Here is a 53,866-nt window from a genome sequence, read left to right as displayed (position 1 = left end):
GGTTCAAGCCCCCAAACTCTACCTGCAGCGGGCAAGCTTCACTAGTAGTGAAACAGGGCTGCAGGCTTCTCTTTGTCTCTCTCTCTTTGTCTCTCTCTCTCTCTCTCTATCCCTTTTTCCTCTCAGTTTCTGTCTGCCTTACCCATCAATTAAATATAGCAGATCTTTCTTTTTCTACTTTTTTTTTTTTTTTCCCTCTAAGGTTATTGCTGGGGCTCAGTGCCTGCACTACGAATCCACTGCTCTTGGAGGCTATTTTTCCCCGTTATTTATCCTTGTTGTAGGTATTGTTATTGCTGTCGTTGTTGGATAAGACAGTGAGAAATCAAGAGAGGAGGGGAAGACAGAGGGGAGAGAGGAAGATAGACACCTGCAGACCTGCTTCATCTTCTGTAAAACGACCCCCCTGCAGATGTGGAGCCGGGCACTCGAACCGGGATCCTTGGGTCAGTCCTTAGGCTTGGCACCATGTGCACTTAATCCTGTGTGCTACCGCTGGCCCCCTATTTGTGCTATTTTTTATTGCCACCCACAGTTATCACTAGAGCCTTGTGCCTGCATGATGAATCCACCTCTCCTGGTAGCCTTTTATTTATTTATTTTCCTTATCTGCTAGGACAGAGAGGAATTGAGAAAGAGAGAGAGAGAGAGACCTATACTACATGCTTCTCTGCTCCTGAAGCTTCCCTCTACAGGTGGGGAGAGGGTAGGGCTAAAAATAGCCAATTGTAAAATATATATATTCCCAGAAGGGGAGAGTGTTAGGGGAAGATGACCAGAGGGCTCTGGACTCCAATTACACCAGGACCCAGAGAGAGAAGAGAAAAAAGGACATTCAGAAGTAGTAACAGTTGTAGTTTGAGTTAGAAAGGAAGAGAAGGCAGAACGAAAGGAGAAAAGGGCAACACAAGGGCAGGGGGTAGATAGCATAATGGTTATGCAAACAGACTGCCATGCCTGAGGCTTCGAAGCCCCAGGTTCAGTCCCCTGCACCGCCATAAGCCAGAGCTGATCACTAGTGCTCTGTTAAAAAAAGAAAAAAATGGGCAAAAGTATCAATAGATATATAGACAGACAGATAGATAGACAGACAGTTATAGAAATAATAGCCTGCCCATATTTGACCTTGGGAGAATCACTGCAGTTTCCAGTGAAGGGGATTAGGGATGTAGAACTTTGGTGGTGAGAAGGGTGTGGAATTGTTCCCCTGTTATCTTGTAATTTTGTAAACCAATATTAAATCACGAATTTAAAAAAAAAAAAAAAAAAGATAAGGGCCAGGCATTCCACACCTGATTAAGCACACGCATTACAAGTGTGCAAGGGGCTCAGGTTCAAGCCCCTGGGCCCCATTTACAGTAGGAAAGCTTCACGAATATTGAAGCAGGGCTGCAGGTGTCTCTCTGTTTCTCTCTCTCGATTTCTGGCTATCTCTGTCCAGTAAATAAATAAAGATTTTAAAAAATTTGAATAGTGTAATTGGAAAATGGGTGAGGTCCCCAACGCTGACTGCACATGTTATATATATATTTGTGCCTCCAGGGTTATTGCTGGGGCTCAGTGCCTGCACCATGAATCCACCGCTCCTGGAGGCCATTTTTCCCCCCTTTTGTTGCCCTTATTGTTGTAGCTTTGTTGTGGTCATTATTGTTTTTGGTGGTGTCGTTCGTTGTTGGCTAGGACAGAGAGAAATGGAGAGAGGAGGGGAAGACAGAGAGGGGGAGAGAAAGACAGACACCTGCAGACCTGCTTCACCGCCTGGGAAGCGACTCCCCTGCAGATGGGGAGTTGGAGGCTCGAACCGGGATCCTTATGCCGGTCCTTACATGTTATAATTAATGGACAAAGACCCAGGTTTGAGTCCCTGGTCTCCACCTGCAGGGGGGAAGCTTCATGAGAGGTGAAGCAGGGCTGCAGGCGTCTCTCCCTCTCTATCTCTCCTCCCTTCTTAATTTCTCTGTCTCTATCCAATAATAAATTAATTTTTAAGAAAAGTTAAAGGGTCCAGGCAGTGGCGCATCTGGTGAAGCACACACATTATAGAGCGTAAGGATCCGGGTTCAAACCCCTGGTCCCCACCTACCAGGGGGAAAGCTTCATGAGTGGTGAGGCAGGTCTGCAAGTGTCTGTCTTTCTCTCCTCCTCTGTCTCCCCCTCCTCTCTCAATTTCTCTCTGTCCTATCCAATAAAATGAAAAAAAAAAAAAAAAAAGGCCTCCAGGAACAGTGGATTTGTAGTGCAAGCAACTAGCCCCAGTGATAACTCTGGAGACAAAAAAAAAAAAAAATTGGAGGGAGTCGGGCGGTGGCGCAGCAGGTTAAGCACACGTGGCACAAAGCACAAGGACCGCATAAGGATCCCGGTTCGAGCCCCCGGCTCCCCACCTGCAGGGGAGTCGCTTCACAAGCGGTGAAGCAGGCCTGCCGGTGTCTGTCTTTCTCTCTCTCTCTCTCTCGCTGTCTTCCCCTCCTGTCTCCATTTCTCTCTGTCCTATCCAACAACAACAACGTCAATAACAATATTAACCACAATAATGTTAAACAAGGGCAACAAAAGGGAAAAAAAGATTTTAAAAAATTTTTTAAAGCAACTCAGATTGACTCTCTCTCTCTCTCTCTTGTGTCCCTCTGCCCGTCTTTTTGCAGGTTTCTGAGCACCTGTCCCTGTACCCGGGACCCCCATGCAGCCGCCCTCCAGGCCTAGTGGGGCCGGTGCCCCCAGCCGCTTCCTGCCCCTGGGCTCCAGGTGCCCCCCGACGGCCAAGGCGGCGGGGGCGGGGGAGGCGGCGGTGATGTACGAGTGCAAGGCCGAGGTGACGCCGTCCCCCCACGGCCACCGCACCTTCAGCTACACGCTGGAGGACCACACGAAGCAGGCCTTCGCCATCATGAACGAGCTGCGGCTCAGCCAGCAGCTGTGCGACGTCACCCTGCAGGTCAAATACGAGGACACCCCGGCCGCACAGTTCATGGCCCACAAAGTGGTGCTGGCGTCGTCCAGCCCCGTGTTCAAGGCCATGTTCACCACGGGGCTGCGCGAGCAGGGCATGGAGGTGGTGTCCATCGAGGGCATCCACCCCAAGGTGATGGAGCGGCTCATCGAGTTCGCCTACACCGCCTCCATCTCCATGGGCGAGAAGTGCGTGCTGCACGTCATGAACGGGGCGGTCATGTACCAGATCGACAGTGTGGTCCGCGCCTGCAGCGACTTCCTGGTGCAGCAGCTGGACCCCAGCAACGCCATCGGCATCGCCAACTTCGCCGAGCAGATCGGCTGCGCGGAGCTGCACCAGCGCGCCCGGGAGTATATCTGCATGCACTTCGGGGAGGTGAGGGTTGAGGGGACGGGGGACGGGGACCCTGGGCTTGAGAGTGAGAGGGCTCCCTGACACCCCTCCACACACACATGCACATGCACACAGCTTTTGGATCAGCTGTGCTGGAGGTGAGAAGTGGAGAGAGAGAGAGAGAAAGGAAGGAAGGAAGGAAGGGACTTGGGCGGTAGCGCAGCGGGTTAAGCTTAAGTGCGCAAACCGTGAGGATCCCAGTCTGAGCCCCCGGCTCCCTACCTGTAAGGAGGTTGCTTCACGGGCGGTGAAGCAGGTCTACAGGTGTCTCTCTTTCTCTCCCCCTCTCTGTCTCCCCCTCCTCTCTCCATGTCTCTCTGTCCTGTCCAACAACGACAACATCAATAACTACAACAATAAAACAAGGGCAACAAGAGGGAATAAATAAATAAAAATTTTTTAAAAATTAAAGAAAAAAGAAAAAGGAGTCGGACGGTAGCGCAGTGGGTTAAACGCACATGGTGCAAAGCATAAGGATCCCGGTTGGAGCCCCCGGCTCCCCACCTGCAGGGGAGTCGCTTCCCAGGCGGTGAAGCAGGTCTGCAGGTGTCTGTCTGTCTCTCCCCCTCTCTGTCTTCCCCTCCTCTCTCCATGTCTCTCTGTCCTAGCCAACAACAATGACATCAATAACAACAATAATAACTACAACAACAAAACAACAAGGGCAACAAAAGGGAATAAATAAATATTTAAAAAAGGAAAAGAGAAGGAAAGAAAAGAAAATGGAAGGAAGGAATGAACGAACGAAGGAAGAAAAAGGGAAGGAAGGAAATAAAGGGAAAAGGAATGGAGAAAGAAAGGGAGAGAGAGAGAGAGAAAGGAAGAGCCAGGTAGTGGCGCATCTGGTTGAGCGCACACATTACAGTGCACCAGGACCCAGGTTCAAACCCCCGGTCCCCACCTGCAGGGGGAAAGCTTCATGCGTGATGAAGCAGGGCTGCAGGTGCCTCTCTGCCCTTTCCGAAAAAAAAGCCTTTCATGGCTGAGGCACTAAAGGTCTCTGGTTCAATCCCCAGCACCACCAGAAGCCAGAGCTCAGCAGTGCTCTGGTAAAAATAAATAATTAAATAAATAAATAAATAAATAAGCAGAAAATAAGAAAGCAAGAAAAAGAAATAAATAATGAAGTTTAAATGTGTGACTATTTGGTGCCACCTATGCCAAAGCTGAGTGGGACTGTGGTCAAACTATAGAGAGCCAGGGCAGTAGCACACTTGTTAAAATGGTTAAGGACCCAGGTTCAAGCCCCTGGTCCCCACCTGAGTGGTGAAGCAGGGCTGAAGATGTCTATCTATCTCTCCCTCTCTATCTCCCCCTTCCCTCTCAATTTTTCCCTGTCTCTATACAAAGTAAATAAATATGTAATATGTTTCAAAACCAAGACATAAATAAACAGGATCGAACTGGAGGAGAAAATAAAAAAAAAAACAGAAAAAAAAAACAAACGAGGTTCAGCTCAGGGAGCGAGCACTCAGGACTTGTACGCGAAGGGGTCCCAGTTTCTAGTCCCAGCTCCACCAGATCACAACCAGAGGTGTGATCCAAGGAAAAGGGGAAAGACAGATGAGGTTCAGGGGCTCTGTGGGAGTCTCTGTGAGGGACAGCACCCCACAGGAGCGCCCCGACGCTGGGCTTTTCTCCTCTGGCCTCCTGGTGTGGTCCTTCCTCTGGTCTTACTTTCATTTATGCTTCTGCAGGGAGGAGGAAGTCGGGACCCAAGAATGAATGCTTGGAAATTCCCTGGGAGAACTCCATCGTTGGTGATGGCTGCTGGGGGTGGGGTGGGGGGGTGGGCTGACCTTTCCTGTCCAGACTTTTAATCTGAGCTGTTTAATCTTTTTTTTTTTTCTTTTTTAAAAAAAGTTTCTTTACAGGGAGTCGGGCTGTAGCGCAGCGGGTTAAGCGCAGGTGGCGCAAAGCATAAGGACCGGCATAAGGATCCCGGTTCGAGCCCCCGGCTCCCCACCTGCAGGGGAGTCGCTTCCCAGGCGGTGAAGCAGGTCTGCAGGTGTCTGTCTTTCTCTCCTCCTCTCTGTCTTCCCCTCCTCTCTCCATTTCTCTCTGTCCTATCCAACAACGACGACAACAACAATAACTACAAAAATAAAACAACAAGGGCAACAAAAGGGAATAAATAAATAAAATAAATATTAAAAAAGTAAAAAAAAGAAAGAAATAGAAAAAAAGTTTCTTTACTATTACTACTTCTCCTCTTTCTCTTGCTCTCTTCCTCTGTTTCCTTCTTCTCCTTCCTCCTCCTCTACTTCATTCCTCTTCCTCCTTTTTCTCCTCCAGGGTTATCACTGGGGCACGGTGCCGGGCTACCCATCCACTGTCCCTGGCAGCCATTTTTTTTTTCCATTTTGTTGCCCTTGTTGTTGCTCTGTCCATGGTGCTCATCTGATGAAGGGTGTGTTGTGGTGCTGGAAACCCGGTGGAAAGCACTGGGCCCTGTCCGAGGTGCTGACCCAAGGCCAGACCGGGGATGGAGAGCACAGGCCCTGTCCAAGGTGCTGACCTGGGCAAGGGGTGTACATGGCACCATGGCCAATTCATAGTGCTGACCCCGGGTGTCCCGAGACTGGCGGGAGGCCCCAGTGCCCACATTCGGTCTCCCTGTCCTCCCTCTGACAGGTGGCCAAGCAGGAGGAGTTCTTCAACCTGTCCCACTGCCAACTGGTGACCCTGATCAGCCGTGACGACCTGAATGTGCGCTGCGAGTCGGAGGTCTTCCACGCCTGCATCAACTGGGTCAAGTACGACTGCGAGCAGCGACGCTTCTACGTGCAGGCGCTGCTGCGGGCCGTGCGCTGCCACTCGCTCACGCCCAGCTTCTTGCAGCTGCAGCTACAGAAGTGCGAGATCCTACAGTCCGACTCGCGTTGCAAGGACTACCTGGTACAGATCTTCCAGGAGCTGACCCTGCACAAGCCCACTCCCGTCCTGCCCTGCCGGGTGCCCAAGGTGGGCCGTCTCATCTACACAGCCGGCGGTTACTTCCGCCAGTCCCTCAGCTACCTGGAGGCTTACAACCCAAGCGACGGCTCCTGGCTGCGCCTGGCCGACCTGCAGGTGCCCCGCAGCGGCCTGGCGGGCTGCGTGGTGGGCGGGCTGCTCTATGCCGTGGGCGGCCGCAACAACTCCCCTGATGGCAACACCGACTCCAGCGCCCTGGACTGCTACAACCCCATGACCAACCAGTGGTCACCCTGCGCCCCCATGAGCGTGCCCCGAAACCGCATCGGTGTGGGCGTCATAGACGGCCATATCTATGCGGTGGGCGGCTCCCACGGCTGCATCCATCACAACAGCGTGGAGAGGTAAGTGGGGTGGCTCCCATCCACACCCCCTAAACTAAAAACAAATGGCAGCGGTCCTGCTTGTGGTGGGGAGACATGCCACAGCCCTGCCCCACCCTCCATGGGGCTCCCTGGGTGCTGTGCCTGGTGCTGAGAGAGGAGAGACCCCACAGCCCTGCCCCACCCTCCATGGGGCTCCCTGGGTGCTGTGCCTGGTGCTGGGAGAGGAGAGACCCCCACAGCCCTGCCCCACCCTCCATGGGGCTCCCTGGGTGCTGTGCCTGGTGCTGGGAGAGGAGAGACCCCACAGCCCTGCCCACCCTCCATGGGGCTCCCTGGGTGCTGTGCCTGGTGCTGAGAGACGAGAGACCCCACAGCCCTGCCCCACCCTCCATGGGGCTCCCTGGGTGCTGTCCATGGTGCTGAGAGAGGAGAGACCCCACAGCCCTGCCCACCCTCCATGGGGCTCCCTGGGTGCTGTCCATGGTGCTGAGAGAGGAGAGACCCCACAGCCCTGCCCCACCCTCCATGGGCTCCCTGGGTGCTGTGCATGGTGCTGAGAGAGGAGAGACCCCACAGCCCTACCCACCCTCCATGGGCTCCCTGGGTGCTGTGCCTGGTCCTGAGAGAGGAGAGACCCCACAGCCCTGCCCACCCTCCATGGGGCTCCCTGGGTGCTGTCCATGGTGCTGAGGAGAGACCCCACAGCCCTGCCCACCCTCCATGGGGCTCCATGGTGCTGAGAGAGGAGATACCCCACAGCCCTGCCCACCCTCCATGGGCTCCCTGGGTGCTGTGCAGGGTGCTGAGAGAGGAGATACCCCACAGCCCTGCCCCACCCTCCATGGGGCTCCCTGGGTGCTGTCCATGGTGCTGAGGACAGACCCCACAGCCCTGCCCACCCTCCATGGGGCTCCCTGGGTGCTGTCCATGGTGCTGAGAGAGGAGATACCCCACAGCCCTCCCACCCAACATGGGGCTCCCTGGGTGCTGTGCAGGGTGCTGAGAGAGGAGATACCCCACAGCCCTGCCCCACCCTCCATGGGGCTCCCTGGGTGCTGTCCATGGTGCTGAGGAGAGACCCCACAGCCCTGCCCACCCTCCATGGGGCTCCCTGGGTGCTGTCCATGGTGCTGAGAGAGGAGATACCCCACAGCCCTGCCCACCCAACATGGGGCTCCCTGGGTGCTGTGCCTGGTGCTGAGAGAGGAGAGACCCCCACAACCCTGCCCACCCTCCATGGGGCTCCCTGGGTGCTGTGCCTGGTGCTGAGAGAGGAGAGACCCCACAGCCTTGCTGCAGCCTCCATGAAGCTCCCTGGGTGCCCTCCCCACACACAGGTACGAGCCAGAGCGGGACGAGTGGCACCTGGTGGCCCCCATGCTCACGAGAAGGATCGGGGTGGGCGTGGCCGTCCTCAACCGGCTGCTCTATGCCGTCGGGGGCTTCGATGGCACGAACCGCCTCAACTCGGCTGAGTGCTACTACCCAGAGAGGGACGAGTGGCGCATGATCATGCCCATGAACACCATCCGCAGCGGGGCAGGTGGGTAGGGCAGCAGCAGGGTGATGGGGGGGGCCCCCAAGTCTCCCGGAAGCGGGAGGGGGTGGCCCCACACCCAGGCCCCGTCCCTGCTCACCTGGGCGTGGCCCGTCCAGGCGTCTGTGTCCTGCACAACTGTATCTACGCGGCGGGCGGCTATGATGGGCAGGACCAGCTCAACAGCGTAGAACGGTATGACGTGGAGACAGAGGCCTGGACTTTTGTAGCCCCCATGAACCACCGGCGGAGCGCCCTGGGGATCACAGTGCACCAGGGGAGAATCTATGTGCTTGGTAAGTCCCTTGGACGCCTACCTCCTTCCCGTTTGATTTTTCTCATTGCCCTTTATTTGCTAGCACAGAAAAGAGATGGAAAGGGGGGGGGAGGAGAAGATAGACAGGGAGAGAGACAGATATCTGCAGACCTACTTCACCACTGCAGTTGGGGACCTGGGGCTTGAACCCGGGTCCTTGCTCAGTGTTATGTGTGTGCTTATCCAGGTGTGCCACCACCCTACCTCTGTTTTTTTTTTTTCTTTTTTTAAATAATTTTTTATATTTATTTATTTTTCCCCTTTGTGTTGCCCTTGTTGTTTTATCGTTGTTGTGATTATTATTATTGTTATTGATGTTGTTGTTGGATAGGACAGAGAGAAATGGAGAGAGAAGGGGAAGACAGAGGGGGAGAGAAAGATAGACGCCTGCAGAACTGCTTCACCGCCTGTGAAGCGACTCCCCTGCAGGTGGGGAGCTGAGGGCTCGAACCGGGATCCTTATGCTGGTCCTTGTGCTTTTCGCCACGTTCGCTACCGCCCGACTCCCCCCTTTTTTTTCTTAAAGATTGATTTCACTGAGGAGACAGCATCATGGTTCTGCCAAAAGAATCTTCTCACTGAGGCTCTGAGGCCTCAGGTTTAATCCCCAGCACCACCAGAAGCCAGAGCTGAGCAGGGCTCTGGGGAAAAAAAGGAAGAAAGGGACCAGGCACTGGCGCACCCAATTGAGCATACATGTTACAGTGCTCAAGGACCCAGGTTCAAACTCCCAGTCTTCACCTGCATGGAGGAAGCTTTGTAAGCAGGGCTGCAGTGTCTCTGTCTCTCTCCCTCTTTATCTCCCCCTTTCCTCTCGATTTCTGGATTTCTCTATCCAATAAAGAAAGATAAGGAAGGGGGCAGGTGGTGGCACACTAGTGCTACAATGTGCAAGGATCTGGGTTCGAGCCCCCGCTCCCCACCTGCAGAAGGTGAAGCAGTGCTACAGGTGTCTCAGTCTTTCTTTTTCTATATCACCCATTCCCTCTCAATATCTGACTGTCTCTAGCCAACAAATAAAATAATAATAATGATGATGATGAGAAAAAAAGAAAAGGAATAACTTACTTATTTTTCCTTTTGTTGCCCTTGTTTTTTTATTGTTGTTGCAGTTATCATTGTTGTAATTGATGTTGTCTTTGTTAGATAGGACAGAGAGAAATGGAGAGAGGAGGGGAAGACAGAGAGGGGGAGAGAAAGACAGACACCTGCAGACCTGTTTCACTGCCTGTGAAGCGACTCCTCTACAAGTGGGGAGCTGGGGGCTCGAACTGGGATCCTTACACCGGTCCTAGCGCTACTTTATTTATTTATTTATTTATTGATGAGTGGGAGAGTGAGAAGCAAAGAGACAGCCCAGAGCTCTGCTGGTGGTGTTAGGGATTGAACTTGGGACCTCAGATTCTCAGGCATGAAAGCCTTTTGCAGAACCATTGTGTACCCAGGCCCAAAAAAGAAAAAGCTATTAATTTGCAGAGCCAGATCATGATCACACCCTTCCCACACCCCTTTTTCCATCCAGATAAGAGAACCAGAAAGGGAGCAAGTCCTGGACCTTCCCCTGGTGCCCTATCACTCCCCCATATGGTGCTAGGACTCTAGCGTTGGCCGTGGGCCTGGCAGACTACATGCCTTACTCCATGAGCTATCTCCTGGCCTCTGATTTTCAGGGGCCTACCTCCAGATCATCTGGGTCAGGTCACTTCCAACCTCCTGGATCCACATGTGGTCACCCCTTTTTTTTTTGGGGGGGGGTGTGGGGAGCGCAGTTTTGGAAGAGATGCTGATCACTCCTGGGCCCTGTCCCTTCTCCCCCTACCCAACAGGAGGCTACGACGGCCACACGTTCCTGGACAGCGTGGAGTGCTATGACCCAGACGCTGACACCTGGAGCGAGGTGACCCGCATGACATCAGGACGCAGCGGCGTGGGCGTGGCCGTGACCATGGAGCCTTGCCGGAAGCAGATTGACCAGCAGAACTGCACCTGCTGAACTCCAGGGATGCCTCCTGGGGCCTGAACCTTTGAGCTCTAAGGCAGCAAGGACATAACAGCAAAAGAAAAAAGGAAGAAGAAAGGAGAAAGGAAGGAAAAAAAGAAGAAATGAAACCACAGCTGGGTCCAACTCAGAGTACTGTCGCTTTTGTACAAAAAGAAGAAAAAGAAAAATACAAAAAAAAAAAAAAAAAAAGAAAGAAAGAAAAGAAACAGAGACAACCAGACTCCCCAAAGCAGAAGCTGACCCTCCAGGATGTGGAGGAGGTAGGGGGATGCCTCCTGGCTCTGGGGCAAAAGATGAGAGGGGCCAGATTGGGGCCTCCCACAGAACCTGCCTAGAATGATCCTGGAGGCCTGTCTGGAAGAGGAGGCAGCAACAGCCAGCTCCAGGTTCAAGTTTCCCCTGCAGTTGATACCCAGCACTGCAGCCAGGCCTGCCCCTCCCCCACCCCTCTCTCCACACCGCCACCAGCAATGGCCACTTCCCTGTGGGGTCAGACCGCTTTTACCCCCAGCGTCTCTGTGGTTCTTGGATCCTGGGGAGGGTCAGCTGGGGTACGGGGGGGGGGGTCCCCCAATGCCAGCCCCGGGCTTTGCACCCTGCTGGGTGGCTCTGGCCCTGACAGACGTTTTCTTGGCAAATCACTCTTGTAACTTTCCAATGACAATAAAAAACAGGTAATGGTGTCTTCTAGCTGGGGTACCTGGCTCCCTGAGGGGTGGGGGTAGAAGGGTAAAAGGACGGGTCAGCCCCAAAGCACTCCGATCTCAGGTTTCAGGGTGCAGCCAGAGCCCCTTTTATCTCTGCCTTGGCATCTGGGGAAGTAGGGCATCTTGGTCCCCAAGCCTGGCTTGAACAATTCACTGTATCTATCAAGGTCACCTACTTGGAAACTTTTTTTCTAAGAGAGACAGAAATTGAGGTTTATGGCAGTGTGGGGGATTGAACCTGGGACTTTGGAGCCTCAGGCGTGAGAGTCTCTTTGCAGAACCATTATGCTATCTATCCCTGCCCAAGGCTGACTTTTTTCAATACGGGGGGTGGGGTGGTGGTGGAGGGGGGCCTGATGGTGGTGCACCTGGTTAAGTGCATATAGTATTAAGTGCAAGGGCAGACGACATGGAAGTTTTGTAAGACTCTCCTGCGTGAAGCTCTGAGGTGCCAGGTCCAGTCCCCAGCATCACCATCAGCCAGAGCAGAGCAGAGCAGAGCTCTGGAAAGGCAAAAAGAGAAAGGGGTGGCAGGGGGCGAACATAGCATATTTCTGTCATCTGCACTGCTGGGGATGGAACCCAGGATCTTACCCCCAGCAAGTCCTGTGTGCCCCAGCAAAGCCAGCCACCTCTCTCTGTCTACTGTGCTACCCTGCCTCTTGCAGGTAAAGAGACTGAGACCCGAAGATGGGTAGTGGCACAAGGGGTTAAGTGCACATAATAGCACATGGACCCCAGTTCGAGCTCCCAGTTTCCCACGTGCAGGGGGTTTGCTTCTCAGGGGGTGAGGCTGGGCTGTAGGTGTCGTATTTTTCTCTCTCCATCTTTTTTTTAAAGATTTTATTTATTCATGAGATGCCGGGATAGCCAGAGGGTGCTTCTTCCCAAGCAAGTGCTCTCTGGGTTGGAGAAAACTCAACTGGAGCCAACCTAGGCTGCTGCGTGGAAGAGGGATCAGGACTAATGTCGCAGGAGATAAAAGTCTGGAACTCTCAGAGCTGGAAAGCAATCCCAAGTGTTTTTACTCAGAAAAGCAGCTTGTATATATACTAGCTAAGTAGGGTGGAAACGGTGTGACGTAGAGAGGGTGGAGTGAAAAGGCAGTGGTGGAGATCAGGGTGTACTAGGAGAGGGGGCTGAGCAAAAAGACGTGAACCAGTGGGGATTAAACCAATGCCCTGCAGGCATGCTGGTGTTTAGTTAAGCAGGATTAGAGACAGAAGCTTTAAGCCAGGGGAGCTGGCATACTACCCAACAATGAGAAATGATAGGAGAGGGGGGTCAGGCAGTAGCTTAAGCACATATGGCACAAAGCACAAGGACTGGCACAAGTATCCCGGTTCGAGCCCCCGGCTCCCCACCTGCAGGGGAGTCGCTTCCCAGGCGGTGAAGCAGGTCTGCAGGTGTCTGTCTTTCTCTCCCCCTCTCTGTCTTCCCCTCCCCTCTGCATTTCTCTCTGTCCTAACCAACAACAATGACAAGAATAATAATAGCCACAACAATGATAAAACAAGGGCAACAAAAAAGGAGGGGGGGGAAGGCTTCCAGGAACAGTGGATTCGTGGTGCAGGCACTGAGCCCCAGCAATAACCATGAAGTCAAAAAAAAAGAAAAAGAAATGATAGGAGAGAAAGAAGCAGACATCAGTCTGGTACATGAGCTGTTGAGGATTAAACTTGGGATCTCATGCTTGAGAGTCCAAAAGCCTTATCCACTGCGCCACCTCCTGGATCACTCTCCCTCTCTATATCCTCCTCTCAATCTCTCTATCCTTTTTTTTTTTTTTAAATCTCTCTCTATCCTAACCAATAAAATAGAAGAAGAAGAAAAAAAAAAAAGGGCCACCAGGAGCATTGGATTTGTAGTCTCAGCACTGAGCCCCAGTGATAACCCTGGAGGAAAAAAGAAAAAAAGAGACACCCAAGAATGAGCTTCAGTGTCAGAGAATTTCAGGGACATCAGGCCACTGGCTCCCCACCTACAGGGGAGTCGCTTGACAGGCGGTGAAGCAGGTCTGCAGGTGTCTGTCTTTCTCTCCCCCTCTCTGTCTTCCCCTCCTCTCTCCATTTCTCTCTGTCCTAGCCAACAACAATGACATCAATAACAACAATAATAATAACCACAACAATGATAAAACGACAAGGGCAACAAAAGGGGAAAAAATAGCCTCCACCCGACCCCCGTTTATTTATTTATTTGATAGGATAGAGAGAAGTTGAGAGGAGTAGGGTGGGGAAGGAGAGACACCTGTAGCCCTGCTTTACCACTCATGAAGCTTTCCCCCTGAAGGTGGGGGCCATGGGCTGGAGCTTGGGTCTTTGTGCAATGCAATGTGTAATTAACCAAGTGGGCCATTTTTTTTTCTATTTAAGATTTATTTTTTTAATTATTTTTTAAATGTTTTATGTTTATTTATTTTCCCTTTTGTTGCCCTTGTTTTTTTATTGTTGTTGTAGTTATTATTACTGTTCTTATTTATGTAGTTGTTAGGACAGAGAGAAATGGAGAGAGGAGGGGAAGACAGAGAGGGGGAGAGAAAGACAGACACCTGCAGACCTGCTTCACCACCTGTAAAGCGACTCCCCTGCAGCTGGGGAGCCGGTGTCTCAAACGGGATCTTTGAGACAGTCCTTGGGCTTTGAGCCACCTGCGTTTAACCGGATGCGCTACTGCCCAACTCCCTTATTCAATATTTATTTATCTGGACAGAGGGTAGATAGCATAATGGTTATGCAAAGAGACTGTCATGCCTGAGGCTCCAAAGTCCCAGGTTCAATCCCCTGCACCACAGTAAACCAGAGCTGAGCAGTGCTCTGGTTAAAAATAAATAAATACGGGAGTCGGGCGGTAGCGCAGCGGGTTAAGCGCAGGTGGCGCAAAGCACAAGGTCGGCATAAGGATCCCGGTTCGAGCCCCCGGCTCCCCACCTGCAGGGGAGTCGCTTCACAGGCGGTGAAGCAGGTCTGCAGGTGTCTATCTTTCTCTGCCCCTCTCTGTCTTCCCCTCCTCTCTCCATTTCTCTCTGTCCTATCTAACAATGACAACATCAATAACAATAATAACTACAACAACAACGAGAAACAACAAGGACAACAAAAGAGAAAATAAATAAAATATTTAAAAGAAGTGAGATACCTTTTTAAAAAATAATAAATAAATACATTTTTTTAAAAAGATTTATTTATCTACTAAAGGTTTGCCTGTAGGGAGGGGTGTTTAAATAGGTAACAGTATGTCTTTATTTCTATTTATTTGTTTTACCAGAGCACTGCTCAGTTCTGGCTTATGGTGTTGTGGGGGATTGAACCTGGGACTTTGGAGCCTCCAACACGAGAGTCTCTTTGCATAACCATTATGCTATCTACCCCCGCCCTCATTATGTCTTTATTTGTTAAAGATTTTAGTTAGGAGGCCGGGCAGTGGCGTACCTGGTTAAGTATGCATAGTACTAAGTGCAAGGGACGGTCCCGCGCAAGGATCCTGGTTTGAGACCCCAGCTCCCTACCTGTAGGAGGGAAGCTTCACAAGTAGTGAAGCAGGTCTGTAGGTGTCTCTTTTTCTCTCCCTCTCTAGCTCCCTCTCCTCTCTCAATTCCTCTCTGTCCTATCCAATAAAACATAGGAAAAATGGCCGGCACCAAGCAAGCCCCAGCGATAACCCCGGAGGCAAAAACAAACCAAAAGCAAACAAACAAACAAAAAAGCCAACACTGGACACATCCTGCCAGTCTTTAATAGCTTTTAGAGTTTCTGTAGGGCAGGGGAGATGGCACAGTGTTTCTGCAAAAGGCTTTCAGATCTGAGGCTCTAAGGTCTCAGGTTCAATTCTTAGTACCACCAGAAGCCAGAACACTGCTCTGGTATCTCTCTCTCTCTCTCTTTCTCTAACTTCTCACTAATTAAAATTAATTTATATAGTTTTATTAGTGATTTAATATTGATTTATAAAATCACAAGAGAATGGGATGATCTCACTCTCAGGCCGAAGTTGAAAAACAAGATTAGAAAAGAAAACACAAGTCGAACCTGAAATGGAATTGGAGTATTACACCAAAGTAAAAGACTCTGGGGTGGGTGGGTGGGTGGGGAGAATACAGGTCCATGAAAAATGATGAATGAAATAGTGGGGGTTGTATTGCTAAATGGGAATCTGGGGAATGTTATGCATGTAAAAAAAAAAAAAAAAGAAGTAGAAACGCAAAGCAGAAATTGACTGAGTTTGGAGTATGACACCAAAGTAAGAAAGCAGAAGTATACTAGAGTTTGCAGTGAGTACCTCCCTAATACTTCCTCAAGCTTTGGGTCCATGATTGCTCAACAATTTGTTTGGCTTTGTATGTTAACTCTCTTTTCAGTCACCAGGTTCCAGGTGTCATCAGGATGCCGGCCAGACTTCCCTGGATTGAAGACCCCACCAATGTGTCCTGGAGCTCTGCTTCCCCAGAGACCCACCCTACTAGGGAAAGAGAGAGGCAGACTGGGAGTATGGACCGACCAGTCAACGCCCATGTTCAGCGGGGAAGCAATTCCAGAAGCCAGACCTTCTACCTTCTGCAACCCACAATGACCCTGGGTCCATGCTCCCAGAGGGATAGAGAATGGGAAAGCTATCGGGGGAGGGGGTGGGATATGGAGATTGGGCGGTGGGAATTGTGTGGAGTTGTACCCCTCCTACCCTATGGTTTTGTTATTTAATCCTTTCTTAAAAAAAAAAAAATCACAAGAGACTGGGTGGTGCTGTATCTGCTTAAGTGCACAAGTCACAATGTGCGAGGACCCAGGTTCGAGCCCCCAGTCCCCACCTGCAGGGGGAAAGCTTTGCACGTGGTGAAGCAGGGCTGCAGGGGTCTCTCTGTCTCTTCTCCTTTTTATCTCTCCCTTCCCTCTTGATTTATTTTTTTAAATACATATATATTTTTAATTTTAAAAATTTTTTTATTATTTATTTTCCCTTTTGTTGCCCTCGTTTTGTTTTTTTTATTGTTGTAGTTATTGTTGTTGTAGATGTCGTCGTCGTTTGATAGGACGGAGAGAAATGGAGAGAGGAGGGGAAGACAGAAAGGGGGAGAGAAAGACAGACACCTGCAGACCTGCTTCATCACCTGTAGCGACTTCCCTGCAGGTGGGGAGCCGGGGCTCAAATCGGGATCCTTATGCCGGTCCTTGTGCTTTGCACTATGTGCGTCACTGCCCAACCCCGCCCCCCAATTTTTTTTATTAAGATAACGGGTATAATTTCACATCGTTCCCACCACCAGAGTTCTGTGTCCCCATTTCTTCCAATGAAAACTGCAGGGAGCCAGGCGGTGGCGCACCTGGTTACGCGCAGACATTATAGTGTTCAAGGACCCAGGTTCAAGTCCCTGGTCCCCAGCTGCAAGGGGAGAGTTTCATGAGTGGTGAAGCAGGGCTTCAGGCGTCTCTTTTTTTCCCTCTCTACCTCTATCTCTCCTCTCAATTTCTCTCTGTCTCTAGCCAATAATAAGTAATATATATTACAAAATAAATAAAAATAATACATTAAAAAAAGAGACACCAGGCGGTGGTGCACCTGGTTAAGCACACACATTACAGTGCACAAAGATCTGGGTTCAAGCCCCTGGTCCCTACCTGCAGGGGGAAAGCTTCACCTTTCTCCCTTTCTTTTATTTATTTATTTATTTATTTACTCCCTTTTTTTTTTGCCCTTGTTTTATTGTTGTAGTTATTGTTGTTGTTGTTGTTGTCATTGGATAGGACAGAGAGAAATGGAGAGAGGAGGGGAAGACAGAGAGGGGGAGAGAAAGATAGACACCTGCAGACCTGCTTCACCGCCTGTGAAGTGACTCCCCCTGCAGGTGGGGAGCCAGGGGCTCGAACCAGGATCCTTACACCGGTCCTTGCACTTTGCACCACCTGTGCTTAACCTGCTGCACCACAACCCGACTCCCTTCTCTCCCTTTCTATCACCTTCTTCCCTTTTAATTTCTGGCTGTCTCTATACAATAAATAAATAAAGATAATAAAGAAGTAATAAAGGGGAGAGAGAGAGACTACAACACCTGTCTCCTTCAGTCTGGTGGTGCTAACTGGGCTCGAACCTGGGTCATGCACATACAATGCAGCCCACTGTCCAAGTGAGCTATCTGCCAGCTCCCTTTGTGGCCCTATGATGAGAATGTTGTTTCATTAATATCCTATTATCTCCCTTTGTTTTAGTCCTTCATTGTTTTAGTGTTCCTTTTTTATTTTAATGTTTTATTTATTATTGTATAGAGACAGAGAGAAAATTAGAGGGGTAGACAGAGAGGGGGAGAGAAAGAGAGACCCCTGCAGACCTGTTTCACCACTCGTGAAGCTTCCCCCCTGCAGGTGGGGACCAGGGGCTTGAACCTGGATCCTTGCACACTATAATGTGCACACTCTGGCTTCTGGTGGTGCTGGGGATTGAACCTGAGACCTCAGAGCCTCAGGCAGGAGGGTCTTTTTGCAAAACCACAATGCTATCTCCTTGGTCCTATCTCTTTTTTTCCTTGTTGATTTCTAAAAACTCTTCATATATGTGCTATTAAAAAAATCCAGGGAGTCTGGTGGTAGTGCAGCGGGTTAAGCCCAGGTGGTGTGAAGTGCAAGGACTGACGGAAGGATCCTGGTTCGAGCCCCCGGCTCCCCACCTGCAGGGGAGTCACATCACAGGCGGTGAGGTCTGCAGGTGTCTGTCTTTCTCTTCCCCTCTCTGTCTTCTCTTCCTCTCTCTGTTTCTCTCCTATCCAACAATGACAATAATAATAACTACAACAACAAAACAAGGGCAACAAAAGGGAAGAAATAAAAAAAAATGTCCAAAGCCCTGCTCAATGCTGGCTTCTGGTGGTGCTGGAGATTAAACCTAGGACCTCAGAGCCTCAGGCAGGAAAGTCTTTTCAGAACCATTATATTTTCTCCCCAGTCCTTAAATATATTTTATTTGTTTTAGTTTAGTACTAAAAAAAAAAAAGCTACAAAGAGAAAGAGTGAGAGAGGGACAAAGAGAGACCAAGATCAGAGTCCTGCTCAGCTCTGGCTGGTGGTAGTGCTGGGGCTTGAACCCAGGTCCTTGCGCACAATAATGTGTGTGCTTAACCAGGTATACCACCTCCTGGCCCCCTTTTTTTTATTGTTATTGATTGGATAGACAGAAATCGAGAGGGAAAGGGGAGAGAGACCCCTGCAGCCCTTGCCCCACTGCTTAAGAAGCTTCCCTCCTGCCCCCCACACCCCCCTGCAGATGGGGAGTGGAGGGCTTGAACCTGGGTCATTTTTTTCCATTTTACTGGCTAGGACAGAGAGAAATTGAGAGAGGAGGAGGGAGACAGAGAGGGAAAGAGAGAGAAAGAGAGACCTGCAGAGCTGCTTCACCACTTTATGAAGCCACCCCCTGCAGGTAGGAGACCAGGGGCTCGAACCCAGGTCTTTGCACTTAGTACTATGTGCGCTTAACCCGGTGTGTGACTGACTGGCCTCCCACCTTTATTTTTCTCTCAGAGCCCTGCTCAGCTCTGGCGTATGATGGTGTAGAGGATTGAACCTGGGATTTTGGAGCCTCAGGAAGGAGTTTCTTTGCAGAACCACAAGGGAGACTTTTTGTATGTTTTTATTTTTTTGTTATTTATTTTGGAAGAGAGAGACCAGAGCCCTGCTCAGCTCTGGCTGATGGTGGTGCTGGGGATTGAACCTGGGACCTCAGATCTGCAGGCAGGAGTCTCTGCAGAACCATTGTGCTGTCTCCCCAGACCACAAGTGTGACTTTTATATGGTAAATCCTCTAAATATGGGTTTGGGAGGTGACAAAACAATATTAAATAGTGGTCCAGGAGGTGGCGCTGTGGTAAAGCTTTGGACTCTCAAGCATGAGGTCCCAAGCTCGATCCCCAGCAGCACATATGCCAGAGTCATGTCTGGTTCTTTCTCTCTCCTCCTATCTTTCTCATAAATAAAATTATTTTATTATTATTTTATTTTATTTTATTTTTTTACCAGAGCACTGCTTAGCTCTGGCTTATGGTGGTACAGGGGATTGAACCTGGGACTTTGGCACCTCAGGCATGAGAATGAGTCTCTTTGCATAACCATTATGCTATCTACCTTCCGCCCAATAAAATCTTTTTAAAAAAATAAATAAATAAAAGCAATAAGGGCAACAAAAGGGAATAAATATTTTAAAAAAAACAATAATAAAATAATAGTAATGATGGAGGGCAGGCAGTGGCACACTTAACTGGGTGCATGTTATAATGATAAGGCTCTGGGTTCAAGCACCGAGTCCTCACCTGCAGACAGAAAGCTTCTCAAGCAGTGAACTAGTACTACAGGCCTCTCTCTTCCGCTTCAATTTCTCTCTTTTTTATTGTTGTTGCAGTTACTGTTATTGTTATTGATGTTGTCAGTGTTAGATAGGACAGAGAGAAAGGGAGAGAGAAGGGGAAGACAGAGAGGGAGAGAGAAAGAGAGACACCTGCAGACCTGCTTCACCGCCTGTGAAGCGACTCCCCTGCAGGTGGGGAGCCGGGAGCTTGAATTGGAATCCTTACGCCAGTCCTTGTGCTTCACACAACGTGCACTTAACCCGCTGTGCTACCGCCTGACTCCCTCAATTTCTGTTTCTATACAATATGTTTTATAAAAATAAGGACTGGGGAGACAGCACAGGGGTTCTGCAAAAGACTTTCCTGCCTGAGGCTCTGAAGCCCCAGGTTCAATGCCCAGCACTGCCATCAGCCAGAGCTAAGCAGGGCTCTGAGAAAATTATAAAGCCCATCTCTAAATTATTCATATTACTGTGGATTTTGCTTATTTGGATACAAACAGAGAAAAAGAGCCCAGGGGCCAGGCAGTGGTGCACCTGGTTAAACTGCACACATTACAGTGCTATAGGACCCAAGTTCAAGCCCCTGGTCCCCACCTGCAGAGGGAAAGATTCACAAGTGGTGAAGCAGGGCTGCAGGTGTCTCTCTTCCTCTTTCCCTATCTCCCCTCTCCTCTCAATTTCTGTCTCTACACAATAATAAATAAATATATATATATATATTTAAAAAGAATAGTACAAGAAGAAGGAGGAGAAGGAGGAGGAGAAGGAGGAGAAGGAGAAGGAGGAGAAGGAGGAGAAGGAGAAGGAGAAGGAGGAGAAGGAGGAGGAGGAGAAGAGGAAGAGGAAGAGGAAGAGGAGGAGGAGGAAGAGGAAGAGGAAGAAGAAGAAGGAGAAGGAGAAGGAGAAGGAGAAGGAGAAGGAGAAGTGTGGGACTATGTGAAAGCTTGGTAGAGTTTAAGGAAGCTCTCCCATCCTTGGATGGAGGTCTGGAAAGACACCCCACTTGTTAGCCTCTCTCCTTATAGAGATGAGTCAAGAGGGAAACGTCTCCCAGACTCAGTTTCTCCTTGTTAGTCTCTCAAGCTCACAGAAAGCCTACAGGCCTCTCACACTTATTTTCTCCCTGCTAGCAGGCCAAATGGCTGCCTGCTTTAGGGTTCACTCAAAGTTCACACATCCACTTCACCTTTTGATCACAAAGGAGAACACACCCTATCACACACCCCTAATACCAGACTATGAAAACCCCCCCAAGTCCTATTTCCTTGTACCCATTGATATCTATGATTTACATCAAGCTTTGTTTTTCTCTTCTCTACCTCACCTTACTGGTTTAACTCCTGTGCTTCTCTCAAATGCCTTTGGATAATTAACCTGCCTGCATCATGGAGACTAATCATTTTGACCTTTATGTATCACATCAATTCTTGTCATACCAGCCCCCTACCATAGGGGCAAGCTGACCTTTAAGAAGTCTGTAATTTCTGACATATGTGAAAAATGTTCTTTGTTTAACTCTCTATATAAACCTGTACCCATCTCCAAATAAATGAGTGTTTGTACCAGAATACTCCCCAAGTCCTCCTTTCTGAATCACGCGGTCCCTGAGAGCCAGTGAGGGAAGATCGGTGACTTGCCTCCTGGCTGGATCCCCTCCAAGGGAGTGGCAGCAAAGAAGAAGGAGAAGAAGAAGGAGAAGAAGGAGAAGAAGAAGGAGAAGAAGAAGAAGAAGAAGACAGAGGGAAAGAGGGAGAGCAAAAGAGAGCTCCAAGCCTTCCTCCAGTGAGGTGGGAGCTGGGCTCAAACCCAGGTCATAGAGGACCTCATGGGCGTTGTGTTGTTATATGGAAAACTGAGAAATGTTATGCATGTACAAACTATTGTATTTACTGTTGAATGTAAAATATTCATTCCACAATAACGAAATTAAAAAAAAAAAAACCCAGCTCATGCACCACACAAAGCAGTGTACTGCCTAAGTGAGCTATCTTGCCAGCCCCTGATGTGTTGGGAGGAAGAGACATCCCCACTCCTTTACAATTTGAAGCCCCCATCCCATGTTGGAACCAGGCTATCCCTCCCACTCACTCCTATTCACCCCCATCCCAGCTTCTTGCTGGGGGTGGGGGGATATAGGACCCAGAGCCCTTCTGTGCCACCACCCCACCCCCTCCTCCCACAGCGGGTGCACCTGAAGAAACAGGATGACGAGAAAGGAGCTGAGAGGAGTCAGTGGGGGTTGAGTGACAACCTTGATTTAATCAGAGACAAGATTCGACTGACTGATGCATCGTCAAAAGTGGACATCTGAACGGCTCTTGGGGTGAGGGTGGGGGCCTGTGCCCCACCACCACCCTCCAGAGAAAGAAGCCTTTGATGGTACGGGTTTTTTTTTTTTTTTTTTTTGTGGGGGGAGTCCCCCTGGCCAGTCTCACTCACTCACCCACGGGGGGGAGGGGTGGGCTCTGCCTAGTCCAGTCCCCCCCCCCATGACTCAATCTGTGGTACCACATTCATGCCCACAATTTATAGGGGATTTGGGGTAGGGGTGGTCTATGTTACAGTTTGTATAATACAGAGCTGGGTCTCCCTTAGGGAGATCCCCCCACTTCCCCTCATGGCTATGACCCTGGGTCAAGCGTGGGGCGGGGGGGTGGGCAGGTGTATTTCGTTTCCCTTTTTTTGCCTCGAGAATAATTTACAAACCCCCACCAAACGGTGTATGTACAAAAGGAAAGAGGAGGAGAAAAAAAAAAGGAAAAGGAAAATATATATATATATGTACATCTTAGAAGGGAACAAGGAAAAAGGGACAAAAAAAAAATCCAGAATCTTTGGGCCAGGACAACACACACACACACACACACACACACACACACACACACACACACACACACATTTTTTGCTACAAAAATGAACCCTGTACAGCACTGGGGGGGGGGGGTGTTAGGGTTCCCCATTGAGGTGGACAGACAGCTGGAAGGTTGGGAAATGGGCCGAGGGCTACAGTACCGTGTGCTCAGAATTGGAGGTGGGATGGTCAAAGCTTGGCAATGGTTGGGGGGAGGCAGAGGGAGAGGAAGAAGGGGTTCTCTCTTTCCAAAGTGCCTCCCCCCACACCCCACTTCATGGCTTGAAGGAAAAAAAATGACCTAACATCTGCCTGTCGTATTGCTTGGGGTGGGGGTAGGGGGCTCAAGGGTAGAGACTGGTCAAGTGGAAGGTTATAAAGGTAGGAGGCAGGATTGGGAAAGGCTTCCCCCCAGGAAGGGGTGTTAGGGTACATTTGTTATTGCTTCCTCCCTAGGGCACAGGGTCTGGGGGTGGTGGTCTGGAGGATTTGGGGGTGGGGTGAGGTGGGCAGAGTGTGTGTATCCAGGATGGAGGTCCCACTTCTGGCCCTGCCCCACCCATGGGAGATGATGGGACCCACTGCACGGTCCTCCATCTGCAGATAGGGTAGCAATAGGCCTACTTAAGGCAAAGACAAGAGGAGAAGCAGCTCAAAAAAATGGAGCAAATTCAAAAGTGGAGGAGGGGGAAGAAAGGGGGGGAAGGCTAGTTTCCAACAGACAGGTTGGGGTCCAGGACCCCCACCATTAAACCTAAGATGCCAAGCTGAAGGTTTTGGGGTTCCTGCAACAACCACTTCCAAATACCCTAAAGTGAATGGTTCAAACCACCAGCAGCAGCATCCCCAGCCTCACCCCCCAGTTTGTACAAAAAGTAGAAGTGGAAGACTTCAGGGAGCTTGGGTGGGGGGCTAGAATGAAGGGGCCAGACTTGGGCGAACCCAACCGTACATGGCTTTCCTGGCTGTTGGGTTTCAAGGCCTTCCCCACCTCCTCAAAATTCACATGAAAAGCCAGTTTGGGTGCTGTGACAGAGAGCGCCCCCGAAGAGGCCGGAAGACAGAAACTGGGGAAGGGGGAACAGGAAGTGAGAAATGGAAAGGTGGGGTGGGGAGGTGGGGGCAGAGAAGGGAGCTGGGATCTACAGTCGCTGTGTTTCATCCTGGTAAAATATTCTTTTTTCTTTTTTTCTTTTCTTTTCTCTTTTTTTTTTTTTTTTTTGTTCCTTATTTTCTGAGTCTTTTTTTTTTTTTTTCTAAAAATATGAACAATGAAAATAACCCCCGCCAAAAAAATAAAATACCTTCTGTGACGCTTTGGAACTTGGTTTCCCAGAGGACCTCCACTTTAAAAGAAAAAAAAAAAAAAACACAAAGCCCACCACCACAGACTGGAGGGGATAGGAGAGAGAGAGAGAGAAAATGGTTCTCTTTCCCCACCATGGCAAAAAAAAAAAAAAAAAACAGAAAAGAAAATTTTAAAAAATGAACTTTTTTTTTTTTTCTTTTTTTGAGGGTGGCTGAGAGTCTTTGAGGCAGCAAACAAGGTTTTTTTGTTTTTGTTTTTTTTCTTTTTCCCTAGGTGGGGATGAGAGTGATGGTGGTTTGGGGCTAGTGTTCAGGTTGGGCCTCCTGAGGGCCCCCACCTGCCAGGAGTGGGGAGCGGGGGTAGGTGCTCTTCAGTTACCCCCAGACCTGTGTTCTGGGCCATCTGGTACTCTCTGTAAGCCCCAACTTGGGGTGCTGTCGAGGGGAAGCGGGGGGCTGCCTCTGGAGCAGGTGGGGTCCTCAAGCTAGGTATGGAGGGGCACTCTAGACACAGCACAGGGGTACCACCGTAGCTAAGGGAGTCCAGGAACTCATCTGGGGAGGGGCAGCCATCGGGGGGCAGGGCCAGGCTGTGGGTTGAGTCTGCAGGTCTGCTGGAACCCACTTCCTGGATGGGGGACGCCTCCTGGCCGTCGACCTTGAGCCTGAGCCCATCCAGGATGCCTGGGGCCACTGCTGGGTCCTCCTCATCCTCCTCCAGGGTCAGCTGGAACTGGAATCTGTCTGGGGGTAGCAGCTGGCCAGGACCCCCAGGCTCTTCCTCCAGGGGTGGCGAGGGGCTCTGGCGGATGGCACTGTAGTACCAGTCGCGGTTGTCCTCCAGCGTGTCCAAAATCTCTTGAGCATCAGGGTGCACCAGGTCTGCCCATGTCTCCCACAGCGGATGGACGATGTAGTCGATGAAGCCCACCTGCGGGAGGAGAGGAGGCTTCAGCACCATGGACAGCACCCAGGGAGCCCCATGGAGGGTGGGCAGGGCTGTGGGGTCTCTCCTCTCTCAGCACCAGGCACAGCACCCAGGGAGCCCATGGAGGGTGGGCAGGGCTGTGGGGTCTCTCCTCTCTCAGCACCATGGACAGCACCCAGGGAGCCCATGGAGGGTGGGCAGGGCTGTGGGGTCTCTCCTCTCTCAGCACCATGGACAGCACCCAGGGAGCCCATGGAGGGTGGGCAGGGCTGTGGGGTCTCTCCTCTCTCAGCACCATGCACAGCACCCAGGGAGCCCCATGGAGGGTGGGCAGGGCTGTGGGGTCTTTCCTCTCTCAGCACATGGACATCACCCAGGGAGTCCCATGGAGGGTGGGCAGGGCTGTGGGGTCTCTCCTCTTTCAGCACCCTGCACAGCACCCAGGGAGCCCATGGAGGGTGGGCAGGGCTGTGGGGTCTTTCCTCTCTCAGCACCATGGACAGCACCCAAGGAGCCCCACGGAGGGTGGGCAGGGATGTGGGGTCTCTCCTCTCTCAGCACCATGCACAGCACCCAGGGAGCCCCACGGAGGGTGGGCAGGGCTGTGGGGTCTCTCCTCTCTCAGCACCCTGCACAGCACCCAGGGAGCCTCATGGAGGGTGAGGCAGGGCTGTGGGGTCTCTCCTCTCTCAGCACCATGGACAGCACCCGGGAGGCCATGGAGGGTTGAGCAAGGCTATGAGGGTCTCTTCTTGGAAACAGAGTTGGCAGTCAGCTGAGGTCAAGAACAAACACCTCATCACAGACCCCTGCAAGCGTCAACCAGGCTTTGACCTAGCACGTAATGATCGGGCCCTCCTCAATCGCTATCAAACAGGCCATGGCCGGTGCGCCGCTATGATGTTCCATCGCTGGGGAGCCAGAAACAACCCGAATTGCCCCTGTGGCTACAGACAGACTATGACCCACATAGTCAACGACTGCCACCTCTCCAGATTCAAAGGAGGCCTCGAAAATTTACATCAGGCTCAACCTGACGCTGTTGACTGGCTACGGAAGAAGGGCAAACGCTAGAAGAAGAAGAAGAAGAAGAAGAAGAAGAAGAAGAAGAAGAAGAAGAAGAAGAAGAAGAAGAAGAAGAAGAAGAAGAAGAAGGGTCTCTTCCTCTCAGCACCACGGACAGAACCCAGGGAGCTCCCCCATGGAGGGTGGGTAGGGCTTTGTGTGTGTGTGTGAGGTCTCTCCTCTCTCAGCATCATGGACAGCACCCAGGGAGCCCCATGGAGGGTGGGCAGGGCTGTGGGGTCTCTCCTCTCTCAGCATCATGGACAGCACCCAGGGAGCCCCAGGGAGCCCCATGGAGGGTCGAGCAAGGCTATGAGAGTCTCTTCTCTCTAAGCACCATGGACAACACCAAGACAGTCCCATGGAGGGTGGGACAGAGCTGTTGGGTCTCTGCTCTCTCAGCACACCCCGGGAGACCCAGGGGGCCCTATGGAGGATGGGACAAGGCTGTGTGTGGGTGGGTGGGTGGGGGGAGTCTCTTCTCTCTCAGTGCCATGGACAGCACAATCAATTATCCCCCTAAGAGTCAACCTACAGAGGTGGCTTCCCACAGCAGCCCAGGAAGAAAAAAGGGAAACAGAGACAGAGAAGGAAAAGAAGCAAGTGGACTGGGCGCAGTGATGTGGCTCTGCCGAGTTGGGTACCACTGTCTGAGGCTGGGCAGGGCTGGGCGTGGCTTGTGCTGTGCATCTTGGGGCATGCTTGTTCAGGGTGGGGTTGGGCTGGGCTGAGCAGAACTGCTTTGGGGAGTAGGCTGGGCTGAGCTGGGTGAGCTGGGCAGGGCCAGGTGGAGGAGGGGCCAAGCAGAGTGGTCCCATCAGCCAGGCCTACCTGGGACTTCTCCACAGAGGCCGTGTGCTTGTCACACATGGGGCTGATCTCCATGCCCCTCTCCCGCTCCCGGTCGCCCTGCTGGAAGAACTCAGCCATGATACGATCTGTCCACTGGCGGTACAGTTCCAGCGGCTTGGTGGGGTTACTCAGGTCTGCGCAGTGTACCATGTTCCTCAGCACCTGGGGGGAGCAGGGGAGTATGGAGGGAAGAGGGGGGGTGCCTTCAGAGGGAACCTCAGGCTTTTTTGCCACCTCCCCCAGCTTCCCGGCTAGGCTTGACTTCACCACTCTAGCTGTTGTTTCATTCATAAAGGCACACTGAAAGAGAGAGATACCGGATAGCGGCGCACCTGGTTGAGCGCACATGTTACAGTGCACAAGGACCCAGGTTCGAGCCCCTATTCTCCACCTTTAAGGGGGTAAACTTCACGAGCGGTGAATCAGGGCTGCAAATGTCTCTCTTTTTCTCTCCCTCTCTAACCTATCAAAATAATAAATAAATAGGGCTTGGGCAATGATGCACCTAGTTAGGCACACACATTACAGTGCACAAGGACCCAGGTTCATGCCCCCAGCCCCCACCTGCAGGGGGAAAGCTTCATGAGTGGTGAAGCAGGGCTGCAGCTGTCTCTCTGTCTCTTTCCTTCTCTATTTCCCCCTCCACTCTCAGTTTCTCTGTCTCTATCTAATATATATATATATATATATATATACACACACACACACACACACATATATATATATTTCCTTTTGACTTTGTAAAAAAAAAATCAATTGGGACTCAGGCAGTAGCGTAGCGGGTTAAGCGCAGGTGGCACAAAGCACAAGGACCGGAGTAAGGATCCCATTTCGAGCCCCCGGCTCCCCACCTGCAGGGGAGTCGCTTCACAGGCGGTGAAGCAGGTCTGCAGGTGTCTCTCTTTCTCTCCCCCTCTCTGTCTTCCCCTCCTCTCTCCATGTCTCTCTGTCCTATTCAACAAGATGACATCAACAACAATAACTACAACAGCAATAAAAACAACAAAGGCAACAAAAAGGAAATAAATATTTTAAAAAACTTTTTTAAAAGTCAATAAAAAATGTTAAGGGCCAGACAGTGGCGCACCTGGTTGAGTGCGCATATTACAGTGTGCAAGAACCCCGGTTCAAGTCCCAGGTCCCCACCTGCATGGGGGAAGCTTTGTGTGTAGTGAAGCAGTGCTGCAGGTGTCTCTTTCTCCCTCTCTATCTCCCCCTTCCTCTTGATGTTTGGTGTCTCTATCCAATAAGTAAATAAAAATAATAAAAAGGGAAGTCGGGCAGTAGCGCAGTGGGTCAAGCGCACGTGGCGCAAACTGCAAGGACCGGGGTAAGGGTCCCGATTCAAGCCCCTGGCTCCCCACGTATAAAGGAGTCGCTTCACAAGCGGTGAAGCAGGTCTGCAGGTGTCTATCTTTCTCTCTCCCTCTCTGTCTTCCCCTCCTTTCTCCATTTCTCTCTGTCCTATCCAACAACGACGACATCAATAACAACAACTACAACAATAAAACAACAAAGGCAACAAAAGGGAATAAATAAATATTTTCAAATACTATTTTTTAAAAAGATAATAAAAAATTAAGAGAGAGAAAAGGTTGGAAAATTCCGAGAGAGGTAGAAGGAATTGGGAGAGGTGAATGGAATGGAGGGAAAGAAACTGGAGGAGCTGGGAAGATGATGACATGGCGGCTAGACCCTTAGAGCAGGGGTCCACCCCAAATCTAGAAGTGGCGAGGCCCACCTGGATACGGTCAGCATAGTTGTCCAGTAGAAGAACCCCCGAGCTAGTGACTTTTTTGGTCTCCACCATGGTCTTTAGGTCAGCCAGGAGGGTCATGTGCTTGGACATATCCGTAGCCAGCACCTAAGAATTTGGGGGTGTCATTGAGGGCACCCTAAAACCTTTACCCACTGAGGAGAAGGCTGCTGAAGGTTCCAATCGGAGCCACCTGACCCCACAGCCCCAAAGTCTGCCTGTCCCGCTCCCCGCTCCCCGCCCCGCGGGATGCCCAGCTCCCTGGTCCCCCCCCCCAACTCCCAGGGCACCAGCACCCACTCTGGCCCCGCCCCCTACCCCGCCCACCATGTCGATGACCATCTTGCGCAGGCTCTGTCGCTGGCGCTTGCTCAGGTTCTGGAAGATGTCGCAGTTGTCCTCCTGCAGCAGCTTGAAGCCCACGGCCAGGTGGTGGTTCTCCAGCACCGACTCGTCGTTGTACATCAGAGCCAGCTCAGAATCTGAGGGCCCAGCCCCCGGGGTGCTGGTGGTCAGGGAAGGCCCCGCCCCCGTGATGGCCCCGCCCCCCAAATCCTGGCGCAGCCCAGAGCCCTAAACCCACCCGCGACCCCGCCCCAAAGTCAGGCCTCCCAGTAATCTCCCGGGACCACTCCCCCCACTCCCAGTTAGACCTCGCCCCCAGCCCTAGAGACCCACATCCATGGAGCCTGCCAGCCTCTCAAACTTGATCCTGCTCCCAGAACCTCTATTCTGGATACTGGCTACAGTCCCAGGGTTGTCCAGTCTAAGCCATGACCACCAAACCCAGTTCTGTCCCTCCTCCAGTCCACAGTCCACTTCAGGACGCCAGGCACTTCCCAAGTCCCAGCCCAGCCCACAGCCATAGCTACAGGCCAGGACCCGCCCACAACCTTACTTCTAGCCCCGCCCACAACTCCGCGCCTGGCCCCGCCCACAGCATTAGTCATATGCACAGCCCTAGGCCAGGCCCCGCCCACAGCCCCAGCCACATCCACAGCCCCAGCCACATCCACAGCCCAGTCTCAGCACTTCTGGTTCCCCTGAGCCTCCACTCACTGGTGTTGATAAGAAACTGGTTGGAGACCCCGGGGTGGTCCACATCGTGAATAGCAGCGGCAAAGAGGGCGGCAAGGATCTCCAGGTCGGTGAAGACAGCCTGGAGGTTGAGAGAGAGAGAGAGAGAGAGAGAGAGAAAGTTAGAAAGATGGGGGGTTCATAGCAGAGGGAAAAAGCAAGGGAGACAAACACATGGGGACAGTAAACCTTCTGCTGGAAAGTTGAATAAAGAAGATCAGAAAAGAAAACACAAGTAGAACCTGAACTGGGATTGGCGTATTGCACCAAAGTAAAAGAATACAGATCCAAGAAGAGTGACAGAGGACCTAGTGGGGGTTGTACTGTTATATGGAAAACTGGGAAATGTTATGCATGTAGAAACTATCGTCTTTACTGTCGAATGTAAAACATTAATTCCCCAATAAAGAAATTTAAAAAAAAAACACCTTCTGCTGGAATGTGGTGCGTGTTGTGTTCATTCACATTCCATTGGAGGAAGCATATCCAGGAGCTGTGGCCAACATGAATGGATTGTATTGAAAATACATGTCTTAGCACAGCTATATACAAGATACTGGGTACTGTACAGCAAACCCTAACAAAAGAACTTTTCAAAGTTAACCCAATTACCAAATAATGTGATGATAACATTAACTATCGATTGTCTTTTTGAACCCTAAGACAGCAGGAATCTCACATCTCCATTATGGAGCCTCTACTTCCCCCAGTCCTGGAACCATTGGATAGGGCCCACTTTCCCGTATGCCTCTCCCAATCCATATCAAATAATATTGCATCCGCCGATCACAACCTAACCAACACAACGATGGCCACCTCAACATGCTTCACTTCAGACTGTGTCCAGAGACTTCACGTGTGGAATGACAACCCTTCAACTTCATTACTCGGGTGAGACCTTTCCTTTCATAGTATACTCTAATTTCATCTCAGGTGGTTCACTTTCTAACAAAGTCCCAAAACCTAGATATACACCAGTTTCTGTGAGAGAGAGCATATGTTCACACGTATCCATAAACTACTGCAAAATATATGCCTGAAAGCAGAAGTGCACTAGAGTTTGCAGTGAGTACCCCCCTAACACTTCCTCTCCTCTATTCCAAGCTTTGGGTCCATGATTGCTCAACAATTTGTTTGGCTTTGTATGTTAACTCTCTTTTCAGTCACCAGGTTCCAGATGTCATCAGGATGCCGGCCAGGCTTCCCTAGACTGAAGACCCCACCAATGTGTCCTGGAGCTCCGCTTCCCCAGAGACCCACCCTACTAGGGAAAGAGAGAGGCAGACTGGGAGTATGGACCGACCAGTCAATGTCCATGTTCAGCGGGGAAGCAATTACAGAAGCCAGACCTTCTACCTTCTGCAACCCACAATGACCCTGGGTCCATGCTCCCAGAGGGATAGAGAATGGGAAAGCTATCAGGGGAGGGGGTGGGTTATGGAGATTGGGTGGTGGGAATTGTGTGGAATTGTATGTACCCCTCCTACCCTATGGTTTTGTTAATTAATCCTTTCTTAAAAAATAAAATTAAAAAAAAAGAATCAGAAAGGACAGAAACAACAACAACAAAAAAAGAAAATACATGTCTTATGGTAGAGAATGGAGCGTGAAGATTTGTAAACATTAATTTAATTTACTGCAATCAGCTGTGAAGACCACAACCCCAGAGAACTCTTTTTTTTTAATTTATTCATTTATTTATTTCCTTTTGTTGCCCTTGTTGTTTTATTGTTGTAGTTATTATTGTTGTTGTTTTTTTTTTTTTATTCTGACTTTTTTTTGTTGTTAGAACAGAGAGGAGAGAGGAGGGGAAGACAGAGAGGGGGAGAGAAAGACAGACACCTGCAGACCTGCTTCACCGCCTGTGAAGCGACTTCCCTGCAGGTGGGGAGCTGGGGGCTCAAACCAGGATCCTTATTCTGGTCCTTGCGCTTTGCACCATGTGCTCTTAACCCGCTGTGCTGCAGCCCGGCTCCCTAGTCTAACTTTTTTTTTTAAAGATTTTTTTATTATTTATTTATTTATTCCCTTTTGTTGCCTTTGTTTTTTTTTTTTTATTGTTGTAGTTATTGTTGTATAGGCGAGAGTGGGGGGGAGAGAAAGACAGACACCTGCAGACCTGCTTCACCACCTGTGAAGCGACTCCCCTGCAGGTGGGGAGCCGGGGGCTGGAACCGGGATCCTTACCCCGGTCCTTGTGCTTTGCGCCATGTGCGCTTAACCCGCTGTGCTACCGCCCGACTCCCTATTGTTGTTGTTATTGATGTCATCATTGTTGGATAGGACAGAGAGAAATGGAAAGAGGAGGTGAAGACAGAGAGGGGGAGTCTGTGAAGTGACTCCCCTACAGATGGGGAACCAGAGGCTCGAACTGGGATCCTTATGCCGGTCCTTGCGCTTTGTGCCACCTGTACATAACCCACTGCGCTACCACCCGACTCCCAATCCCAGAGAACTCTTAACAAGAATTCTATACAAAGCTCATAAGGAAAACGCTCATAAAAGACTTTGAATAAAATTTCATTCTTATTTTTAAAAAAAGAAGAAGAAAAAGAAAAAGAAAGAAAAAAAGAAAGAAAAGAAAGAAAGATGGGGGGGTTAGGCATGTCTAGAGTTCCACTCTTTAAAGTAATTAATCAATTTATTTTCCACCAGAGCCCTGCTCAGCTCTGGTTTCTGGTGGTGCTGAGGATTGAACCTGGAACCTCAGAGCCTCAGGCAGGAGAGTCTTTTTTTTTTTTTTTTAAGAATTTATTTATTTGTGAGAAATATAGGCAGAGAGAGAAAGAACCAGACATCACTCTGGTACATGTGCTGCCGGGGATTGAACTCAGGACCTCATGGTTGAGAATCCAGTATTTTATGTACTGCGCTACCTCTCAGACCACAGGAGGGTCTTTTTATATAGCCATGATGCTATCTTCACTGCCCCTGCCTCAAATTTATATTTTTATTTATTCAGATTTTCATTTACTTTTTTTTTTCTTCTTTCCTAGAGCCCTGCTCAGATATAGGTGACAGTAGTGCTGGGGATTGAACCTGAGGCCTCAGAGCCTCAGGGAGGAAAGTCATTTGCAGAACCACAATACTGTCTCATACTGTCTCCCCAGCCCGATTAATAAACCTTATGACCTTTTTTTTTTTTTTTTTTAAATTTTGGATATAGGTAGAGAGAAGTTGAAAGGGAAGGAGGGAACAGAATGGGAGAGAGAGAGACCGAGACCTGCAGCGCTGCTTCACCACTTCTGAAGCTTTCCCACAGTAGGTGGGACTGGGGCTTGAACCTAGGTCCTTGAGCACTGTAATGTGTGCGCTCAACCAGGTGTGTCACCGCCTGGCCCCTTCAGTCTTATAAAATCTTTGGAGGGTGGTAGGGGAGACAGTATAACGGTTCTGCAAAAGGACTTTCAGGCCTGAGGCTACAAAGTCCCAGGTTCAATACCTAGCTCTTACAGAAGCCAGAGCTGAGCAAGGCTCTAGTCTGTCTATTTCTGTATCTCTCTCTCTCTCTCATTAAAAATAAAACAGGGGAGTCGGGCGGTAGCGCAGTGGGTTAAGTACATGCAGCACAAAGAGCAAGGACCAGTACAATGAGATTTGTGGTCTCTGTTCGCGGTTTGAGCCCCTGGCTCCCCACCTGCAGGGGAGTCGCTTCACAGTTGGTGAAGCAGGTCTGCAGGTGTCTATCTTTCTCTCCCCCCTCTGTCTTCCCCTCCTCTCTCCATTTCTCTCTGTCCTATCTAACAATGACGACATCAATAACAACAACAATAATAACTACCACAACAATAAAAAACAAGTGCAACAAAAGGGAAAATAAATAAATATAAAATAATAAAACAATGGGAGCTACTCTCTTCCCTGATCCAGCCTTCTAGTCCTATTCCCAACTCTGACATCATCTTCCCAGACAATACCTTTAGCCCACCTGCACGTTAGCTGTCGGGCTCAGGCAAAAATGAGCAGTCATGGGTCCCTTGAAATATGCCTCAAATAGATTGCCTAATTTTTTCCAAAACAGAGACCACAAGCCTCATCTGCTCTGTTCTTACCTTGAGGTTCCTGATTATTAAACAATTTGTTCTGTTTTCTATCTTAATGCTTTTCAGCTACCAAGATGCTACCATAACACCAACTTGACATTTCTGAGCAGACGACCTCACCAATGGGTCCTGGAACCCATTACTCCAGAGCCCTGCCCCACTATAGTGGGAAAGATAGAAATAAGCTGGGGGTGGGGAGTGGATCCACCTGCCAACGATCATGTCCAGTGGAAAAGCAATTACAGAAGCCAGACCTTCCACCTTTTGCACCCCATAATGATCCTGGGTCCATGCTCCTAGAAGGATAAAGAACAGGAAAGCTTCCAATGGAGGGGGTGGGATGTGGAACGCTGGTGGTGGGAATTGTGTGGAATTATACCTCTCTTACCCTATAGTGTCTTCGATCATTACTAAATCAATCAATAAAAAAAAATTAAAAATAAATAAAACAACAAAATAAGGGGCTGAGTGGTGGCACACAGATCACAAAGGACCCAGGTTCAAACACCCACTCCCCACCTGCTTGGGGGAAGAGCTTCATAAGTCATGGAGCAGGGCTATAGGGGTTTCTCTGTCTCTCTCCCTCTCCAACTCCCTTCCCTTTAAATTTCTTTGTGTTCTATCAAATAAATAAAGTTTTAAAAAGACTATATATATATATATATATATATATATATATATATATATTTAGAAATCTTTGCAGGGCTGGGCAGTGGTAGCCTCAGAAGAGATCATACATTACCACGCACAAGGACCTGGGTTCAAACTCCCATTCCCCTCCTGCAGGTGTCTCTTCCTCTCTTTCTCTCACTCTCTAGCAAAAATAAACAAGCAGAGGCTGGGTTGTGACACACCTGGTTAACTGCCCACGCTACAATGCATGAGGACCCAGGTACAAGCCCCCTTGTCCCCACCCACTCACAGGGGAAAATCTTTTCAAGTGGCAAAGCAGGGCTGCAGATATCTCCCTGTTTCTCTTCCTCACTATCTCCCCCTTCTCAATTTCTGATGGTCTCCATCAGAAATAAAGATAATAAAAATTGTTGATTAAAAAATAATAAACCTCAAACAAATAATCTATTTCTGCCTATATCTGATTTTTAATTTTTTTCTATTTATTTATTGAGTAGAGACTGCCAGAAATCAGGAGGACAGAAGGCCCTGCTCCCCAATAATAAATAAATAAATAAATAAATAAATAAGGGGCCAGGCAGAGAAACACCCAGTTAAGCACACACAGTATAATGTGCAAGGACCCAGGTTCAAGCATCTGGTCCCCACCTGCAGGGGGGTCGCTTCACAAGCCGTGAAGCAGGTCTGCAGGTGTCTGTCTTTCTCTCCGCGTCTTCCCCTCCTCTCTCGATTTCTCTCTGTCCTATCCAACAACGACAGCAATAACAACAACAACAATAATAACAACAACGGCAATAATCAACAAGGGCAACAAAAGGGAAAAAATTTTTTAAAAAATACATTTCTGGGGAGTCGGGCTGTAGCGCAGCGGGTTAAGCGCAGGTGGCGCTAAGCACAAGGACCGGCATAAGGATCCCGGTTCGAACCCCGGCTCCCCACCTGCAGGGGAGTCGCTTCACAGGCGGTGAAGCAGGTCTGCAGGTGTCTATCTTTCTCTCCCCCTCTCTGCCTTCCCCTCCTCTCTCCATTTCTCTCTGTCCTATCCAACAATGACAACAACAATAATAACTACAACAATAAAACAACAAGGGCAACAAAAGGGAATAAATAAATTAAATAAATATTTTTTTAAAAAAATACATTTCTGGGGGCCGGGCAGTTGCTTGAAGGAATCGTGTGAAGTTGGATCAGCCAGAAAGAGAAGGAAGAATATGGGACGATCTCACTCACAGAAGTTGAAAAATAAGAACAGAACGGGAAAGCACAGAGCAGAACTTGGACCGGAGTCAGTGTACTGCACCCAAGTAAAAGACTCTGGGGTGGGGAGGAGGGTTCAGGTCCTGGGACATGATGGCAGAGAAGGGCCTAATGGGAACTGAATTGTTATGTGGAAAACTGAGAAATGTTACACATGTACAGACTATCATATTTTACAGTTGACTGTAAACCATTAATCTCCCAATAAAGAGATTTATAAAAAAATAAATAGGGAGTTGGGCGGTAGCGCAGGGGGTTAAGCGCACCGTGGCGCAAAGTGCAAGGACCGGTGTGAGGATCCCAGTTCGAGCCCCCGGCTCCCCACCTGCAGGGGCGTCGCTTCACAGGTGGTGAAGCAGGTCTGCAGGTGTCTGTCTTTCTCTTCCCCTCCTCTCTCCATTTCTCTCTGTCCTGTCCAACAACGACGACATCAGTAACAACAACAATAACTACAACCATAAAACAAGGGCAACAAAAAGGAATAAACAGAAGTTTTAAAAAATATTTTTTTAAACAGCTGGGGTGGGGGGCTGGGCGGTAGCACAGCAGGTTAAGCACACATGGCTCAAAGCACAAAGACCAGTGGGAGCCTCAGGCTCCCCACCTGCAGGGGAGTCGCTTCATGGGCAGGTGAAGCAGGTCTGCAGGTGTCTTTCTCTCCCCCTCTCTGTCTTCCTCTCTTCTCTTCATTTTTCTCTGTCCTGTCCAACAACAATGACCTCAACAACAACAACAATAATAACCACAATGATAAAAAAGGGCAACAAAAGGGAAAAAAAAAGTCTAATAGCCTCCAGGAGCTGTGGATTCGTGGGGTACAGGCACCAAGCCCCAGCAATAACCCTGGAGGCAAAAAAAAGGGGGGGAAACTGGTGTGGGGTTCCAGAGGGAGAGAGATCAGGATTTTAGGGAGATCAGAGCCAAGCTGGGAGGGAAGTGGGGAGGGGGGGGCCTTGGGAATGGGGGTGTCCTCACGTCCAGGGCGGGCGTGGCCAGCAGCACGTGTGTGGATTGCAGCACGTCGGCGGCGTGCAGGCTGTTGTGGTATGCCACGTCGGCGTGGTAGTGATCTTCCAATGTCAGCATGTATGTCACCATGGTGTCCTCGGGGATTCGGAACTTCTTCAACAGATCGCGCTCCTGGGGGATTGTGGGAAAGGGTTGACAAGAAGGGCATGGAGGGGAGAGACAGGGGGTGGGGTCCGTCCTCCCTCCTCTTCCTCTCCTCCAGGCCTCTGCACCCCCAGACCCCCACCTGGAAAATAGTGTACATGATACAGCTTAGAGAGCGGCCACCAGCATAATCCGACACGCAGAAGATGTTCAGGCCCCATCTGTTCAGGTTTTGCAGTTCCTGGTGGGACAGGGTGCAGGAGCCCAATCAGAACGGTGTGGGGGAAGGGCTCTGAACCCCTTCTTCCTCCTGAGGGGGGCTGGGGGGGCGTGTACTGCTCCAGAATCCACTACCCAGATACTACGGAAACTAAAGATAAAATAGCACGAGTGAGGCTGACAGACACATTTCACCAGTAGAATACACGTTACCATGAGTAAGGACCTGGGTTGGAGGTTGGAGCCCTTGTCTACTTTAAGGAGGTGCCTGGTCGGGGGGGACCTCACAAGGGGGTGCAACAGTAAGGCAGAGTGTCTGCTTCTTGCTCTCTCTCTCACTCTTTCTCTCTCTCTAAGGAAAAAGAAAAAAAATGGTGGGGTCTGGCAGGGGCGCACCTGGTTAAGCGCACACACATTACAGTGCACAAGGACCCAGGTTCAAGCCCCTGGTCCCCACCTGCAGGGGGAAAGCTTCGTGAGTGATGAAGCAGGGCTGCAGGGGTCTGTCTCTTTCCCTGTCTCCCCCTCGCTTCTCAATTTCTTTCGTCTCTATCCAATAATAAAGAATAAAATTATTTAAATTGGAAAAAGAAAGAAAAAGAGCCAGGGAGACAGCACAGTGGTTGTGCAGTGACTATCCTGCCTGAGGCTCTGAGGTCCCGGGTTCAATCCCCAGCACCAACAGAAGCCAGAGCAGAGCAGGGCTCTGGTCTCTCTCTCTCTCTCTCTTTACAATAAATCAATAAGGTCCAGGAAGTGGCGCAGTGATAAAGCTTTAGACTCATAAGCATGAGGTCCCGAGTTTGATCCCTGGCAGCACATATGCCAGAGTGATGTCTGGTTCTTACTCTCTCCTCCTATTTTTCTTATAAATAAAAATAAATAAAATCTTTAAAATAAATAAATATATAAATAAAATATTGTAAACTCCCCCCCCATGATATTAGACCCCAAAGATTCAATTCAGAGTCACTGAGCATGCATCTCCGGCCCAACCACCAGAGGACACGCTTACCACTCACTGGTAAGTGCTGGCCAGGCCCTAGAGTTGGTTAGGGGCCTGGCTACCTGTCTCAGAAGCCCCCCCCTTTATTGATTAATTGCACCCATGTTTCCTGAGAAGCCAGGAGTAGCTAGAAGCAGGTAGCAAAGTGGAGAGAGGACTGGGTTTGTTCTTGTGAGGGCGCAGGTTCGATTCCCGTGGAACACTGAGTGTGCTGGAATGATGTGGGAAGGAAGGAAGGAAGGAAGGAAGGAAGGAAGGGAGGAAGGGAGGAAGGAAGGAAGGGAAAAAAGCCAGAGGGGAAGGGACCCCCCCCCCCCCCATTTTGGTCTGCCTCCCCACCACCACCTACTTTAGCCAGGCATTCTTCTTGGTCTGTCTTCACCCCAAATCGGGGGATGTCGGAGTTGCTCAGGCTGCCACTGTGGGTCCCCTTCTTCACCCCGGTAATGTGAGACATAGGCTGGAAGTGGGGTCCAGGCGCATTGGGGGGCTGTGAGCAGGCTCTGGGCCGAGGGGCTGGCTGTTTCTCCTTCAAGGTGGGCGAGGGGATCTCCACTTCATTCTGTTTGTCTGCGAGAGATGGGGCGGGGAGGGGGGGGCATGAGAGCCCTGATTGGTAGGAGCCCTCCGAACCTCCCTACCCCACCCCCACGTTCCTCTGTTGAGGAAGACTCACCCTGATGAGGGGCAAAACGCTGTGGACTGGTGAATAAGTAGAGATCGGAGGGGAGACAGGGGTTCTTAGGAGAGAGGGTGGGCTGGAGCGGGAACCCCAGGGGCACCCTTGAGCTGGGAGGGGGCCCCAGTGGGGTGGGCGAGAAGTGGGGTGTGGAGGCGGGGTACTGCTGGCCACAACTACCCAGGGAACCCACTTGGTGACCAAGGATACCAGTGCGGGTGGACAGGGCTGGGGGGCAGGATGGAAGGCCAGCTTTTGGCTCCATGGGGACCCCCCCACCCCTTAGATGCCAGTGTGCCTGGGGGGGGGTCCAGCCCCACGACCCCATGTGCTGACTTTTCAAGGCTTTTAGGAGACCAGCCAGACCCACCCATTGTGACCTGGGGGAAGGAGGCACCTGGTCGTATAAAGCCTATGGGGTCATTTGCATGTCACGCTCCCATTGGTTGGTTCTCTGGGAGGGCCACGCCCCCCTCGGAGCGGGGCATTTGAAAGTCTGATCCCCAACTCCTTGATATTTTAAAAATATTTTTTGTATTACCTTTACTTTTTTGATAGAGACAGAAATTGAGAGGGAAGGGGGTGATATATAGAGAGACAGAGACACCTGCCACACTGCTTCATCACTTCCAAAGCTTTTCCCCTGCAGGTCGGGACAGGGGGTTCGAACCCAGGTCCTTGCGCACTGAAACATGTGCACTCAACCAGGTGTGCCACCACCCGGCCCCTGATTTTTTTTTCCCCTTTCTTTTCTTTTAGCTTTATTTATTGGACCTGGGAGATAGGATAATGGTTCTGCAAACAGACTCTCCTACCTGAAGCTCTGAAGTCCCAGGTTCAGTCTCCAACACCACCATCATACAGAGCTGAACAGGGCTCTGGTGTTTTTATCTTTCTCTCTCTGTGTCTGTCTCATTAAAATAATTTTTTAAAAGATTTTATTTATTTATGAGAAAGACAGGAGGAGAGAGAAAAAACCAGACATCACTTTGGCACATATGCTGCTGGGGATCGAACTCGGGACCTCATGCTTGAAAGTCCAAATCTTAATCACTGTGCCACCTCCCAGACCACTCATTAAAATAAATTTTAATCCCGGTTCGAGCACCGGCTCCCCACCTGCAGGGGAGTCGCTTCACAGGCGGTGAAGCAGGTCTGCAGGTGTCTATCTTTCTCTCCCCCTCTCTGTCTTCCCCTCCTCTCTCGATTTCTCTGTCCTATCCAACAACAACAACAGCAACAACAACAATAACAATAACCACCACAATGATAAAACAACAAGGGCAACAACAGGGGAAAAAAATGGTCTCTAGGAGCAGTGGATTTTTGGGACAGGCACCGAGCCCTTGCAATAACCCTGGAGGCAAGAAAAAAAATAAAATAAAATAAATTTTAAAGAGAAAATTTTATTTATTTATTATTATAACCCAGGGAGGGGGAAAAAGTGGATAAAACGTTGGACTCTCAAGCATCAGGTCCCACATTCAACCCCTAGCATCGAATGTGCCAGAGGGAAGTCTCTGCTTCTATCTCATAAATAAATCCTGAAACAGGGGAATCATCTCAAATTTGGGAATTCTATTGACTTAAAGGTAGGGAGTGCTATCTCCTGGGTCCAGTAAAACACCTTCTTCTTCTTTCTCTTTTTCTTCCTCTTCTTCTTCTTCTCCTTCTGCCTCCAGATTATCACTGGATACCTGCACTATGAATCCACTACTCCTGGAGGCCTTTTTTCCCTTTATTGTTGCCCTTGTTGTTATTGTTATTGCTGTTGTTGTTGTTAGATAGGACAGAGAGAAATCGAGAGAGATGGGGAAGACATAGAAGGGGAGAGAAAGATAGACACCTGCAGACCTGCTTCACCACTTGTGAAGCGACCCCCCTGCACATGGGGAGCCGGGGTCTTGAACCGGAATCTTTGTTTGGGTCCTTGTGCTTTGTGCCATGTGCGCTTAACCCACTGGGCCACTGCCTGGCCTCCCAGTAAGCCTTCTTTAAAGTTGGGGGATTCTGGGGCCAGGTGGTGGCGCACCTAGATGAGCACACAGTTATAACGCGCAAGGATCTGGGTTCAAGCCCCCAGTCCCCACCTGCAGGGGATAGCTTTGGAAGTGGTGAGGCAAGGTGGCAGGTGTCTCTCTGTCTCTCTCCCTTTCAGTTTTTCCTCTATCTTATCTAATACATCCTTTTTTTTTTAAACCAATTTACAACATATCCCTAGATTTTATTTTAACTTAACCTTTATGAATACATCACAAATATACATACAGAAGCAAATAAAACTATACAGTAAACTAAATATCCTGATACATCTTTTTTAAAAAAATTTTTAAATATATTTATTTTCCCTTTTGTTGTCCTTGTTTTTTTATTGTTGTTCTAGTTATTATTATTGATGTCTTTGTTAGATAGGACAGAGAGAGGAGGGGAAGACAGAGAGGGGGAGAGAAAGATAAGATACCTGCAGACCTGTTTCACTGCTTGTGAGGTGACCCCCCTGCAGGTGGGGAGCAGGATTCTTGAGCTGATCCTTGCGCTTTGTGCTACGTACGCTTAACCCACACCCAACCCACAATAAAATCTTTTTAAAAAACCATTTATTTATTTATTTATTTCCTTTTGTTGCCCTTGTTTTTTTTATTGTTGCAGTTACTGTTATTGATGTCGTTGTTGTTGGATAGGATAGAGAGAAATGGAGAGAGGAGGGGAAGACAGAGAGGGGGAGAGAAAGACAGACACCTGCAGACCTGCTTCAACGCCTGGGAAGCGACTCCCCTGCAGGTGGGGAGCCGGGGACTCGAACCGGGATCCTTATGCCGGTCCTTGTGCTTTGCGCCACCTGCGCTTAACCCGCTGCGCTACCGCCTGATTCCCAATAAAATCTTTTTTAAATCTGCAGGTGTCTGTCTTTCTCTCCCCTCTCTGTTTTTCCCTCCTCTCTCTATTCCTCTCTGTCCTATCCAACGATGACATCAATAACAACAATAATAACTACAACAATAAAAAACAACAAGGGCAACAAAAGCGAATAAATAAATTTTAAAAATTAAGTTATGGGAATATATATATATATATTTATTTATTTCCCCTTTTGTTGCACTTGTTTTCTTTTTATTGTTGTTGTAGTTATTATTGTTATTATTGATGGTACCATACTGGAGCGCCATAGTACTTGTAAGCTTGAGGTCCTGGGTTCGATCCCTGCCACCCCATAAGATAGTGATATTCTGCTTCTCTCTCTCTCTCTCATATTGGTAAATAAATCTCTCTTGAGAAAAATATCAACCAATGGATTTTTTTTTTTTTTTTTTGCCTCCAGGGTTATCGCGGGGGTTCCATGACTGAACTATGAATCATAGGACAGAGAGAAATTGAGAAGAGAGGGGAAGATGGAGAAGGAGAGAAAAAAATAGACACCTGTAAACCCCCTTCACTGCTTGTGAAGTGACCCCCCCCCCCCCCGCAGGTGGAAAGCCAGGGGCTGGAACCTGGATCCTTGCACAGGTCCTTGTGTTTTGCACTATGTGCTCTTGACCCACTGTGCCACTGCCCGGCCCCATGGATTTTTAAAAATTTATTTATTACTGTTTATTTATTTATTTTCCACCAAAGTTTACCCACCTTTAATCACCGTATTATAGTCGTCCCAATCTCCCCCAGAGCTGCTTTTTAAATTATTATTATTATTATTATTATTTTGACCAGAGCACTGCTCAGCTCTGGCTTGTGGTGTGCTTGGAATGGAACCTGGGACTTTTGGTGCCTGGGGCCTGAAGGTCTTTCTGTGTAACCATTATTCTGTCTCCCCAGCTCTAATCCCCCAGTGTTCATGTCACTCTTTTCCTCTTCTTGGCTGTTTTGTTCCCACCCTCTAGTCCTGTGAGGAATCCTCCTGGGTTCTTCTGGCTGTAACAGTGTATTACTGTTTATTATTGGATAGGGACAAAGAGAGATTGAGAAGGATAGAGAGAGAGACAGAGAGACACCTGCAGCCCTGCTTCACCACTCAGGAAGCACTCCCATTGAAGGTGGGGACTAGGGGCTTAACCACGTATGTCACCGCCTGGCCCCCCATCATTGGATCTTAAAGCAACTTAGGTTGGAAAGTCATATATATATATATATATATATATATATATATATATATATATATATTCATTTTCCCTTTTTTTTTTCCTTGTTGTTTTATTGCTGTAGTTATTATTGCTGTTGTTATTGATGTCATCGTTATTAGATAGGACAGAGAGAAATGGAGAGAGGAGGGGAAGACAGAGAGGGAGAGAGAAAGATAGACACCTGCAGACCTGCTTCACTGTCTGTGAAGCGACTCCCCTGCAGGTGGGGAGCCAGGGGCTTGGACCGGGATCCTCACATGGTTCCTTGCACTTTGTTCAATTTGTCCCTTGCACTTTTTCAATTTGAGTGTCCTGGAGTCTTGAGTTTGAGAGTAGTGTTGAGGTTACTTCCAGCCTGGTAATCTCTTACAATGTGGAAATTCTATAGAAGTTGGGTGCTTGGCAGCTGGGGGGTTGACACATGTTACAATGCACAAGATCCTGGGCTCAAGCCCCTGGACCCCACCTGCGGGGTGAGCGCTGAAGCAGGGCTGCAGGTGTCTCTGTCTCTCTATCTCCCCCCTCTCTCAACTTCTATCTGTCCTAGGAAATATTATAATATTATAAAAAGGGGCTGGGTGGTGACACACCTGGTTGAGTGTACATATTACAGCATGCTCAAGGATGCAGGTTTGAGCCCCTGGTCCCCACCTGCAGGGAGGAAGCTTCCTGAGGGGTGAAGCAGGGCTGCAGGTGTCTCCCTGTCCTCTCTCCCTCTCTATCTCCCCCTTCCCTCTTGATTTCTGGCTGTCATTACCCAATAAATAAATAAACATAATGAAAATTTTAAAAATACATAATATAACAAATCAACAGTAATAAAAAAAAAGTCGGGGGTCCCACTGAGTTTGGAGGGGGTAGAGGATGTAGGAGTTTCTGAGTGAAGTGATTCTGAAGTTCCTTTGGGCAGAGCTGGGCAGTGCTACCAGGGAGGAGAGGGGTGTCTGGGAGAGCCCCTCTGCTCCCCTACTCACCCAGGAATGTGGTGGAAATATACTCAGAGACTTGGTTCCCGGATCTGCTCATCTCTGAAAGGTGTGTAAGTTCCCGGTTTAACATCCTCTTGAACTAGGGTGAAAAAAGCAGGTATGATTGGAGGGAGGGGGACGGGAGTGGGGTGGGGTGGGGTTTGGGGGCATGGGGGGGCCACAATGGGAGGGTAAGAGGTGCTTTCAGCTTCCATTATGAAACTTCGCCTGCTCTCTTAGCCCAGTCAAACCACAGTGAGCCCAGCAGAAGTTAAGTGGGGGTGTGGAGGGGTTCCCCTCCTCTAGTCCCCAGTTCTGGATTGGGCAGGGGACTGGGGAGGGGTGGAATTCCCCAGGCTTCTGTTTCCCTGCTTGGGGAAAGAGGGGTTCCCCTCCTCACTCTCCTCTCCACACCCTCCCCTCAGCCCCCCTCCCACGAGGAAGAGTCAGGAAGGAGGGGCACCTGTGGAAGGGAGGGGCTCCCGCTTGACAGCGAGCCAATGGGATTTCGGGATTCTCCCATTGCCATGGAGACCAGAGTCTCCTTAGCAACTCCCCCTCCAACCAGTGGCTCTGCTGGCCTCTTAACCCTTGCCTTCCCAGGGCTGCCCCTGGCCCAGGGCTCTGCAGAGGGGAAGCCCTCCCCTTTTTTTGGGGGGAGAGGGGGTACCAATCCCTCCTCATAGCACCCCACCCCCAATTTGGAAGGAGTGAGCGTGAGCGCTGTCCTCAATCTCTGAGCAGGGGCGAGGAGGAAGAGAGAGCTGGGGAAACCCCAGTTGGGTCATCCAGGGAAGGAAAGGGGGGAATTCCCACCCTACCCCTGGCCCCCAATCTCAGAGAGGTGGATGGATGTACAAATGAGACCCCCCAAAAAAAAAACTGGGCAGAAGAGGAGCTGTCTGGGTCGACCCTCACTGTTTCACACACCCCATTTCTGCTGTGACATTGGCTCAGAGGAGAAAGGGCATTGGCTCCCCACCCCCAAGCTCTGCCACAGCACCCCCAAAAGCAGACCAGACAGGCAGGTTAAGGGAGCCCACCCTGTACCCTGCACCAGAACCACCTAGGGGGGTTGGCGCCCAGAAAGCCGGGGTGCATGTAGGCACATGAGATAAACTGTCCCTCCTATAGAAAAATAAAACTCTCCCACCCTCGCACCCAGAGTCACAGAACTCATACAGGATTCAGACAGAAAGACCCAGGGGCACACGCCATCAGATGGGTGGGTGTGTGGGTGGCGGAGACTCTGGGGTCACACACCCCAGAGAAATCACACAGCTGGGGCTCCCCCCAAGAAACATATGCCAGCACCCACATTGCAGTCTTCCAGTGGAGGCTACACCACGGCCAAGGAGCAGGCCACTGTAAAGCCACTGCAGACACAGAGACAAACACACCCCTTCAAATGGAGAGCCACATTCCCCCTTGGGGGAGGTAGGGGGTGGAGGGCATCCATGCTCAGTTCCAGGCCCCACACAGAGATCCCCCCAACCAAACCACACACATCCACACACACGTGCACAGCTGGACACACCAGCCCAGTCCCAGGCCTAGACAATCCAAATTCAGGGGGCTGCTCCCCAATTTCCCCTACCTGGTCCCACCAGCCCACCAGCCAGGGCTTGGAACAGGTCTCACAGAAGAAATTCACCAAGGGCATCTTGGAATTTTTAACCCCGCTCGGGGCTGCCGGGCTGCTGCACACAGAGCCTGAATTTGAGGAGTCCCTGGAAGTGTGTGGGGGGTGGGGGGAGGACTGAGCAATGGCTAGGGGAGCCACGGAGGGGCCTGGGCCGGCCCAGCAGGGCTGGGGGCTCCCTTCCCCTCCGCGCTCCCGGCAGCTGTCCTGGTTACATGGTCAGCCACCCTGGGCCCCCAGGGCCCCCTCCAGCTGAGGGGACCCCTGCCCATGGGGGTGGGGGAGGATGGGAGAGGGCAGGGAGAGAGTCCTGGAGCCGGCTCTGAGGCTCCAGACTGTGTGTGTGTGTGTGTGTGTGTGTGTGTCTATGTGAGCTCACTGCAGCACTGACAGTCTGCATTCAAGATGTCAGGTGGTACTGGGGGTGGGGGGGGCATTAAAGGGGTATCAGAGTCCAGGGGTGCAGCCAGCACCTCGGTGGGGAGGCCTAGAACAGCCCCCCCTCCCACCAGAAGACATGACCTTTCCACAGACACACTAAGTAAAAAACAAAACCCACAGCCAGAGACACTTCCCACAGTCATCAGTACAAGCAACACACATTCAGATAATCTTTGGGCTTTAACTTGAACATGAACTTGAACAGCCACAGACTCCTGGTCCCACATTCCAAGCACAAACAGCCAGAGACAGTTTCCACAGCCACCGATACACAGTCACTCAGTCATCTCTCATGCACCCACTTGAACTTGAACACACAGACACAGACACGCCAACGTGGTTTCAGCGCCATAGTGTACACACACACACACACACACACACACACGCACACACACGCACACACACCAATTTAGGAACACAGAGTCGGCCCAGGGAGAGAGCATCATTGGATTCTCTGCAAAAGACTCTCCTGTCTCAGGCTCTGGGGTCCCAGGTTCAATCCCCCGCACCACCAGAAAGCTAGAGCGGACCATGGGCTCTGGTTAAAAAGAAAACAGGTAAATAAACAGAACCCACCAGTCAGTTAACTGCAAAATCACATTCATGCTCCAGCTTTTAACTACAATGTCCCCTGCTCATGCTGTGGACAGACCCTGCATACACGCAATTCCTCCAAGCAGATGTTTCAAGATAGAGAGAGAGAGGGAGAGAGCTTTTAACGTGGGATATCTCCACCTTTGCCATAGTAGGCTTCCTATGTGGTGCCGGGGCTCAAGCCCGAGTTATGAACATGGCAAGCCAGTGCCCAACACGGTGAGCTACCTCTTCTCACCCCCAGGAACTACAAGCAGCAGCTGTGCCCCCCAAAAGGGGGTAGGAACGCACCCTCAATTCACCCCATGCATCAGTTGCACCTGCATGGCTTCTGCCCACAGGCTGCACTACACTGTACCCCACTCCATGTTGGCCCCGTCCACAAGGTCCGCCCCACCTCCTCTGGCCCCTGCCCAGGAACTGGGCTTGCTCCTGGTTGGCTCCGCCCACAGACACCGCCCCCAACGGTTGGCCACGCCCAAGGCTCTGCCCCGTCCAGAGGATTGGTCCTGCTCCATGTTGACCACGCCCACAAGTTCCAGCCCATCGTTGACCACACCCTTTCTGCCCCTTGTCCAGGCTGACAGACCCCCATCGTGTTGACCACGCCCACAGGCCCCACCCACCGAATGGCCACTCTGTCTCTGGCTACTGTCGAGGCTGATTGGTCCTGCTCCGTGGTGACCACCCCCCCTGTTGACCACGCCCAGAGGCTCCAACCCAAGGTTGACCACATCCCCTCTGGCCCCAGGCCGACTGGTCCTGCTGTGTTGGCCCCGCCCACAGACTCCACCCCAAGCTTGACCACACCCCCTCTGGCCACTGTGAAGGCTGATTGGTCCCACTTCATGTTAACCACGCCCACCACCTCCACTCCACGGTGGGCCACACCTCCTCTCACCCCAGTCTAGCCAGTGGTCCTGCTAGGTGATAGTCAAGGCCACGGCCCCCACCCCTTACAGGACCCACACACACCTTGTGAGAGGCCATCTCGCTCACAGAGCGGTAGGTCTGCATGGTCTCCAGCTGCTCCAGACACCAGTCCAGCTCCTCTAGTGTTTCCCGGGCCAGCTGTTGACACGTCTCCTCTGGAGAAGGGGCAGCCGGCAGGTGACTTCGAGGGCTGACAGGCACGCAGAGCCCCAGAGGTCCCCACCCGCGGTGATGGGTGCTGGGGAAGGCGGCCGGCGGAGTAGGGGGGGGGGAGTTGGGGAGACAACCACCCTCGGTGAGGAATCCCCGTGGAGCAGCAAGAGGGGACCCTTCCCCATATCTCCAGGCTTAGCTACCTGACAGCGTGGCCTTGCAGACGGGGGGTGGGCCAGCCAGCGGGGACCGCCTGCAAAAAAATGTTAAAGGGGGGGTGTGTCGCTCCAGCATCAGCCTGGGCTCCCTCATGCCCCAAACCCTTGTTCTTCCCACTCTGTGAATTGGCAGCTCTCAGTCGTCACACCAGTGTCCTCAAACAATAACTACACAAGTTTAGTGAGGTTCCACCAGTCGTGAAGCTTTCCTCCTGCAGGTGAGGGTACAGGGACTTGAACCCGGGTCACTGCGCACTGAAATGTGTGCGCTTAACCAGGTGCGTCACCGCCTGGCCCCTTTTTCCAGAACTTTCTCCAGAACTCTCCCTCTCATGGCGGCTACTTTAACAGGAGGTTGTGTGCCCAGTCAGTGGGCATAAGGATCAGGGATTGGTGACGCCCCCCAGGCTGGGGAGGGGGGTGCTTGAGGGGACGACTGCCCCGTGATGTTTGTTTATCAAGTCTCTGTATCACGGCCGAGTGGTGGCGCACTGGGTTAAGTGCACATAGGACTATGCCAAAGGATACGAGCAAGGACCCGTGTTCGAGACCCTGCTCCCTACCTGTAGGGGGAACGCTTCACAAACGGTGAAGCAGGTCTGCAGGTGTCTATCTTTCTCTCCCTCTCTCTATCTCCTCCTCCAATTTCGATTTCTGTGTCCTAGCAAAACAAACAAACAAAAAAGTCGCCAGAAGTAGTGGATTCGTTGTGCTGCGTCAAGCTCCAACAACTGGAGGCAAAAAAAAAAAAAAAGTGTCTATTTTATGCTTTCAGATCAGGGACTCAGAGAGGTCAAGGGCTTATGGCCAAGGTCACACAGCAAGGGGCAGGGAGTGAGGCCTCGACTTACTTGTTGCTGGGAATGGGGACATTGGTCAGGAGTGAAAAGTTGCTGCGAACACTCCGGAGGCTGGCCAGCACCTGGGAAGGGGGACAGGAGTGAGGAGGGACGGCAGCGTCCAGAGAGCCCTGATCCCCAAGGACAAGGCCAGGGTCCCTGCCCCTGTCCACCTTAGAGGAGGGGGGGTGTCTCACCTGGGCAAAGGGGGTGACGATGAGGTCCTCTGCGTGCCTGAAACCAAAAAGAGGGGCCAAGTTCAGGGTCCCCCACGGTGTGACCCCACCACCCTAGTAAACCGAGCAGAGAGGAAACCAGGAGGGAGTTGGCATTCTAAGCCCTGGGAACTTTCCTTGGGAGTAGGGCCCCTAAGCCACAAACGAGAGAGAGAATAACTTGGAGAGGGGGGGACCAGATGGTACCCCGATTCCTCACTGGGAAGGGACAAACCTCTACCTGGAAAGGAATTAATTGACTAGGGGTACCGTGAGGCATGTGGTGGGTGGGGGCAGGCCCTGGATGATTTTTTTTTTTAATGTCAGTGCAAGATTTGGCCGACGGGCGGGTGGGGCCAGAGTGGGGCGTGGCCAGCCATGAGCCCTGTGGATGGACCAATAGGTGGCAGCTCTGTGGGTGACGCCAAAGGGCACAGCCCATTTTGGCTTTGGGGGAGGGGCCAACCCTTGTCACTAGTGGGTGTGGCCAGACCTGGGAGAGCCTAGGGCCAATACGTGGTGGTCTAATGGGCGTGGCCTCTGCGGAGGGACCAATAGATGACAGGCTCATGGGAGGAGCCACAAGGGCTTGGCCAATCCCTGGGATGGAGTCTTGGAGGCAGGACCAACACCGGATAGGCTGGTGGGCGTGGCCAACCATGCAATCAGGACCCATGCTTGGTGACCTGGTGAATTTGGTGAGAATGGGCATGGTCCCTGTGGCAGGACCAATAGGTGGCAGCCTGGTGGAAGGAGAAATACTTGACCAATCCCTGGGGAGGAGTCTTGAAGGCGGGACCAGCACGTGACAGGCTGGTGTGAGCTCAATATTGGTGTTTTGTGGGTGGGCATGGCTAATTGGGGGCGTGGGTGGGCAGGGCCAATGGCCATCTGGTGGGCTTGGCCTGCAAGGCAGGCGGTTGTGCCAGTCGCCCAGGCAGGCGGTGAGAGAAGGTCAAGGAGCGATAGATGCTCACGCCTCGCTGGTGACCGAGGAGTTCCGGGACATGGTCTTGGGCGACATGTCATAGTCGCTGTCCGAGCGGTAGAGGAAGGACTCCCGGCGCTGGCTGGTGGCCGCTCCCGCGTGCAGCACGAGGCCCGGGATCGCCTGCGAGTCCAGGGGGCTGCGACCACCGGGGGAAGCCGTGGGTCCATTCTCTGCCTCGAAGCTGCAGGGGTTGGGGAGGGAGCAGATACGGGGTCACCGGGATGTCTGGGGGGGGGGGGTCGTTGCCATGGGGGTGAGGAAGATGGAGTGGCAGAAAAGGGGTGTGGGGATATCAAAGGCAGGGAATAAAGAGTTGGGGACCAGCTACTGAACTCCTTGGGATGCCAGATACTGTGCAGGTGGTGGGGACACAGCCGTAACCATGATTATTTACAGAGGGGACCCAGGAGGGGGCGCACTGGATACAGCGGTGGACTCTCAAGTTTGAAGTTCCGTGTTCGAGGCTGGGTATCACATATGCCACAAAGAAGCTCTGCTTCAATGTCTCTCTCTCTCTCTTTTCGTTACTAAATAAGTATTTGGAGGGGCAGGTGGTGGCGCACCTGGTTAAGCACACACACTACAGTGCCCAAGGGCTCGGGTTCAAGCCCCTGGTCCCCACCTGCAGGGGGGAAAGCTTCACAAGTGGTGAAGCAGGGTTGCAAGTGTTTCTCTGTCTCCCTCCCTATCTCCCCTCCTCTCTAGATTTTTGGCTGTCTCTATCCAATAATAAATATATATTAAGAATAAATAAATAAAAATAAACATTTGGGGCAGGGGAGATAGCATAATGGTTATGCAAAGAGACTCTCATGCCTGAGGCTTCAAAGTTCCAGATTCGATGTCCAGAACCACCATAAGAGCCAGAGCTGCGGGGCCAGGTTGAGCACACATGTTACAATGCACAAAGACCCAGGTTCAAGTCCCTCATCCCCACCTGCAGGGGGAAAGCTTTGCAAGTGGTGAAGCAGCGCTGCAGGTATCTCTCTGTCTCTCTTCCTCTCTATCACCCCTCCCCTCCCGACTTCTTGCTGTCTGAAAGAAAAGAGAGAAAGACAACTACCAGATGTCTCCACTCACATGCTGAATCTAGAGAACTGATCCACATGAACGTGCAGTGGAAAAAAACAAGCAAGCAAACTGTTTTTAAGACTTGTGAGAGTAGTCCGGGAGGTGGCGCAGTGGATCAAGTGTTGGATTCTCAAGCATGAGGTCCTGAGTTAATCCCCAGCAGCACATGTACCGGAGTGATGTCTGGTTCTTTCTCTCTCTCTCTTTTTTTTTTTTTTTTTACTTCTTCATTGGGGAATTAATGTTTTACATTCAACAGTAAATACAATAGTTTGTACATGCAGAACATTCCCCAGTTTCCCATATAACAATACAACCCCCACTAGATCCTCTATCTCTTTCTCTCCTTCTATCCCTCTCGTTAAAAAATAAGTAAAATATATATTTTTTAAAAAGGCTTGTGAGAACTCTGGTGTTTCTCTCTGGGAGGTAGAAGGGTGGTAACACAGAACTCTGGTAGTGGGGGTGGTCTGGAATTATACATAGCGCAGAGGGTTAAGTGCACATGGTGCAAAGCGCAAGGACCAGTGTAGGGATCCTGGTTCAAGTCCCCGGCTCCCCACCTGCAAGGGGTCCGTCTCACAAGAAGTGAAGCAGGACTGCAGGTGTCTGTCCTTCTCTCCCCCTCTCTGACTTCCCCTCCTCTCTCCATTTCTCTCTGTCCTATCCAACAACAACAACATCAATAGCAACCATAACAATAACCACCACAACAAAACAACAAAGACAACAAAAAGGAAAATAAATAATTTTTTTTTCAAAAGAAAAAAAAAAGGTCTGGGGAGACAGTGTCATGGTTCTGCAAAGAGACTCTCAAGTCTGAGGTTCTAAGGTTCCAGGATCAATACCCAGCACCACCAGAAGTCAGAGCTGAGCAAGATACTAGTCTGTCCATATATTCCCCCCTCTCTGTTTTTCTCTTATTCAAATGAATAAAATCTGAGCTGGGGAGACAGCATCATGTTTCTGCAAAAAGACTCTCAAGTCTAAGGCTCTGAGGTCCCAGGTTCAATTCCCCCATATCATCAGAAGCCAGAGCTGAGCAGGGCTCAGGTGAGAAATAAATAAATATTAAAAGAAAGAGAGAGGAGGGGGAAAGAGAGAAGAAAGAAAGAGAGAAAGAAAGACAGAAAGAAGAGTGGCGGGCATTAGTGCACCAGGTTAAGAACACATAGTACCAGGCACAAGGACCAGAGCAAGGATCCTGGTATGAGTCCCCAGCACTGCATAAGGGAACAAAGTACATGGTAAGTTCTCTCTCTCTCTCTCTCTCTCTCTCTCTCTCTCTCTCCCTCTCTTTATAAGGTTTCATTTATTTTAATGAGAAAGATAGAGAGACCAGAGCCCTTCTCAGCTCTGGCTAATGGTGGTGCTGGGGATTGAACCTGGGAACTTGAAGCCTCAGGTGGGAAAATCTTTTTGAAGAACCACTGTGCTGTCTGCCCAGCTTTCTTTTTTATTTATTTATTTATTTAAGAAAGGATAAATTAACAAAACCATAGGGCAGGAGGGGTACAGCTCCACACAGTTCCCACCACCTGGTCTCCATATCCCACCCCCTCCCCTGATAGCTTTCCCATTCTCTATCCCTCTGGGAGCATGGACCCAGGGTCGTTGTGGGATGCAGAAGGTAGAAGGTCTGACTTCTGGAATTGCTTCCCCGCTGAACATGGGCGTTGACTGGTCGATCCATACTCTCTCTTTCCCTAGTAGAAGCAAATGACCCCATCCAAAAATGGGCAGAGGATATGAACAAGACATTTACTTCAGAGGAGATCCAAAAGGCTAACAAACACATGAAAAACTGCTCCAGCCCGCTGATTGTCAGAGAGATGCAAATAAAGACAACATTGAGATACCACCTCACTCCTGTAAGAATGGCACACATCGAAAAGGACAGGAGCAACAAATGCTGGAGAGGCTGTGGGGACAGAGGAACCCTTCTGCACTGCTGGTGGGAATGTCAATTGGTCCAGCCTCTTGGAGAGCAAGTCTGGAGAACTCTCACAAGGCTAGACGTAGACCTTCCATATGAAGGTAATTCCTTTCTCACAAGGCTAGACGTAGACCTTCCATATGAAGGTAATTCCTCTCTCACAAGGCTAGACATAGACCTTCCATATGAAGATAATTCCTCTCTCACAAGGCTAGACATAGACCTTCCATATGAAGGTAATTCCTCTCCTGGGGATATACCCCAAGGATTCCATAATGCCCAATCAAAAAGATATGTGTACACCTATGTTCATAGCAGCACAATTCATAATAGCTAAAACCTGGAAGGAACCCAGGTGCCCAACAGCATATGAGTGGCTGAGAAAGCTGTGGTATATATACACAATGGAATACTATGCAGCTATTAAAAACAATGAGCCCACCTTATCTGACCCATCTTGGATGGAGCCCAGCTTTATTTTTTCTCTATCTTTCCCTCTCTGTCTTAAAAAGAAAAAAGAGGGAGTCGGGCGGTAGCGCAGCGGGTTAAGGGCAGGTGACACAAAGCCCAAGGACAAACAGAAGGATCCTGGTTTAAGCCCCCGGCTCCCCACCTGCAGGGGAGTCGCTTCACAGGCGGTGAAGCAGGTCTGCAGGTGTCTGTCTTTCCCCCTCTCTGTCTTCCCCTCCTCTCTCCATTTCTCTCTGTCCTATCCAATAACAACAACAATAATCCTACCCATGTCCCCTTCCCCCTCCCAGCTAAGCTATTTCGTCTGCTTTTATTTCTCCTTTTCCATCTCTCTCTTTGCTTTGAATCTTTTTAAAAAAATTCCCTTTTGTTGTCCTTGTTGTTCTTTGTTGTTGTAGTTATTATTGTAGTTCTCTCTTGATTTCTCTCTGTCTTATCCAACAACAGCAACAATAAACAACAACGGCAATAAAAGGGGATAAAAAATTTTTTTTAAGTTTATTTATTGGGTTAAGCGCAAAGCCCAAGGACCGGCGTAAAATCACGGTTCGAGCCCCCGGCTCCCCACCTGCAGGGGAGTCGCTTCCCAGGTGGTGAAGCAGGTCTGCAGGTGTCTGTCTTTTTCTCCCCCTTTCTGTCTTCCTCTCCTCTCTCCATTTCTCTCTGTCCTATATAACAATGACGACATCAACAACAACAAGAATAATAACTACAACAACAATGAAAAACAACAAGGGCAACAAAAGGGAAAATAATTTTTTTTAAGTTTATTTATTTATCTATGAGAAAGATAGGAGGAGAGAGAGAACCTGATATCACTCTGGTTACATGTGTTGCCAGGGATTGAACTCAGAACCTCATGGTTGCTAGTCCAATCCTTTATCCCCTGCACTACCCCCCCCCACCAGCCAGTCTCTCTCTCTCTCTCTCTCTCTCTCTCTCTCTCTCTCACTA

The 53,866-nt window shown here is 50.3% G+C and overlaps 2 protein-coding genes across 6 annotated transcripts; one reads left to right on the top strand and one right to left on the bottom strand.

Annotated features, from left to right (window-relative positions):
- The first annotated feature begins 2,624 nt into the window (after positions 1-2,624).
- KEAP1 (kelch like ECH associated protein 1) lies at positions 2,625-11,193 on the top strand. Of its 2 annotated transcripts, XM_060184026.1 has the most exons (5): positions 2,625-3,328; positions 5,981-6,666; positions 7,986-8,191; positions 8,305-8,481; positions 10,328-11,193. In XM_060184026.1, exons 1-5 carry the CDS (start codon positions 2,681-2,683, stop codon positions 10,492-10,494), a joined length of 1,884 nt encoding a protein of 627 aa, XP_060040009.1. In that variant the 5' UTR covers positions 2,625-2,680; the 3' UTR covers positions 10,495-11,193. The 2 variants fall into 2 exon arrangements, with proteins under 2 accessions (XP_060040009.1, XP_060040010.1); XM_060184027.1 differs by lacking the exon at positions 8,305-8,481.
- Positions 11,194-21,777: 10,584 nt separating this feature from the next.
- On the bottom strand, positions 21,778-49,624 carry PDE4A (phosphodiesterase 4A). 4 transcript variants are annotated; one of them, XM_060184024.1, is made up of 14 exons: positions 49,421-49,624; positions 48,426-48,462; positions 48,241-48,311; positions 47,375-47,424; positions 47,061-47,173; positions 43,415-43,508; positions 37,996-38,216; positions 36,564-36,662; positions 36,284-36,448; positions 29,358-29,457; positions 28,626-28,780; positions 28,284-28,406; positions 26,522-26,704; positions 21,778-24,628 (listed from the first exon to the last, which is right to left on the bottom strand). In XM_060184024.1, exons 1-14 carry the CDS (start codon positions 49,465-49,467, stop codon positions 24,008-24,010), a joined length of 2,079 nt encoding a protein of 692 aa, XP_060040007.1. In that variant the 5' UTR covers positions 49,468-49,624; the 3' UTR covers positions 21,778-24,007. The 4 variants fall into 4 exon arrangements, with proteins under 4 accessions (XP_060040007.1, XP_060040008.1, XP_060040006.1 ...); XM_060184025.1 differs by lacking the exons at positions 48,241-48,311; positions 48,426-48,462; positions 49,421-49,624 and adding an exon at positions 47,953-48,012; XM_060184023.1 differs by lacking the exons at positions 47,061-47,173; positions 47,375-47,424; positions 48,241-48,311; positions 48,426-48,462; positions 49,421-49,624 and adding an exon at positions 45,006-45,396.
- Positions 49,625-53,866: the final 4,242 nt, after the last annotated feature.

This window comes from Erinaceus europaeus, unplaced genomic scaffold (assembly GCF_950295315.1).
Source record: "Erinaceus europaeus unplaced genomic scaffold, mEriEur2.1 scaffold_863, whole genome shotgun sequence".
In the NCBI taxonomy this organism is placed as follows: domain Eukaryota; kingdom Metazoa; phylum Chordata; class Mammalia; order Eulipotyphla; family Erinaceidae; genus Erinaceus; species Erinaceus europaeus.
This window is presented reverse-complemented; position numbering and strand designations above follow the sequence as displayed.

What these genes read in the sequence shown, in the direction of transcription:
- KEAP1 (XM_060184026.1), top strand. Translation starts at nt 2,681, where the DNA reads ATGCAGCCGCCCTCCAGGCCTAGTGGGGCCGGTGCCCCCAGCCGCTTC. An exon ending in TCTGCATGCACTTCGGGGAG is followed by an intron (nt 3,329 to 5,980) that starts GTGAGGGTTGAG and finishes TCCCTCTGACAG; the next exon opens with GTGGCCAAGCAGGAGGAGTT. An exon ending in CACCATCCGCAGCGGGGCAG is followed by an intron (nt 8,192 to 8,304) that starts GTGGGTAGGGCA and finishes TGGCCCGTCCAG; the next exon opens with GCGTCTGTGTCCTGCACAAC.
- PDE4A (XM_060184024.1), bottom strand. Translation starts at nt 49,467, where the DNA reads ATGTCGCCCAAGACCATGTCCCGGAACTCCTCGGTCACCAGCGAGGC. An exon ending in TCATGTACACTATTTTCCAG is followed by an intron (nt 36,449 to 36,563) that starts GTGGGGGTCTGG and finishes ACAATCCCCCAG; the next exon opens with GAGCGCGATCTGTTGAAGAA. An exon ending in CCAGTTTCTTATCAACACCA is followed by an intron (nt 28,781 to 29,357) that starts GTGAGTGGAGGC and finishes CTGGGCCCTCAG; the next exon opens with ATTCTGAGCTGGCTCTGATG.